Below are 72,089 nucleotides of genomic sequence, written 5' to 3'. Positions count from 1 at the left end.
CAGTGGTGATGTTCATATCATCACAAAAACATTCAGTTTTGTTATGAAAATCTGTTTTAGCTACATTTCTGCTTCAGTTAAGAAACACTGTATATTTTATAGATAATTTTATCCTTTTGTAAAATATATGCTTATGTTGTGTTTGTTGAAATTTTCTTCTGTTTATTATTAATATGTAATAATTATTTTTGTGCTGAGTGAGGGTACATAGTGGCTTTTACAAAAGTTCTTCCTTTATCTCCTCCTGCCCCCACTCCCGGAATAGTCTCAACACTATCATTTTTGCATTTACATACATGTGTACACAAAGTTTGTATCAGGTAATACTTGAATTGGAGAATTAGAAAAGTGGTGCATGCTTATATTCCTAGCTACTTGAGAGACTGAGGTAGAAGAATCACCATTCAATGTCAGTCTAGGCAAAGTTATCCTATCCTATCTAAAAAAGTTAAAACCCCTAAAAAGACTGGGGGCATGACTTGAGTGGTAGAGCACTTGCCTTGCAAATTCAAGACCCCAATTTCAATCCCCAGTACTGAAATAACTGGTATTCAATTAGAGTATCAAACTTTCATGTGTTATATTAATTGGAAACTTGTTCTTTGGTATGTGCCTTATTTAGCACGCACTTTATAGTGCTTCTTGTATGCAAACATGTGATTCTCCTTAAATAGCTTGTCAGTAATTCCATTAATAGTTTTCACCCAATAGGTCTTTAAAATGAACCCATACTTCCATTTTTACAAAGGAGTTTTACAGTTTTGTCTTTGAGGTTTACTATACCATAGTGCCAATGCCTACCAAAACTGTATCTTATATGTAAAAATTGTTGTGTCCTTAACACAAAAGGGAAGAAAAACAATAATAACAATCATAATCTCTAAAAAAAATCACTCAGTAATCATTAGAGGATAAGTAAGTGTACCAATGATGTATTTGCCTACTCCTGTCTATTGTGGTGCTGTTATAACAGTTAAATATGGAATCAATATACATGCCTATCCGTGGAGTGATAGATAGGAAATGTCTTATGTATGCTCACTGGAATAATATTCATCCACAAAGAAGAATGAAATTTGGCCACCTGAAAGAAAATTTATGCAACTGGAGGAAATTATGTTATGGAATATTCTTTCCCTTATGTGGATGTTTAAAAAATACCATTGACCTCAATGTAGAATTATAATTATTAGAGTTTCAGAAGGGTGGGAAATTAGTTGGATTATGAGAGGCTAGAAAAATAGAGTGCCTAGATTTGATCAGTGCACACTGAATGGTTCTGTGGAAGTATCACATAACAACACTGACATGTCCAATTAATACATGTTAATCATATACAATAAAAACTTTTCTCAATTCACTTTTTTTCTTGAGTGAGAATAAGTTTTCCTTTTTCTTTCTATATTTAGTTTCCATCATTTTCATCCAGAAAGCTTCTCATTCTTTTTTCAAATCACCACTCAATTCCTCACTCTTGAGCTCAGTTTACTTACTCCTGTGTTGTGATTTAATGCTATCAAAATGGAGACAAGAAGCTGACAGATAACTTGGTTCACTTGCTCCTTGGAGACTGTACTGAAGTATTCAGTTGCTCTAATCCACATCCATGAGCCCAGGTAATGTCTGCAATTTCTCTTTATGCCAATTCCTACATACAGGCCTTCGTCACCTGGAGAAAATAAGTTTTCCTTATGGATCTAAATCCATTAAGCCCCTTGGCTTTATCCCAATCACACATTATGTTTTGGTTCATTTTTTGATAAGCAGAAAACTTTTTCTTATTTTATGAAAACAGCTGTGTTTTTATATTTTCTCTTATTTCATAGGCTTAAAAATAACAGGCATAAGATGCTGTAGGGTTACATGTAATATCACCTTTTCTCATATAGGTGTGAACTAAACTATGAACAGCATTATTGATTGAACAAGAAGTTATTGGCCTGGGCATGGTGGTGTATGCCTGTATTCTCAGTTACTCATGAGGCAGGGACAGGAGGATTGAAGTTTTGGCCTACACTGAGCAAAACTTCAATGACAGTCTGTCTCAAAAATAAGCTAGGTATGGTGATGCATTCCTGTAAATACAGCTACATGGAAGGTGAACTTAGGATGATCACTCTCCACATCCTTGCCTGGGAAAATGCTAGGCCATTGATATAAAAAACACTGAAGTCCACAATGACTGCAGGTGTGGCTCAATTGGTAGAACACAAAACTAGCAAGCACAAGGCTCTAAGGCCAATCCCTAGTACAGCCAAAATATGGTATTATCTAACACAAACCTGTAATTCCAGCCCTCAGCAAGCTGAGGTAGAGGATAATTAGCTTGTGGCCAGCCTGGGTATACAGCATGGTTCAACCAGTTTGCACTATGTAGCTAGAACCTGTCTTAACAAAACAAAAGAAAAGAAGTCAAGTTCATGTAGAAAGAGTCAGCATGCTGTGTAATACATTGGTAAACATATGAAATTGTTTCTATGTTAGTACTTTTTTAAAAATAAATTTTATCAGGATGTATTCATGATACAGGAGGGGCTTCATAGTGACAATTCTGATTAGACTTATATTGTACCTTAGTTATATTGGCCCCATTGTCTTTCCCATTCAGCCCCCTCCCAACTCAACTTTAAGCAATTGCAAGAGGTTTTCTACTTCTATTTCATATAGGTATTTGAAGGCTGTCTACCCTATACCATCACTTTAATCCTCTTAGTTCACCCCCTCTCCTATTGTTACGAGTCAGAATGAGATACGACCACCTAAAAAAGACTTTAAAGGAGAGTCTTTATTAGCCAGCTGGCGACTGCCCTGACCAACAGGTCCTTGGATCTCAGGGCAGTGCCTTTCTATCTTTTAGCAGACTTTGTAAAGGCAAAAAGCATGTCCTGTTTGACAATCACTGACAAGCAAGGTAGCCCAGGTACAGAAGCGAAACAGTATCTATTAGTTGACAACCGTTGTACAGCAAGCTAGACTGGGTACAGAAGTGAAATAATGGCTGTTAGTTGCTGTTGAGAAGCATAAGTGAACACAATCAACACAACCGTTTATCTGTGTCCCACTTTGATTCCTTCTGATTTCCTCATCTCTATGGGAACCAGACCTTTAATGAACCCCCTTCTACCCTTTAAGTTAAGGTGGCACCTAACTAATGGCTTTCCTCTGGGCACCTGATTAATGGCTTCCCTCTGACTGAGTCTTTTAATCATTTCATTATTGATATGCTCCTGTCCCTACACACCCTGTGCATAGTTTACAGTTCTGGTTTTCATAATTAATATTTGAGTTGACATTCAGAGGCTGTCTCACTGTATGCGCTCTGCGGGTATGCTTTATTTTGGTCTAGTCAATCCCTTAGAGTACTCTCCCTTACCTCTTTACCTTGCACCCCCTGTTTTTCAACATCTTTCAATACACATTTTTATATCCTCTACTTCACATCTTGTGGTATGTGATATTACTGTTGCTCTATCATTCTCTTTTTCTTTTCTCTCTTTCTCTGAGTTCCATAGAGTAGTTACACTGTTACAAACTTGCTCTACAATTAGTTTGTACATGATCATGTTTCTTTTTGTGTATATGTTTATCTTTGGATCTATCTTACTTGTATGAGAGAAAACGTGCATCTTTTGTGTTTCTGATCCTGGCTAACTTCACTTAACATGATGTCCTCCAAATGCATCCATTTACATTCAAACCCCACTTCATTATTCTTGTGGCTGAGTAATATTCCATTGTGTATATATACCAAAATTTCATGATTCATTCATCAGTTGTAGGACATCTGGGTTGTTTCCATAGCTTAGCTATTGTGAATAGTGCTGCAATGAACATCAGTTTACAAATGTCTGTACTGTATCCTGTTTTACATTCTTTAGGGTAGATGCTCAGGAGTGGTACCACTGAATTTTATGGCAGTTCTATCTCTACATTTTTCAGGAATCTCCATAATGTTTTCTGTAATGGTTGTGCTAATTTTCATTCTCAACAGCAATGTATAAGGGTTCCTGTTTTGCCACATCCTTGCCAATATTTGTTGTTCTTACCCTTGATTCTGGCCATTCTAAGTTGGGTGAGATGAAATCTAAGTGTTTTTTTTTAATTTGCATCTCTGTTATAACCAGGGAAGTTGAACACTTCTTCATACATTTATTGACCATTTGTACCTCTTCTTTTGAGAATTCCCTGTTTAACTCATGTACCCATTTCTTCATTGGGGTGTTGATTCTTTGGGGGCTGAGTTTTTTAAGTTCCCTGTAGATTCTGGATATCAGACTCTTGCAGAATGAGTAGCTGGCAAAGATTTTCTCTCATACTGTGGACTGTCCCTTGAGTCTGGTGTTTGTTTCTTTTGCTGTACACAAGCTCTTTGGTTTAATGCAGTCCCATTTGTTCATTGTTTCTCTTAGATGCTGAGCCTTTGCAGTTCTGTTTAGGAAGTCATTAACTACACCTACCTGTTCTAATGTATTTTCTACTGCTTCTTGGTGTTGTTTCATCATTTTAGGCCTTATATTAAGGTTTTTGATCCACTTTGAATTGATTTTGATACATATTGAAAGACAGAGATATAGTTTCAGCCTCTGCATGTGGATACCCAGTTTACCCAGCAGCATTGGTTTAAGAGGCTGCCTTTTCTGCATCATATGTTTTGGGCTCCTTTGTTGAAGATTAGCTGGCTATATGTGCATTGGTTTATGTGTGGATCTTCTATTCTGATCCATTCTGATTCCTGTCTGCTTTTGTGCCAATACCATGCTCTATTTATTGCTATGGTTCTTTAGTATAGCTTGAGATTGGGTATTGTGATGCCTCCTCCAGTGTTGGACTTTTTGCTCAGAATTGCTTTGACTATTACAGGTCTTTTGTGTTTCCATATGTACTTCATGATTGCTTTTTCTATTTCTGTGCAGAATATCACAGGAATTTTGATAGGGGCTGCATTGAACATGTAGATTGCCTTTGGAAGTGTGGTCATTTTCACAATGTTGATTCTACCAATCCATGAACATGGAAGGTCTTTCAGTCTTCTGAAGTATTCTTTGATTTCTCACTTCAGTGGTTTATGGTTTTCATTAAAAAGGGCTTTGTGTCCAAAGCATTAACTAAGAGATTTTAGTTAACTGATTGACTTTTAGAGGATTGATGATCAACTTCTCATTTGGATATTGAACATGGGATAGGTGTCCCCACCCAGCACAGACAAATTAAACAAGTCATCATATCCCAGGGAGGGTATATTTTCTTGAGTAGTGACACAGGTGTTGCTTACTTACTGAGGCAGCACTGTTTAATGTGGTGGTCTAAGGCTGGCTTCTACAGTGTAGGTATCCCTGGGGCCTCAATATCTAAAACTACTACTTAGACCAGCTATTTTACTGTCATTCTTAACCGAGGGGTGCATATCTCTAAAGATCAACACTATAGAAGTGAGCAATTCAGGATGGATGATTTCCTGACCTGCATCTGTCAGCTCTCTACATTTATTCTGATCACGTTCATTGATTTCACAGACCATAGTCACATAATATGTAGCACTTCTGTAATGAATTCCAGTGCTCCTTTAAGTTCACACAGAAGTAATCCATGTTTAATGACTGCTGTTGGGAAGTTTGATTCAGTTTTTGCTGTGAAAATATGTCCTATTTTATATGTAGATATAATTATTAACCAATATATTATGTTAATCAACTTTCTGTGGTCCTAAAAAATATTTAAGATAAATCAGCTTAAAAGAGGAAAACCTTTTCCAGGATCAGAGGTTTGATTGCATGGTCACTTAGTCTATTGAATTGTACATATTATAGTACAGAATATTATGTCGAGATGGTGTTATGAAGTAGACTTGCCCATCCTCAGTGTATCTAGGAAGCGTGAGAAAGATGATGGCTTGGAATAAATTATCTCCTTCAATGGCACACCCCCAAAGACCTAACTTGCTTCTAGTATGCCCTATTTCCTAAATGTTCTATGGGCTTCTAAAAGTACTACAGACTGGTGACCAATCCTTTAACCCATGGAACTTTAGGGGATAAATATGCAAAATATGTATAACACTCAAAAATGCATACAGTCAGTGAGTTTTTCTCAGTCATGATTTGCTATTTGATAAATTATAATTCTGTTCCCTGTATTTTACAAAAAAGTCTAATACATTCCCTTTAATCACTGTTCATTGCCCAAAACTATAGACAAGGATGTTGCTCCTCAATGCAAGTTTCATCAAAACAATTTTCAACTCATCACAATAGTTTTAATATACATTTTTCTTCACCTTAGTGGATTTTGAGGTGAATTTTATTTACTTTTCTTAAAATTTGTTGTTGCAACTGATACAAAGTACCATTAAGCTTGGTCATATTAATAAGGCACCATGATGTATATAATACATGTACATATTGCATAATGTTTAAATTGTGTTAAGATATATTTAGGTCCTTAAACATTTATCAACTTTTCATTGTGAAAACTCAAAATACTGTGACGTTTTTGAAATATATTCTATATGATGACCTCTGATCCACGTACTATGCGTTAGAACCCCAGTGCTTCTTTTTTTCTATTTTACAGTAACTTCATACCCAATATTTCCACAGCCTCCACAAATTTCCCTAGTTTCTGGGAAATGCCATTCTCTGTGAGATAAGTTGTTTTAGATTACAAAGAAATAAGATGATATAAATGTAGATTTCTATGCCTGACTAATTAAATGTAGCATAATGATCTGTAGTCCATCCATGTTTTTGCAAATGACAGGTCCTTGTTTTTATGGATGATCAGTGTTCAATTGTGTATCTGTACCATATTTGTATCCAATTTTCTGTTGATGAACTCTTAGGTTATTTTTATTTCTTGACTGAAATCAACAGGGGATTATAGATGAATCATTAACATGCTAATTCCATTTTCTTTGGATATTCATTCAGCAGTGGGACTGGTAGTTTTACTTTCCTATTTGATAAATCTCAATTCTATTTTCCATTATGGCTTATGAATTCACATTCCTAGTAATAGGTTGCAAAGTTCCCTTTTCTCTACCTCATTGCCTGCTTTTGTTTTGTTTGTGCTTTCTGACAATATTCACTATCACCGAGACTCAATAATATTTTACAGGGGTTTTCATTTGCATTCCCCTGATCATTAGTGATGCTCCAAATATTTTCTTGTAATTTTCATCCATTTTTTATATTTTATTTTGAAATATTAATTTAGATCCATTACCATTTCTATTTGTATTATTTTTTATGTTTGTGTTTTTGGCATCTGTCATACTCCTGGATTCCAACCCCTTTCCAGAATGTAATATTGTCATATTGCAAATACTTTCTGTTTTGCCCTAGGCTGTCAATATGGATTGCATAGTGCTATTTTGCTGTGGAGAAACATTTTAATTTTATTTGATCCTACTTGTACATTTTTAATTTTGTTTACTGTGCTTTTGGAGTTTTGTCCAAAATGTTCTTACCCATTCCAACATCCTGAAGTATTTATACTCTGTTTCATTCTAGTATATTTCATAGATCCAAATCTTCCTTTACATCTTTAATTCATTTTGAGTAGATCATTGCAATTGGTAAGAGGTAGGGATCTAATTTCATTCTTCTGCATGTGGATATTCAATTTTCTTAACAATATTTATTGAAAATATTGTCCTTGCTCCACTAACTGGTCTTTGATATTTCATCAAAAATTCATTGCTGTGGTTGATAGGTTTACTTCCAGACTCTCTGTTCTGTTCAGTGTCTCTGTTTATTCTTATACTGTTCTGTTTGTATCACTAGAGTTTTGCAGAATGTTTTTATTCTGGTTAAAAATTAAATTGTATTTTAAACATTGTATTAGCGTATATTAGTTGTGGAAGGGGTTTCATTGTGATATCTCTATACATAATTGCAGTGTATCATGATTAAGTTCATCCCCACCAATATTCTCCCTCATTCCCCTCCACACAGGAGGATTTCATTGTTCTAATTTCACATAAGATTATAAAATATATTGACCATATTCACCCTACTTTACCCACTTCATCCATCCTCTCCCTACCCATTAGTATACACAACCAAACAGTACCTGTTTTTGCTTTCATGTCCTATACTTTTTAAATCTATGTTAATTGCTCAAAGGGTTTTCACTGTGGTATTTCACCTGGAATACACGTAATTTAAGCAGATCAACTTCTTCTGTTATCCTCTCTTAAGCAGTCCCCCACACTCCCAATATTGAACAGTTTACAAAGCTTTTCACTGTCATCTTGCCACACAGATGTAATGTGCTTCAATATTACTCAGTCTCTGTAAACTGCTTTTTCTCTCCCTCTTCACCCTAGCCCCTCATAAAGTGCCACTATTGCATACCTATGCTGTATATATGTTCATATTTGTGTATATTTTTATATTTTGGATCTATCTTCTGCATAGAAGAGAAAACTTAGGACTTTTGTCTTTGTAACCTGGGCTTACTTCTCTTAACATGATAATCACCAGTTATATCCATTTATATGCAAGCAACATGATTTCATTCTTGTTTTCATAGCTTGGATATTCTGCATAGGGCTGCAATAAACATGGGTGTGCAAATGCTTCTATAGTACCCTGGTACAGAAAACTTTGGGTATATGAACAGGACTTTATCTCTGGATCCTATGGTACCTCTATTTTTAGTTATTTGAAGAACCTTCATACTGCTACTGTAGTAGTTGCAATAATTTACATTCCTATCAACAGTGGATAAAGGTTCATTTTTCCCCACACCCTTGCCAGCATTTGTTGTTGTTTGGGTACTTGTGAAAGCCATTCTGACAGGAGTGAAGTGAAATCTCAATGTTGTTTTAATTTGCATTTCCTTTATACCCAAGGATATTGAGCACTTCTTCATATACTTGTTTGCCATTGGTATGTCTTCTTTTGAGAATTATGTGCTCAGTTCATTTGCACATTTCTTCAATGGCTGGTTGACTTTTTGTTGGATTGGTTTCTTGAGTGTCCTGTATATTCCTGTTATTAATTCCCTGTCAGATGTACAGCTGGTAATGGTTTTCTTCCATTTTGGAGATGTTTCCTCAATCTAGTGGACTTTGTTGTACAGAAGCCTTTTAGTTTCATGCATTCCCATTTGTCAATGCTTTATCTTAATTGCTGAGCTATTGCTATTTTATTTAGGAAGCTCTTACTTATGCCTATATGTGCCAGTGTTTTCCCTATCCTGTAACAGTTACACTGTTTCAGATTTTTCATTAAGATGTTTTATCCACTTTGAATTTATACTAGTATGAGGTAAGAGACTGGGATCTAATTTCTATCTTCTTTGTATACCCACTTTTCCCAGCACCATTTGTTGAAGAGGCAATCTTTTCTCCAGTGAATATTTGGGGATCCTTTGTTGAAAATCAAATGGATATATCTGCATGGGTTTCTGCCAGGTCTTCTACTCTACTGCATTGGTATTATTGTCTGTTTTTGTGATATTACTATGATGTTTTGGGGTTTTTTTGGTTTTTACTATAGCTCTGTAATTTATGTGAAGTCAGGTATTGTTATGCATCCAGCATTGTGCATTTTGCTCAAAATTTCTTTGTCTATTCTACTGATTTTTCTACATCTGTCAAGATTGACATTTGAATTTTGATGAACATAAAGGTTGAAAAATCTTTTACACTATTGATTCTGCCTGTCCATGAACATGGGTATCATCCCATCTTCTAATGTCTTCTTTGATTTCTTTCTTTAGTGACTTATAGCTTTTCTATAGCTCTTTTACTGCCCTCATTATATTTCTTCCTAGTTATTTTAATTTTTGATGCTATGAGGAATGTTATTGTTTTCCTAATTTGCTTATCAGCTTGCTCATTGCTGGTGTAGAGAAATGCTAGTCACTTTTATATATTGATTTTGTATCTTGGCACTTTACTAAATATATTTGTGAGCTCTATGAGTTTTTAGTGGAGGATTTTATGGTCTTTTAGGTATTAAATCATGTTAACTGCAAAAAGGGAAAATTTTGCTTCTTGCTTCCCTGTATGTAGCCTTTGTATTTCTTTCTCCTGTCTTTTTGCTCTGTCTAGGATTCTAGTACTATTTTGCATTGCAGTGTGGAGAGTGGACACCTTTATCTGAGTCCTCATTTTAGAGGAAAACATTTAGTTTTATGTTGGCTTTAGGTCTGTAATATACAAACATTTTAATGTTCAGTTATATTCTGTCTATTCTTAGTTTCTTCAGAGCTTGTATCTTGAAAGTATGTTGAATTTTTTTGAAATCTTGTTCTGTATCTATTGAGATGGCCCATTGATTGCTCATTCATGTTGTTCAATCTCCATGAGTTTGAATGCATTTTTGTAATTTTCTTTGCTATCAAGAATGAAGGGCAGCTCTGATGGATATAGTATTCTTGGTTGGCAGTTATTCTCTTTCAGATCATGAATTATATTGCTCCATGATTTCCTGGCTTTTAGGGCTTATACTCGGAGGTCTGAGTTGACTGTTATGTATTTACCTTTGTTTGGATTGCTGATGTTTTTCTCTTGCAGCTTTTAGTAACATTTCCTTGTTTTCTAATTTTGATATTTTAGTTATTGTATGACATACAAAAATACAAAATAGACATGTAATTCTCATGTCTATTTTGAGTTTGAAATGTCTCTTATACATGGGTGTCTTTACCATTACATAGACAGGAAATTTCATGTTTATTTTACTGAAACACTATTCTATGTGTTTATATATCAGCTAACTCTTCCACCCTATGAATTCATTTGATAATGTACAAAAATTCTTGTATGTTGTAATCATATTCTTTTCCCTTATGATTATTTATATGCAATATTCCCTCAGTCTTACCTTTTATCTCTGATATTATTTATTCTGCTTGATGTTGTCTGCTGATAATACTGTATGCTGTGTTTTCTTATTAGATTTATTCAGGTTTTAATTTCTAACATTTCTACTTTTTAATCATTTCCATTTATTTTCTGAATTTCTCTTCCATGCTGCTAACTTTTTTATCTGGGTCTTGAGTTGTTTTCCCAACTTCCTTTACCTGATGATTTTAATCTTTTTTCATTAACTGATCATTTTTATCAGTAAGCTTATGAGTCCTTTATCAAAATTTCTGGAAATTTATTATCTTGACATTTAGTTGTTGAGTTGTTGTGGAGTTTGGAGGAAAACATTACCTTGGTTTTTCAAGTTTAAATGTATATAATGTGATTTGAACATCTTTTTGGCTAAGTTTCTTTTTACTTCTCTATATAAGTGGAGAACTACTGCAGCAACAAGATCAACAATTCAGCAATAGATCAAATATTTTAATGAATAAGAAAAAATTTGAACCATTATCCATGTCCCCACTAATGTTGTATGGGAACAAATCTCTGTTTCCTACTGAGATTATCTGGGACTTTAACAACTACTGGGAGCCGTAGGATTGAAAATTGAGTAACATGTTATATAGGTACTAGAAATGGAGGAGCATAGGAACCTAAGAAGAAGAGTAGCTATGTATAGGAGATAACAGTATGAGAAAGTGCTATATAGTTACATATATAGAAAGAGAAATATAGAATTGTTTGTAAAATAAGGGAAAGTAATAAAAAATAAAGAGAAAACAGAATTTGATAATAAATTACCAAATTTAAAAGAAAAAAGAAACTGCCAAACATAAACATATTAGATGAAAGAAAAAGAAAAATGTTTATACTTCTCAATGCTAAGTGTTGATCTTGCCTACATTTTGTTCAAGTTAGTACCCCTTGCCATGGTTGTTATGGGAACAGATTTAAGAGGACAGAGTTGCACCTCTGGATGTTTTCAGCCTCCAGTGAGAGGAAATTCCTTACTTAGGGTGTCAGTGGAAGCTTGAGTGTGGAGTTGGAGCTCTAACTAAGTGGTTGACACACTCCAGGGCATTTCTCATAACAAAATACACGGCTGGCCTAAACTGTTTTATTACTGCATGGTCTAGGAGACAGGGGGAGACTTTCTGTTGAAATATGGGGAGAACTGAGTAGGTGGGGCTACTCATTCAATGGGTGGATTTGCAGTGGCAGGTGACAGTTCGAAATATGTAAGTTTGACCCTTACCTTCATTTTATGCTTCCTCTCAATTCTCAAGGTAACCTCAGGCCCATCATTCATGTGGAATTCATGGTACTCACCCTGAACTCATGCAAATCAGAGTCTGGGAGATATCAAAATCCTCACAAGTTTTCTGTGTCAACACTGAGTCTCACTTGGTCTCTGTCTCACCCAGCTCCCACACAGTTTTTTTTTAATTTTTATTATTCATTTATTCACATGTGTGTACATTGTTTGGGTCATTTCTCCCCCCTGCCCCTCTATCACCCTCTACACCCCTCCCCCCACTTTCAGGCAAAGCATGTTCTGCCCTTATCTCTAATTTTGTTGAAGTGAAGACATAAGCATAATAAGAAAGACAAAGCATTTTTGCTAGTTGAGTTAAGGATAGCTATACAGCAAAATTCCTAGCATTGATTTCATGTACAATGAAAGCAATTGTAACAAATGTGTTACAACCCAAGTTGATTCATCTTTAACTGACCTTTCCACTAGTTCCTGATCCCTTTCCCGTATTGACCTATGTTTCTTTAAGTTTTCTGTATTAGTTCCCCTGGAGTGGGGACATCAAATGTTTTCATGTTTTGGGTTTTCTACCTATTCCCATATCTCCCATATGTGCTCTCCCCTTGTCATGTGATCTAAGTCCAACCACCTTGCTGCTGTCTTTGCCCTAGATTTAATGTCCACATATGAGGGAGAACATACAATTTTGGTCTTCTGAGCCTGGCTAACCTCGCTCAGAATGATGTTCTCCAGTTCCATCCATTAACCTGCAAATGATAAGATTGCATTCTTCTTCATGGCTTAGGTTTTTGTTTTTATTTTGTTTTGTTTGTTTATTTTGCTTTTCTTCTTCAGTACTGGGCTTGAACTCAGGCCCTCCACTTTGAGTGACTCAACCATCCCTATTTTTTTGAGGGGGTTTTTGAGATAGGGTCTTGCAGAATCATTTGCCAAGGCTGGCTTTGAACCGCAATCCTACTGATCTCTACCTCCTGAGTAACTAGGATTACAGGTTTGAGCCACAAGTGCCCACACAGGTTTAAGGCTGAGTGACTCCTTTCCACTCACTTAGGTAAAGGTTTATTTGGTGGTCAGATGAATTTGCCTCTACATGTTAAACCAGACTGTGTGGTAGCCCTTGGGACTGAGTCTGTCTCACTCTACTGGTCCCATCTATCTTGTCCAGATTGTGATGTGCAGACACTGGTTGTTTAGTTGTGCTTGTTGGCTCCATGTGTGGCTCTTATGGGAAGCATTTCAAGTTCAGACAGGGAAATTTAAAAAAAATATTGCAGGCTCAGGAGGGTTGTGGGATGGAACTGGTTTGGTTCCATGCCCTCATACCTGTGGTGGATTTGTGCTTTTAGATGTGTGGTTATGAGTAGTTATCTCTAGCCACTTTTGGTCTTTATACTGGTGACATAAGGGAGCCCCTGGAAACTTCCATTATGACCTCCCATGGCCTTAATGAGTTGAAATAAGAAAAAGCAGGACAGACCAGAAGGAAGATGTGAAGATCAGGATTGACCAATCAGATCATTGCAGGAACGGCCAACCAAAGTGCTACTTTCTTCATATATAATTAATATAGAGGTTGAGCAATGCCTTGGAGAGAATGGATAAAAACCTCAGACAATATCATTTCCTGTACTCCCTGTCTTGGGATACCCCCACAAATCTGAGGACTCTACTCTCCTGCTTCACACGTTTCAATAAACATTCCTGTTTTACTTTCTCTCATTGTGTGTGATGTTCAATTTTTGGTTTTGTGAGACAAAAACCTGGAGCTCCAACCTCCCCTCTAGTGGAATTCTTAAGTCAGCAAGCTTAAATGGAGGTTTTAAGTCCTACACAAGGTTTACACTTCACTAACCCCCTTTTTTAGTGTACTTAATTACCATCTCTGCTACCAAGAGCCCGAGATATTTTTTCTGATTGAGATAAAAGGAAGTGGAGCATGTCAGCAATTCAAAAACTTGTTCTCCTCTAAGTGAAGATTTTTTAACATCAGTATATGGTAAAGAATATGCAGTACCTCTCCATCTGAATCTGGTTTATTTATAATAAAGTAATGTCCTCCTGTTCCATTCATTTTGCTGCACATGAAAAGGTTTTACTCTTTTTTATGGATGAATGCTATTCTATTGTGTACACATAACACTTTCTTATTCATTCATCCATTGATTGGATGAAAATTGATTCCATATTTAACTGTTATAAATAGTGTTGCAAATATCATGGATGTGAAGGTTTATCAGTGGTATGCTTACTTCTTTCTTAATAACTGCTAAGTGATATGCTAAATAATTATGATGATTTTTACTTTTCCCCTTCTTTGATAAGAATGCTGAAGATAAGACCAGCCTTCTTAACAATTTTAAGGATAAGGTAAAATTTTGTTCAGCAAATGCACTGTGCTATGGCAGAGCCCAAATATAAAGAACTTCTGTAATTTTTTATATCCACTAGGCACCAGTGGCTCAAGCCTGTAATCCTATCTACTCAGGAGACAGAGATTAGGAGGATTGTGGTTCAAAGCCAGCCCAGACAGTTTATGAGAACATATCTCCAAAAAAAAAAAAACTAACACAAAAATAGGACTGGTGAAGTGGCACAAGGTGAAGGCCCTGATTTCAAATCCATCGCAGTACAACAAAAATTATTTGGATGTGCATGCGTGTCCTTCCTGCTATGCTGGAAGTGTAAATAGGGTCATTGTTGAGGCTGACTTGGGCAAAATCTATTTGAAAAATAACTAAATCAAAAGGGACTGGGGGAATGACTCAAATGATAGAGCACCTGCTTAGCAAGCACAAAGCCCTGAGTTCAAACACCAGTTGTGCCAAAAAAGAAAGAAACACCAACAAATTAAACTATATGAGGCTGAAACACATATGTGGATTCAATAAGTTCTATAAGACACATGCAAGACAAGGTTTTCCATAAAGAATCAAGTTCCAATGCATATAAATCACCTTTGATGCTGCAATAAAATAGAGAACTCTATTCGTTAATGAGAAAAATGTAAAAGGCTCAATTGACCATAAAGTGGTATTTTACAACAGGTGAATATTTAATGGTGTTTAATGTATAAAAACCTCTTCACCTCATAATAACAGAAATGTGAATTAATTTAAAATATTTTACACCCTCTAGACTGTCAGTTTAAACCATATTTTTTGTGATATGAAAATTAGAACCATCTCATGGGAAAGTAAATTTACTAACCATTTAGGAAACTCTTGAAATACTTGAAGGAGGAAAATATGGCCAATAGACAATAATTCCAACCCAAGTAAAATATTATCTATCTTTTCTACTAGAACACCTGGAACAGACTATTACATTACTCATAATAGCATAAAAATCACTAGAGTCTAATTGTCAGAAAGATTACATGTTTTTCATTTATGTTCATAATATAAAGTTAGATATCATTAAATATAAATGTGCATTAAACACATACCAACCAAGACACAGAATTCATTTCAGGAATTAAAATTTTAACAAAGTCAAGAAGAAAATGAATTGTATGGGACTAAAAATCATGAATATAGTATGATAAAAAAAACTTGTAGTGCAAAAAATGTACCATATTACCAATCAAATACTAACTACATCATTAAAATTTCTGTCTTCATGGTTATTATCCCTTCCTTTTCTCAATCTTTTTTTCAAATCTGTCTGTTTTATAGGCGAATGGGTGATTACATTTAAGACCCATCCAAATAACCCAGGATAAGATACTCCTCTGTAAAGATAGTTTTCCTAGATAATGAACATTCACTCTCTTGTCATATAAGTTAATATTCACAAGCAAGAGGGTTAGGTTTTTTAGCACAGCGTTTTAATTGACATCATTCAGCTCATAACACAGATGGTAACTATTTGACTCAGTGGAAAATCAATTATCCTTTCACTCAGAGAAAGGCACTCAATTTTCCATCTCAGCGAATGATGTCTGAAAGTGACACATACATCTGTTGCAGGTTATCCTGAGGAAAACAAGCCAAGGGAGAACCATCTCAGGAATGAATGAATCAAGTCCTGGTCCTTATTCCTATATGTTCCTTTACAATGATGTCATTTTTAAATAAAAGATAATTCTCTATATTCTCTGAACATATTAAGATTAGGGACCCTTTTCATTTAAACAACAAAATCATGTTTAGGGAGATGGTAAACTAAGACAAGTAAAACAGACAATATTGTTGCAGTGAGAGATGCAAAAATCCTATTGTCCTGAGAGTCCAGAAAATTTTCAACACAAAAATAAATGATTTATTTATTGTTAGATTGAACATAAAAATGAATTTGGATTTCTGTTTTACATTAGTGACAGAAATATCCAGGTGATTTCATGTCTCTAAACTCTTAATTGGTCACATGATAAAGCGAGAGCACACAAGGGAGGTATAAGGATAGGGAAGACACCTAAAAACTAGGTAGCATTTGTTGCCCTCAATGCAAAGAAACTAGAGCAGATACTTTAAAGCAACTGAGGCCAATAGGAGAAGGGGACCAGGAACTGTAGAAAAGGTTAGATTAAGAAGAATTAACCTAGAAGGTAACACACATACACAGGAAATCAATGCGAGTCAACTCCCTGTATAGCTATCCTTATCTCAACTAGCAAAACTCTTGGTCCTTCCTATTATTGCTTACACTCTCTCTTTAACAAAATTAGAGATAAGGGCAAAATAGTCTTTGCCAGGTAATGAGGGGGTGTGGAAGAGATAGAGGGGATGGGAGGGGCTAAGGGAGGGGGTGGGGGAAGGGGGGAGAAATGACCCATTGTATGCAAATATGAATAAAAAAATTTTTAAAAACTCTCATTTGCTTAGACTGATTTAATGCAGTTTTCATTATAAAGAAATATTGAGCACAACCCATTAGTGAAAATTTGGGGAAATGGAAGTATATTAAACTAAGGTCTGGTGTGCCCATTAAGTTCCATAAAGATGATGTAAGATGAATCAAATGCTTAAAAAAGATTTGTCATTCCATGTAATGAACAAATGATTAACATTCTAATTAAATCAAGAACTTTTATATATTACTAAAATACTGTAAACATCTCAATGGAAATTTTTCTTTGCAGTGCTGAAGAGCAAACTAAGGACTTGAACATGCTAGGCAATTGCTCTACCACTGAGCTATGTCCAATGTCCCTCAAGGAAATATCATAAACACATATTTTTCTAAAGTTGAAAGTATGTGGCCCATAAAATATGGATAAAGACTCTTAACTTCATGACAAAAGGAATAAAAATGACTCAACCAGTATTTCACATACACTAGATTGTCAAGGTAAGTGACAATACTTTGTGATGATGTGGAATACCCAGTTTGATGAATAGGGAAAGGGAATGAATCCTGACACACAGGGATACTCCTTGGAATTGTTCAATGAAGAAAGTCACATCCCCAAAGTGAGATATTTCACTCCAGATATAAATGCAACATTTTTTTCTCTGAGAGACCTAAAAGATAATGTTCAGTCAACTTTATACCAATTAATAGCAAAAGAGGTGTCAAAATCCCTACAGTATCAGAAAGATTACATGTTTTATTGTTATTACAGTTCATATTAAAATAGAGCACTAAAAATAAATGAATATATGATAACAGACAAAACATGGTTTAGTCACAGAAGTAAGATATTGCAACAATAAACAGTATAGAATTCATGTATTAGCTTGAATCAGTATTAAAGTCAAAGAAGAATTAAATTAATGTAAAATTATATGGGCACATTTAAAGGGTGAAAAAACCCACCTGGTTTCCACAAAATAGCTGTTTTCATGGGTATGTACAATAATCTCAACCAAAAATTGGCTGGTGGGGAGAGGGAGGAGGTAGGGGAAAAGGGAGGGGGAAGGGGGAAGGGAGTAATGACCCCATCATTGCATGCACATATGAATGAAGGAAAAAAATTGGCTGCTATAACATTGACATATATTATAATAATACATGAAATTATATTTATCACCAAACCATGTCTTTTAGAATAAGATAATTCTCTAGAAGCAACAAAAAATACCTGGATTTGACATAAGTAACATTTAACTTCTTATATGTAAGTTCATAATCAAAAGTAAGGGGTATTAGTGTGTGGAAGTATCACATGAGGGTCATCATTCAAATAATGACAGAAATGTCTTCTATATGACTCCAAGGAGAAGGTTATTCCTACAGATCAAGGGGAGGGCACTTGTTTTTCCGTCTCTGGAGTTATGTTGACGTATGATACCTGCATGTATTGCAACTTTCTGTTGTGTTAGTGTTGTTTCCATGACTGTAACAAAGGAGAAAAATGGAGGGATGAACCAATTCTGGATATAATACATATATACATGGAAATGCTGTCACAAAAAGTCCTGCATACCTATCTTAAATAAACATAATGGTCTTTTTTCAAAAACGGAGGAAGGAAGGTAAAACAGGTCCTCTCTGGGTGTTGGTAACAGTGTGAGAGGGGAAGGATATTAGGAAACTGTGTATGATGGTGAATATGGTAGAAGTATTTGTATTCATATATGAAAATGGGAAAATGAGACCTTTTAAAACTATTCTAAGAATGGGAGGAAAATACATAAAGAAGAGTGATGGAGGAGGATGAATGTAACTATGACATATTGTAAGCACTTTTGTAAATGTCATGATTTATCCCTAGTACAGCAATAATATGGTAATTTTTAAAGACAAGAAAAAATATCTGATGTAATCAATTGAAAAAGATGAAAGCTTCTTTTTGGTTCATTATTTGAGGGCTCTCAATCCATGTTAGTTTGCCTAATTACTTTTGGGACTATGGCAAAATAGTGTAGCTTGGTAGGAAGAATGTGACAGGGTAAAGTGGCTCTCTTCATAGTGGCTGGGAAGCAAACAAAGGAGAAATGTTTGGGTTCCAGCAATTTCTTACAAGACATGTCATAAGGACATATCTTTGTCTTAATAGATCGCACCTTATAAAGGTCTCAACACTTTGCAAGAATCAGACATTGGAAGTCAAGCTTTTAATATAAGTTAAAGGCATTTGGAGACATGGCAGATCCAAACAATGGTTTTGGTGACTCTAATGACAAAAATTCTAAGGAGAGATTACTTTAGGTAGGACTTAATGAAGCCTGACTTCTTGACAAGATGAATTCCGTATATCTGAATTATTAGGAAGAACAATAACTCTGTGCATATTCTGATAAGAACTGAATATATCTTCACAGAAAATGTTCACATTTTCAAATAATCATCTGAAGTCACTGGCCCAATCTAATTGTATGAATTGCATAAATTATAAAACTGACTAGAGAGGTGCTAACATTACATCAGAATGTCTTCCAGGGAAATTATCAGAAATTACCTAATTGAATATGAAATGCAAGTTCCATTGACTCACTAGAGGTATCCTTATGAGATGAAATGCACTAGAGGTATCCTTATGAGATGTATGCAGAAGCTACTCAATAGGTAATAACCTAGACTTTTAATGACCTATTTGTGGAACTAGAGGTATGGCTCAGTTGGTAGACCACTTGCCTTGCAAGCACAAAACCCGGAGTTCAAACCTCCCGAACCACTGAAAGAAACTATTTATACCCTGTTGTTTTGTACAATATCCTCCTGCTGAGACTACTCCATAAATATTTGCCAAGTACAAACCCCAATCTCAGGATTTGCTTCTAAAGAGTGAGAGTAATGAATTGGAAATTAATGATTACAATCATTTTTCAAACATCACATCTTTGGGCATAACCAAATAGGTTTTATAGTGGGAGCTGAAACATTCTGTGTAGTCAATTTGGTAACAGACGAATCAGGCATTTTGTCACACCAATGTGCTTGTCATTTTAGCCCATTCTAGAAACCTAAGGCAGATACCAGTGTCACAGTCACAGAAAAGGTATCCTGACAATGACATTTCTCATGACCCCCTTCATTTCCTGGTTCCTCAAACTATAGATAAAGGGGTTCATCATCTGTGGGATCACAATGTACATCATTGAGACCACCACATTGCTACTGGAAGAGTCAGAAACTGAAGAACTCATATTCACTACAAAACCTGTCCCATAGAATAAGCATACCACTGAGAGGTGAGAGGCACAGGTAGAAAATGCTTTATACCTTCCTTGTGTTGATGGGATCCTCAAAATAGAAGAGATAATTTGAGTGTAAGAGAAAATAATCCCAATGACAGAAACACCAGCTAATATACTAGATACCAAATATATCAGGATATTATTGACAAGGGGATCTGAACAGGAGAGCTTGATGACCTCAACAAGTTCACAGAAGAAGTGGGGAATTTCCAGTTCTGTGCAGAAGGACAGCCTCAACACCATAAGACTGTGGAGTAAGGCATAGACAATGCTAATGAGCAGGGAGAAGAGAACAAGCAGGACACAGAGATGGGGGTTCATGATGACTGTGTACCTCAGAGGGTGACAAATGGCCACATAGCGGTCATAGGCCATTACTGCAAGCAGACAGTTTTCTAAACATCCAAAAGTGAAGGCAAAGCAAATCTGCATGACACATTCTGAGTAAGTGATACTCTGGTCCTGTGTTTCAATGTTCAACAGCACCTTTGGGATTGTCGTTGTACTTATAGAAATATCAGTAAAGGACAAACTAGAAAGGAAGAAATACATAGGCTTATGGAGGTGAGAGTTCATGCTTACAGCCAGGATTATGAGAAGATTTCCCAGGAGAGTCACCAGGTAAATGGACAGGAAGAGGCTGAAGATGAGAGGTTGTAGTTTGGGATCATCACTCAATCCCACAAGATCAAATTCTGAAACAACTGAATGGTTTTTGTTTCCACATTGGTGCTGACTCTTATGGAAAAAGTGGAGTAAAAGTAAAATTAATGTTTTCTGAAGAAAAAGCAACACTATTAGCAGGAGAGTAATAGAAATGACAAGATTCTTCTAGCACTCAGGAACTATGATTGACAGCATCTAAGAATGAGGACAGAAGTCTATGTTTTAGTGTGCACTGTGGGTCAATTTGACATTTCTAAAGTTTTGTAAAGTCTAGAAAGTAAGAAAAAATTCCAACTTACAGTGTGAAACTCGAAGAATGTGCATATATTTTCTCTACTGACACTTATTGAAAACAAGCAAGTTTTCAAACATTGTATCATAGGCTGAGGCTATAATAAATATACATGTTTTTCCTTCAAAATGAGCATGTGAATTGAAACAAAATAAAGGCAAGATTTAAATTATTATGCCTGACTTCAACATCCTAGATCCTTGCCTATAGTATGCTGCAATGTTTCTGAAAGGCTTGTCACATTACCAAGGAGTGGATTCTTACTTCATCTCCATAAATCCATGAGGACATGTGATGGGTACAAAGTACACAGTGTTTGTAAGGACTGCATCAGACCTCTGATTGTCTGACTGCTTAGCTGACTGTCTTGGCTAGACTCTGCTGATGTCCCTGGAGAGTACAGAGCAAGCATTCCTAAATATTTGCACAGATTTTATAATTTTGCTTTATAACTGTAAAAGTCTCTTGTTGGAAAAAAGGTAACTAGTATCCCCTTGTTTTCAAGGTTTCCCTCTTGTACACATTAAATAGATGGAGGGCGTCCCTCTAGGTGGACATGACCATAAATGATAAAATGCTACCTTTAATCTTGCAACTTGTAAGATTCTCCCTTGGAATACAAGCAATTTGCTGAATCAGTTAATTCTATGAGAATTTGGGTGACCATTGAAAAGTGTTTCTACTTCATCTTAAAGAAATCTCTTCCCTTAAAATGATAGGTAGCATTTCATTAAATAAAATAAACAAACACCAAACAAATAGCTAAATGGGAGCAAGAAGGAAATGCAGAGGTTCCTTTAAAAACAGATGTAACATTCAGTATAATCTTAAAATATGAAGGACAGGAAGATAAAATACTTCCTTTCCAGGTATGGGTACCAGTGGTAGAAGGGGTTAACAGAGATGGTAAAGAAGGGTGAAAATGTTGCATGAATTTTTTATTCATGTATGAAAATAGAATAATGAAACTTGCTGAAACTGTTCTAAGAAGGCAAGGCAGAGGGATGTGAAAGAATGATGAAGGAGGTGATTCTAATTAAGATATATCATAAGTACATATGTTAATGTCAACATGCATCCCATCCCTGTACTACTATTATATACAACGAATTAAATATACTAAAAAGACAGATGGAAATAAAACATGTTTTTTGTATTCAGAAAATACAGACTTACAAGATTACACTGTCTTGGATAATCAGACATCCTAACTGGGGTGTCCTTTGAGAGAAATGATTTTCCTCTCCTGGTGAAGAAAGAAGCAGCAAATAATATTTATTATTTGATATTATCTAAGACTCACACACTCTGAACTTAACAGATTCCTGAATGAGCATTATGAATGAAAATAGCAATCAACTGGATGAAAATCGTAGGTGTATGCACTCATGGAATAGAACTGTCAAACAGATGTTTTCATTAGCTACAATTTGGTAATTATTTAAGAATGTATACTACTCCAGCCATGACACTGATTTGCTAAATATACATAATGTATATTTGTGAAATTATACCTAATGGTGAGGTATCAAGGATAAGAAATAAATAGTACAATAATTGGTAGTATAGTTATGGACAAGTGAGAAGACACACACTGATACTGCCAATTCTATACACCTGTGTGTTCATTTGCATGTCTTCATGAGCAGTAGAATATGGGTAGTTTAGAGTAGTTTAAGAAAGAGGAAAGGAAGACAAAACATTTCTGGAACAATGAATATGATTTCAGTGAAGAGATTATGTGTTGAACCTACCTCTGAGAATCTTGGCTATGTACAAAGGTAAGGAAAGAAACAATCATTAGTGATAGCAATATTCATTTGTCATGGACATAAGACAAATTATATAGCAATAAAAATGAACTAAATAATGAAGGATTTATACATATGGTTACAAATATGAATATTCAAATTATAAAATATTTAAATAAATTCAATATGATGAGAAATATTTCTATTTAAGTGGACTTATATATGTAAATTTTCATTGATTATTCATGAATAATATAAACCACAGAGAGTCACAAAGGTTTGTTTTAATTCTCAATCAATAGTGAACAATTTCAGAAACTTCATCATCCTATTTTTATGTATTTGTATTGCATGAAATAATGAAGGAATAATAAAGCTTAATACCTCATGTAGTTACACAAGCTTATTTTTTTCCTCGCACAGAGGAATCACCACACTAACTTAAGATATATTATTCTCATTCATGCCTTATCATATTTGATAGAAAATCAAATAAAAACAACTGAAATAAGTTACATTTAAAATCTTTTATAATAGATTCATGTTCTTAGGCAACTTTTAAAATTAATATTGTTATATGTAGTCAAATTTCATAGCTCTTATCTTTCAAAGTAGTTCACTATATTGCTATAAAAATTTATTTGTACACTACCTAATTGATCAAATATGCTCTTTATGATGACATATAAAATATAAATCCATGTAAAGGGAAAATAACCACATTCAAAATGGCACGCATTGATTCCACAAGTTGGATGGCTAGAGGAAACTAACAGAGAAAGAAAAGGAGAAAAGAGTGATACAGTGAATAATATTAAATATATACCATCTGTGTAGGAACAAGACAAATGAAATGCATTGAAAATAATTGCACAGTACAAGGAAAATAGTAAGGAAGTATAAAGGAGGGGTTAGCCTGATCAAAACTCAATATATTTGCAGGTAAAATACCAAGGCAAAACCTTGCTGAGCAATGAACAGAAAAAGAAAGTCAGGAACGTAAAACAGGTCATGTTAAGGAGAGGGTAGTAGAGGAATGGAGAACAAAATTGAAGAGAGTAAAGGAGGTTGAATATAGCTGAGGACCTTTCTGTACATATACGAATATGAAACACTGAAACCTCACAAATTAATTTTAAGAAGGGGAGTGGGAGAAGATGAAGAATAATAAAGCAGATGAACCAAACCAGGATATAATATATGTATATTTGGAAATGTCACAAAGAAGTTCCTGTATAATTATCATATATGAATAAAACATTTTAAAAATAATTTATTCCAAAATCATTTTTAAGTGCAAAATAAGATGACATGCCCTTTGAATAGAAGAGGAGGATGCGAGTGGAACAGCAAGGTGATGAACTCTATTTGAATCTTATTACTTCAGTTTAAAGAGCCTGAAACAGATAGAACATAACATCAGCATTGGATAATTGCAGAAGGAAGATAGAGCAAGCATGTGTTGCTGAATTTGTTAAGGAGACTATTGCTTCTTTTAATGTTTAATATATTTGATAGTTTTAGAAAGAAAACCTTGAACACTAGGAGACTTCCTGATCACCTTCTGTGTGTTCGCCCCTGTTTTACAGAGTCTGTCACACAGAGGCATAGGATAAAGGCTCTCCGTTCAATTATGGTTCATGAACCAGCAAGAAGAATAAATGAGGAACCAAGTGCTATGAGCTGAATTCTGAATCAGTAAAGTTCACATGCTGCAATTTTAATCTCCAATTCTTGAAGAAGGTTTTACATTTGGAGAGAGATCATTGAAAAAAATAGTTACAATAACAAGAGGTCATTAGAGTGATCCGTAATCCAACATGGATTCTTCCTTCATAAAAGGAGAATATTAGGACACAGACATGCTGAGCTGAGAAGAGCTGTGAAGGCACAGAGAGAAAACAGCCATCAGCAAGCAAAGGACAAAAGCCTCAGAAGAAACTAACCATGTCAGCAACATGATTGCTAAACTGTAACCTTCAGAACTGAGAGAGTATTGATAACAGAAAATTATATTGTTATCAATCCACTCAATCTGCAGTACTTTGTTATGACAGTCCTAGCCTAATGGCCCAAAATGCTCCTGGCAGCATCAAAAATATTCAATAAGGATTGTAATATTTTATAATATTCCTCATTTTAAAAGGGATCCGACTTCCATTTAGGAGGGAAATGGTCCCTGCTGTTGTAGAGAGTGGAATATTGGTGAAAATGTGTTAAGAAGGTATTCAGGCAGAAAGAGCATGGGGACTGTGTCTCATCTCCATGTCTACGTACTTTCCTTACAGTTCTGTAGAATGAAATTATATCAGAACACCTGCACTCAAGTTCACATCATGAACTAAGGAAGTCTGAAATACATCCTTGCTTCATTGAGAAAGACGCTCAATATTTCACCTGAATGTGGAAGACAGAAGTTCCATTCTCAGGAAGGGAAGACGCAAACATCAAATCAATGGGCTCTGGATCAAGAAGGATTATCTCTGGGAGAAGTCACACCTGCTGCTTCCTTACTGAACAGGGTTTTTGCATGAGGTTTTTACTGGTTGACTACTAAAATCTCTATATCCCTCGGGGCTTGGGGTTTTTGCATGAGGTTTTTACTGGTGGACAACTAAAGTTTCTATATCCCTCGGGTATCAATATCCAAAGTACCTCATTATTCTATGTTACTATTATCCTCATCTCATAAAGACCTTCTGTATTGAAAGGAGAAATTCAGGATGGATAATTTCCTGATCCCTGGGCCATGTGTACACCATCTACTCTTTTTCATTGTATCTGTTCAACTCCATTTCTTACCCTGCACACATGGCATATTGGGCTTCTCTAATAAATATTAACCTTACAGTTTATCTATTTCCATCTATTTGGTAATGTGAGGAAGCCTAGTTTAATTTTAGGTTTGAAAATATACTTTGTATTTATAAATATACACATGCTATAATTATACAATTACAAATACCTTAATGTGTACAATAACATTTCTTGAACATCAGTTTTAATTCTCTATGTTTTATTAAATGATTGCAATCTATTTTCATTGGTGACCTCAGACTGAAATTTTAAAACAATTAATATATTCTAATTAAAACTCATGAATGTCTTTTATAATTCTTTTAAAAATGTCAATTTACATTTTTCTTTGCATTAGGATACTGTGGGCTGAAATTGTTTCTACATTTTTTAATTGAGGTGTTAGTTCATTTACAATACAAAAAAGACATTAGTGTTGATATCTTTCTATTTCAAGTGATTTGATTAGACCTCAATTCTCATTCTGTTGGCAAAGATGGTGCTCCATTTTAGTATTAATTTAAAAATATTTTATAATTAAGTTTTCAACGTGTTCATGCATACCACTTATTTTTAAATATGTTATTTTTTTCTCTATAAATTTTCTCAATGACATTCAATATATAAAATTTTTAAATCAACTTATAGGTTGAGAATCATGGCTCACTTCTGTTATCCCGGCTACTCAGAATGACTACATCACAAGGATCAGGGTTTGAGTCTAACCAGGGCAAAAAAAAATAGCAGGATCCCATTTCAAAAACAAGCTAGGCATGGTGACACACACATCAAATACCAAGTAGGTGGGATACATAGGTAGGAAGACCATAGTCTGAGGCCAGCCCTGATCAAAAATACAAGGCTCTATGACAAAAATAACTAAAGCAAAAAATGGATGTGTGCATGGCTTAAGTGGTACATCACCTGCCAGATAAATGTGTGGCCCTGAGTACAAATTCCAGTACCACTAAAAATAAATAAAAATAAACATATCAAATTCCTTTCTTCATCATCTTTATAGCATTAACATTATGGTGCACACATTAATCTGAGTACATAGAAGACTGATGTAGGAGAATCATGAACTTGAGGCCTGCTTTACTAACATAGTGAGTTTGAAGTGGCCTAGAGAAAAATGGAGAGAACCTGCCTTGAAAAAACTTTAACCAACCAGGCATAGTGACTCATGCCTATAATCATAACTATTTGTGAGGTAGAGATCAGAAGGATATGTTTGGAGCTCAGCCCAATGAACAAAAACCCTATCTCAGCAAACCTGAGTCTGATATACAACTGTCATCCCAGCTAAACATGAGTGTAAATGTGAAGCTCACAGTCTAGCCCTGAAAACATACACAAGACCCCATTCAAAAAATAACTGAAATAAAAGTGCTGAGAGCATGCGTCAAGTGAGAGAATTTGGCTTGCTAGTAAGTGCAAGGCCCTAACATCAAACCCCAATACCACAAAAATAAATGAATAATAGACAAAATGTTCACAGAAATCAAAGCAGTTTTTAAAAAGTTAGCTTTTCCACATACAACAGAAAGAAAAAGTAGATTTAAAAATAATATAAAGTTTCGAGATCTCATCAAAGAACTCAGATGTAACATGTTGAATAGGAAAAACCATATGAATCCATTGATTTATTTCCATAACAAAGAAGATATTTCTTGCCATATATTGAGGACTCAATATTTTCATAATACTTTAGTAGCCAAGATCATTGGTACAGCTACATTAATTGAAAATCATGAGTGAACTCAAGAATTGGGCACTGCCTAGGCCCAATCTGTAGACATAAAACACATAAAGTTTTCAAAAAACTTTCAAGGAAGAACTTAACCAATCTCAATGTAAAAATAGCGGGGGAATTTATAATATTCTCCAATTCATTGTGTAAGAAAAGAGTTAAATGAATTCATGACTAGAGACCTGATGGTGATTAGTGAAGGCACCTGTGAACCTACTGGTTGAGAATTCAGGCATAGTGGTCTTTGAATTAACCCCAGTAAAACACATAGAAGAAAATTGGGGAGGGAGAGTATACAGTTCTTTGTACAGTTTTGCCATAAGGGGACAAGAGAAATAAGTTTGTGACTAATGCATGAGGAAAGGTCCATATAGGGTTTTGAAGGAGAAATAAGTACACATTTGAAAGTATTGAAAATGATCTGAGCTAATGGAAAATTGATCATGGAGTAAAGAGATAATAGTCCCTAGAGCTATGTTATAAAATAGAAAGCAGTGAATTAGATCAGTGCATAAGGGAAAGAATTATTCTTGGTTAAGTGCATATGTAATGTACATATATGTCTAAAAATGAAAGCAAATCATCTTTAAATTGTGAAATGTTTTAAGTCATTGAGAACATAACTACACTATGAAGAAGTGGAATAGAAGTGTTTCATATTATTTTATCAACCACTCATAAAAGATTAAATAAATGTTTCCAGAAATCTATGTAAGGATTATCATCTAAATCATTTTATAAGGCTATAAAAACATAGCTACCTAAAACAGACATGATTAGCACAAGTACAGAGTAAACTAAAATACCTAGACTCCTAAAAACATACAAAAATGATTTAAATAAAGATGAGAAAGTAATAAAAAATGCAAAGGATTCTTTCATAGTTTGTTTTGATCCAGGAAGGCAAGGTTGGTTTATTCTTTTTAAAACTACATCATTATCAGTTGAAGCTTCATGAAGTCCATATTTAAATTTCATCTTCTCACTGAATCTTCCCCTTTCTTTGATATGTACAATTGCAATATTTTAACATTTTCCCTATTTCCTAATGTGAATTTTCCATAGCATTAATCAATTCCTATCCATCTATACTTTTCTTTTGGTATTGAGTGATTAAACCTGGAAAGAAGACTCAAACGTGGAAATTGTCACACTGGTTTATTAAAGTGTGCACATAGGATGAGTGTCTATAGAAAAAATGGGATTGAAACAGGATTAGAAAACAGACATGCCAAATGTGCCATGAGAAATGTCCTAAATTTTGGCTAAAGGAACAGATTTTAAAGTTTTAATTGATTATTTATTGGTTGTAAATTTTGGAATGAAGCATGACCTGTTGGCTAAGGACAGTGTATATTCTGCTAAGGGGTGGCAAGGATGGACTTTCTACTAGCAGCACTTCCTGAGCTGGAATAAAGATCCCATCCTAACTGACAATGGACCCTCATGGCATGTCTCTGTGTCTACCACACACCTTTCTTTGTTTTTGTCTAAACATCTTTCATGGATGAATGCTTTCTGTGTACAAGAATTTCTATAAAACTATATGCTGTTCTATCATTAGCATCTAGAATAGGTTATATCTAAAGTGATTTTGGATAATTCCAAAAAGTGAAGGAATGACTAAAATAAATGAATAGCTGCCAGATTAATAATTCTTCCAATTGATCATTGAGTTCCAGCAAAATATCAAATTGTCCTTCATATTTATCTTCTTGTGAGTTATTTTCACTACTCAAGGATGAATGTATTTCTTAAAAAGCTGAGGCTGCTTTAACAAAGCATAGACATTTATGTTTCATTGTAATAAATAATACAGAGTATATTGACCATATACCTGATGGCCCAATTTGGTGTTTGCATGTATGTTGATAACTTTTGCTGTGCATCCCTTAATAGAGATAAAAACACTAATATTTATCCCTCTTCTTAAAAATGCACTAATATGATCATGGATGGTATGCAACCATAACTTAATGTCAATCTCTTTAGTGCAAGAACCACTACTTAATGCCAGAAAATCTGAAATTTAGACTTCATACAATTGGTTGAAAAGACTTTATAACAAAAATGATTTTATAAGCTTGGTATTAATAATAAAATAAAAACTTACAGTAAGTAGATTAAGGATTAAAAATACAGAGTCTGCCAAGTGTAGTGACTCATACCTGTAATCCTAGCTATCCAGGAGTGGGGAGATGCAGAGGATTGTGATTAAAAACCTGTGGGAAGAAGTTCACAAGAACCCATATCTACAAATAAAGAACAAAGCATGATGGCATATGCCAGGATCCCAGCAACACAGGGAGTATAAATAGAAAGACCGCAGTCCAGGCTAGACTGTGCAAAAACATGAGACCCTATTTGAAAAATAACTAAAGCAAAAAGGACTGGGGGCATGACTCAAGTAGTAGAGTGCTTCCTAATAAGTGTGCAAGGGCCTAAGTTCAAAATTCATTACCACTAAAACTTTTTAAAATTAAGAAACTAAATAAAAAAGTCACTAAAAGAAATTATTCATGAAAGGAGAAAGATAGCAAAAGAGGAAGAAAGAAATGATGTGCAAAATAACAAGAAAGACAGTTTTTCATTAAAAGAAAGTTCAATATTTTTGTAGCCTTAGCATATTTTTCATGGTTCATTAACTTTAATTATGTCATCTAATTCCAATATGTAGCTATATCACTATTTATCCATTACATGACTGAGGAACATTTTATTATGAGATAAACATATACACAAGTATGCACACATAAAATTGCTAATATGTAAATAAATTTCAATAACATATGGAAGACAAAGGTTGTGTTTGCCTCTGCAAGAGATGCTAAAATATAATGGAGCATAAAGACTATGATATATTGACACATGGTATTTTGTTATTTTAAGATAAGAATATTAATGGGAAAATACCAGCATTGGAGAATTATAAAATGAAACATGTTTATTTGGCCTGTTATTTGTGCTATTAGGCCTTTTAAATTTTGAAATATTTCATAGAATGATTTTGAGTTTCAGATAGACTAGTGTGCAGTCTTGATAACTTTGTGTTCTCTACCCACTCAGGTGGGTAGAGGAATTCGTCATCAGGAATCAATTTCAGTGAAAGATCTGCTCTACATAGGAGTATCAGGAGTCAGGAGATTAAAAAGTAAGAAGTTGACTTTACAACCTTATACCTTTGTGTTGTCAAATAAGTTGAAGAAAAGTTTACAGAATTCTATAATCCTTTAAAATTTTGCAAGTGTATGTTGCTATTGAGGGTGGTAAACATCCACTGGATTTAGGGTCAAGGTAAGGAATAAGGAAAATTAAAGTTGTTCCGATGTTTTTGCAGAAACACAAGCAAATATGTAGATGATGGAAAATTAGGAAAACACCTCATAAGTAACTTAGTATTACTCATATTCCTCAAAGATGCCTGAAATGAACTCATAGGCAAATACCTGTCACTAATGGCAAAACATGAACTAGGAGAATTCAAATAACTTGGCAGAAACACTGACAGATGGCATTCAGTTCTTCACTGTATGTGAAAGAGTGAAATGGAAGCTCTGTTCCTAGTTAACACAGAAAGTCAATGACGCTCCTGCTTCCTTATGCAGGAATGATGGTCCCTGAATCTAGGTTCAGATGTGCTGCCTACTCACTGGGTGAAGATGTGCAGTGGTGATTCAAAGGTAGACTATTGCAGCCTCTATGGCCCATAGGGCTTCAATATCCACAGCTCCTCATTAATCAAACTCTTTTGCTCTCGTATGATTACACGACAACTAAATCCTAAGAAAAATGCTTGAATAATAGAGAATTTTGTGTTGGTGAATTCCATTACCTGAAGCAGCCAAGTGGATGCCATTTGCTTTTCACTAAATTTTTGACTCACCTCCATTTCAAGAACTTTTACATCTCAGTGTGTATTTCTTTCTATTGGAATCTAAATTACTTTTTTTTATATTTAAGAACAATGTTGTCCTAACAAAAGTATCATAAATAAAAGCACACTATTAGTGCTTACAAATATAGTTTCTTTAGATGGATAAATATTGAATATAATGTATGCTCTTGTTATCATTGTACTGGATGTTTTGGATAATAAAATTAAATCATGAGAAAATATCAGATGGTATTCCTATTGGTAAGTAATAAGTATGATGATTTTCAGTCACAATAATTGCTTATGTGTATAGAAAATATTTTGGAATGTGCAAAGCAGTTTGTAGAACTAGGGTCAATTTAAAGAAGAAAAGACAGTTGCACTTCCATCAGCAATTACAACGTATCAACATTTCCCAGTTCCATATAAGTAGCTTTAACATACTTGTTTTTATATATTATGGAACATGGATTGATATATAACACTAGATTATTAATACTGTCACAGTAAAAACAGTAAATCTGCAACACAATGTAGCTTTGAGGATATAATAAGGAAAAATTTAGGGGTTGTTTTATTTGATAACAAAATTTATTTTAGCAGACTAATATGACACAATAATTAAAACACACTGAAATTCTACAAAGTTAAATACATCAGACATTTTGGTCAGAAATGGGAAGCCACAAGAAAAGATAAATGAAAAACAGTCTAATTATTGCAGAAATGAGATTATAGTGAATGCATATATTACTTTATAAAAAGTAGAAGTGCCAAAAATATACTTGACTGCCTGTCAAACATCAAATAGAAAACTAATTACAGATGGGTTTATGCCTCAAATATAAAAGTAACACTTTAAGCCTTTTATATTTAAGTAAGTATGCTATTTAAATAAGACATGTTAAAATAAAAGATTTTAACAAAATATCTATAATACAAATTTATTAAACTGAAGCACTTCATCCAAAAAGTACAATGATGTAAAAAAATTTAATAAATGAAGTGCAAAATAAATTACTTTTGCAATAAAGAAATTTTAATGCATGCAACTGACAAATTAATCTCCAAAAAATTAGGAACTATTATGAAGTATTAAGAAAAAAGAAAGTTCAATAGATGTAACAAAAATACATAGTTAACAAAAGGAGAGATGAAAATGGTCAATTATAGGTAAGAGAACACTCAAAATAATGAAAACATAAATGTAAATTAAGGAAATATTTTTGCATGCTATGCAGTGTCAGAACAATTATATAGATCACAAAAACATTCTAACAGGAATGAGAATTATTTTAATTACTTAGGAACACTCTTTGGAACATCCAAGCAAGAAAAGGTGCTCCCACATATCAAACTCCACTCCAAGTATAAAATGGTTTCTCATTTTCATCAGGAAATATGTAGAAGATACTCAAACACATTACACATAAGAAGAGGAAATTAGTTACCAAATATTTCATTGTCATGAGAAAATTTAAATATTTTGTACTATCGTCATAAAGAATGGAAAATTACATAACATAGAAGTCAGTATGTTGGTGATTCACACATAACAAGTTTGACTTTCAAAAGTACAATGATGTCAAAAACAATCATAAACAGAATTCGTACACTTACTTCAAGAATTAAAAATGTTCCAGTAGAGGAAATTTTATGTGATAAGTATTTCTAATACATTTTTGGATATGTGAAAAGGTGACATAAACATTCATTTGAATCCTGTCAAAATGCCAGTGGTGTTGCAAAAAAAACTAATCAACTGCTGAAAAATTCATAGGATTCAGTGAAATTGAAGAACATTAAAAATAATACAGATTTCAGCTTAGCTGTTAACACAGGGAGGAGAGAAGAAGGTAAAAATAGAGGATTCTTAAAAGATATCCTTGCTTTTTTCTGAATCTCATAGTGGGTATGTATAGTTTTCATATGTTACTCCAATTTTAAGAAAACAGATAAAATGTATATTCTATATGATATTTAAACAATTAATTTTAGGTCATGGTCTTTCATATAATATATTATAAATACATTCTCCTCTCCTCTTGGAATATTAATATCTAACTTCTGAGACTTGAGAAAGCATTCTTCTTCTTCTTCTTCTCTTCCTCCTCCTCCTCCTCTCTGCCTCCTCTTCTTCCTTCTTAACAATTTCTTCTTCATCTCTACCTCTTTCTTTTCTCCTTCACTTCTCTCTCTCATATAAAATCTCCTACAAAAAGTAATCTTACTTTACAGAAAAATTGTTTCCACGTAAACACACATCAAAATTAATAGATTGCTAAATTACAACTCTGATTCATTACATTTATGTATCATAATTATAACCTAAAATTATATACAACTAAATTCTTTCCTCAAGACTTTATATCCTTGATCCTTAGTCTGTTCATAAAAGGATTTTCATGACAACCAAAACATACATAATTGAAAGCACTGAAGTATTCTTGAATGAGTCACTAACAGCAGAGGTATGTGACACCCTAAAATCTGCCCTATAGAAAATATAACAAGTAAGAGCTAGATGAATAGGTAAAAATCACTTTATATATTCTGTTAGCTGAAATATTTTCAAAAGAGAACAGATAATTCTAATGAAAGAAAAAATGATCTCAAACAGAGAACTACCACACAAAATAGAAGACAAAAAACCCCACCAAACTGTCATTGATTTCAGAAAAGGCTAGTTTGGTGCCTTGATAAATTTCAGAGATGAAGTAGGAGATTCCTGGGTAGATGAAATCACATTATCATTGGACTGTGGCAAAATGCTAATGGACACAGCAACTAGAAAAAGCAGGGAACAGAGGTGGGGATTCATAATGATTATTTATATTAGTGGGTGTCTAATGGGCACATAGTTATCATAGGCCACAACTCTGAAGTTATATTTTCCTAATACAAGTACTACCAAAACAACCAAGATCTGGATGATGTAGACTATGTAAATGATGTGGTACTTCTGTGCTTGAATGTTCACCAGCACTTTTGAAATCATGCTCTGCTTCAGCAGTTGTCATTAAGAGACAAATTGAACAGAAAACAGTACATGGGTACATGGACATGGGGGCACATGGGTCAGCCAGAAGGATAGAACAGATGTTCTATGACTGTTATGAGGTACAGGTGCACGGACAGTAACAAGTAGAAGAGCATGGGCTGCTCTGAATCATCTCTCCGTTCCAGGATAAGGATTTCTGAAACAACTATTTGGTTTCTAGTTTCCTTGCTATCAATGAATCTAGTATCATAAATTTGATACATTGTAACAATCTTTATAAATGCTTCAATGTACCCCCACACAGCACAATTTAAAAATGTTTAAAAATGAACCTAATTGAAAAATCTTGGTGACAAAACGATGATTTCTGGATCCATAACATAATGACAATAAGATCCAAACAACAGCAATAGCAGTAAAACACACACAAACACAAACACACACACACACACACACACACAAACGTCCATGCACACTTGAAGTCAGGTATTTACACAATCGTTTTTGTTCCCCAGGGTGACCAACACACTAACCTAATGCTCATAATTACTCTTTAGTTTTCATTCCATTTGGTATTTTTCTTTTGATGGTAATTGAATGTTTTTGAAAATTAAAAAACTACATTATGATCACTCTTTCGTGGATGTTATTTCAGTTTTTTCCTGCTTACTTAAATACATTATTGTATTGATACTGACACTTTCATTCAGCTTTATTAATTTAAATACAATAGAGTTGTCTAGTATATGGTTATAGTACAATTTATTTCTCATGTTTCCTTCTTATTAAGGGAAAGTCATTTGCCTTTTAACTTTCACATATGTTCTTTATATTTAGAAACAAGTACAGAATATAAAATCATACTGGAACCATACAGAAATGCACAGGGATAACATCACATGAGCTTCTGTCAAAGAAGAGAGATTTAAAAGAAAATATGACAATATGATATAGATAGGTAAATAGATAGCTAGATAGAGATAGATAGATAGATTTACATAATTGTTACAATATAGCTACTGGAATTTCAATTTAAGATATTCTGTCACTTCATAAAGAAAAACAAAAGGAATGTAACATAGTGATATTGTGTGAGTCTGAAATCCTTCCTCTAATTTCTCATAACCAGTAAATAGAAAGGACAACAAACATCTTCTGCACAAAGACATATTGGGGAGTAAAAGAAAGATATGGTAAACATGGAAACCTTTACGCAGAACCACCCAAATGATCCACATGAATATCACCAAAATTCATTAAATTTGTTCTGTTTGAATATTGAAGTCCCTCAAGGTGGATTGGCATTCAACATGTTTTCCTCACAGTTTCACTGAAATTAAACTGTGGTAGACACTTACCTAAGGCCCAAGACAAAGCCTAAGTGACTTTTTGTTACCTAGCTGTAATCATTGTGGAATGATGCTTATCATTTCACTTGGGTATTAGATCAACAGAGAAGATCTTTACTGAGAAGGGGCTATGGGTCCTTCATGATGCACCAAACTCTGTGAAGAATATAATCTGAGAAGACATTTATATTTAGCTTCCTGACTATGGAGGACTTTCATGTGAGGTGGTCCCACATGAAAGAATATTTGCAGGCCTGTCCCCTTGTGGGCTTAATATTCAATGCTCCTCATTGGAAAAACACAATTATTGTCATTGGTAGTCAGGCAGGGAAATGTAAATCCTTAAACACTAAGACTCTAGGAAGACAGAACTCAGATGCTTGAGTCCCTCACCCTGAAAATTCAAATTAGTCCTCCATTTCTCAACACCTGTTTCTGCTTACCTACATCTCACATACCCTGCACACATGCATATACCATCCTTCTCTAACTGGATTCCAATGCTCTCATTTTTAAGTATGTGCAGTGATACATCTGAATCCTTATTCTGGTTTTAGGTATAGAAGTATAGTTTTCATGTGTGGTTATGCAAGCTATATTTATTAATACACGTTAAAACATAATAAAAATTTAAGTACCCCAAAGAGTTTATTCTTAAAAAGGACTAAAGTTAGCCTCAGCCTTAATGTTCATTCTTTACATATAATTCAGTTCATTCTAATCTATGTTCTATAATCAAATTTCACTGCTACTGATACAGCCATATGAGTTTATTGATTTATAACTTCAAAGCCACATTTTTGAATGTCATAACAGTAGCACAACACATTTTCCTTCACTTTTGGAGATCATGAGTTGATTTTAGTGAAGTTATGAGGAATTACAACATTACCGGCAAGTAAGTAGCATGCTGATTTATTCATACTCACTAGATATAGTGGTATTTCAATCACAATAAATAAGTGGAGACAAGGGAATCTATGCTATTATTCAATTGAATAGTATTTTTGACAGTTGGAACTCAGAGCCTCCCACATTCTAGAGAAGCTCTCTATTTCTTGAGTCACACTGTCAGCCATTTTTGCTTTAGATATTTTTCAAGGTAGGATCTCACATTTTGGAGCGGTTGTTATTCTTGCTTTATATTTTGTATTTTGTTTGGTTTTTTGCCCTGGCTGGTCTCACATCTCCATCCTCCTAATTATGCCACTTATACAGCCCAGTTTATAGGTGTATGCTACCTTGTTCACCTTATTTATTGAGATTAGATTTCTAAAGTTTTACCCAGGCAGGGTTCAAATCATGATCTTGAAAATCTACACCCATAAGTAGCTAGGATTACAGGCATGAGTCACAAAGCACAGCCTAAAATTGATCATTTTTTACATTCACTAAAACTACATGGAGGTTTCATTATGAAAATTACATAAATGAATACATTGTACACTTAAGAAATCCATCCCCTTTAAAATATTCCCTTAACCTTCCATGTTTTGTCCACTCTTTTTATTCAAACTCTATTTGTTTGGCTTCATTACACTATCGTCACCTGTGAGTGTGTGTGTTCTACATTGAATCTCTTTACCCCAAGTACATTCTCATTTCCTTTTTATAATCATGAATATTATTATTGCTGTTATGGTAATTTTATACCTAGATTCTGATTATGAGCAAAAGCATGTAATATTTAACTCTTTGATCTTGGGTTATTTTGAGCAAAATTCCGTCTACTTTTCTGCTAAAAACATAATTTTTCTCTTCTTTAGGGATGAATACTATGTCATATAGTTATATAATTTTTACTTCTTCTGAGAACTTTGTGTTTATTTTCCCACTTATTAATTGTGTTATTTGTTCTTTTGTTGTTTGATGATTTAATTCTTTGTATATTCTGGATATTAATCATTTATACAATGATTTGCTGGCAAAGATTTTCTGTCACAGAATGTTCTCAGTCCCCAACATCACTAAGAAAGAAAGAAACTAGTGGAGTCTCTTTTAGTATACAGATTAGAGGGGTTTTAACTGAGCATGGAACAAGTCAGTGCTGGTCAGTTGTCCACTTTATAGTTGCTTTCACTTTAGAAGCTTTCCTTCTTGTGTAACATGAGCTGTGCTGGCTGCAAAGAATTTTACAGTTTCTAGTCTGGGTAGGTTTTCACTTCCTCTACATACCCCATTTCTGCCCCCAGGGAATTTTCCAAGTCTAAGGGTATACAGGGAAGGGACAAACAGAACACTGACTTCTGAACTGGAGTGGACAAACTGAATAACTCAGGCACTTTTCTTGCCTGTCTTAGTTTTTAGGAACTACCCAATAGTTAACCATCCTATGGAAGAGACAGTGCTGGAAAGATCACATGATCTATGGGACCTGGACTTAGACCTTTCAGTCCTGCCTGGTAATGATCCCAACACTTCCAGGATTCAGAGGCCAGTATTTATGCTTTCTATGAACTCAGAGTGATATTTCTGCACTGACTCTCAGGTTATGGGGCTCACTTCTTGTCATCACCCCCACAGCCATCACTCCCCAACCTTTCCACTGCTTTAACTTCTCAGCAGGTTCACTTCAGATTTTCTCTGACACAAAATCCTTGTGGTATCCATTTTTCATCCAGACCAGGTGGCAGGTTGTCCCAAGTCTATCTGTGCCATGATTGCTCCTTGTTTTCAAGACCCCAGAGGAGTGCTGTCTCAAATAATACATCTTCTGTCAAGGTGGTGCCTGGTTTAGCACTGTGATATATGGAGAGTGAAAAAAGTATCTATCTCTCTAACACCAGCCTGCCATGAAGGAGGGGTCACTGTTTCATGAAATTCCTGAGACTGGTATAAAGTTTGCACAAAGTGTTGTCTTATCTTGCTGCTGGGTTGGGCATTTCATCTCAGTCTTGATGGTAAGCAGGTTACCCAGTACGGTGGGCACATGTTTGAGAAGGACAGGCTGAAGAAGAGCAGTTGCAACTTAGGACAATCTGATGGTTTCAGTAGGATGAATTGTAAAACACTTTTTTCATTTTTTGCTTCCATATTTATGATTCTGATGGAAATATGAATTGAAATAAAATGCATGAACCAGACCAATAGCATTACTTTGGACCATGCTGAAAATATAAGTTATTTCTACCCAATCTATATTAATTTCTCATAAACTCTGGGATAATTTAATCATACAAATGATGATGTTTGATAAGCAAAAGTACATAGTTTTGATACATGTTGAATTCTGAGTAAATGTGTAGTCCATGCAAAATCTTTCTCATAGTTACTGTAAACCCAGGTGAATATTCATCTGTTTCCCTCTGTTTGCTCTCCCTGCAAGTTTCTTTAACTCTTCTTTCCTCTACAACTTGTTCTGGAACAAATTTTCATTGAATATAAACTGTGCCAAGAATTAAAACTAACACAAATATGAGGCCTGGATTTTCAATCATGAGTATTGTATGACTTTTACAAACATAAAATGAGAATAAAGTTAGAAACTTGTCCTCTAAATTAATGGTTCTGAAATTCTAGTTTGCTTCTGATGCAATGGAATGTTCTGCTAAAATTGCTGATGGATTAGTTCTTACTATCACTTTCATGTACCCAAAAGACTTCTAAGGTAAAGAGAAGTTATATCCTGAATGTAAAATGAATAGTAAGTAACTGACACAGATTGAATCAGAACTCAAAATGGCTAATTAGAGTTGACTCACTTAGCCAATCTCTGTTGGTGCACCTCAATAGCACAGAATTAGCATTTATAAATGATCAGTCATAACTCCTCATTTACTTTTATAATTTTAATAATTTCTTTTTGCAAAAAAGCTCTAAACTTCTCCTTCCCTCAAAACGATTTTCATATTAACCAGTAAATTAGATATACTAAGTGGATGTCAGTCATCCATCTGGGTTCATATGCGCAAAGGTTATAAAATGTAGCAATTTCTACTTGAGGCTCATATGACTCTATCATGGAAAGAGAAGTCATTTCCATTAGCAAATAATTCAAAGGCAAACTGCACAAAGAAAATAAGTTATGGATTCATTGATGGAATGGCACAAGGCATTTGGCTATGCCATCCATGGTTGTGTAGGGATTTGAACTGAGCTGCCTGGGCTTAATTACAGCTGGCCATATATCAACCAACACATGATGTAGTCTGACAGTGTGCAGGATTAGGCAGCCTGATAGATCAGTGTGATCCTATCATATGCTTTGGAAAATTACTAGTATAAAAATGGTACCAGGGTTTCTTCATTTTCAAGATTTACAATTTCTTGAAATCTTTTTAAGATAATTTTTTTATTTTGTCATTTTTTACATTTACTCACATGTATATACATAGTTTGGTCCACCTCCCCATCCCCAGCTCCACTTCTGGGCAGAGCTTGCTCTGCCCTCTTGTTCTCTGATTTTGTTGAAGAGAAAACATAAGAGATAAGAAAGTCATAGTTTTTGCTAGTTTCTGGTAAAGATAGCTATATACAGAGAGTTTCCTAGCATTGTTTCCAAGCACACGTGTATGGCAACCCACATTGCTTCGTCTCCATGTAGCAACAGACAGATTCAAACATTAAGCCTATCTCAAGACTTGAGAATATGCTTCTGAAACCTCCACTTGTAATGGATACTAAATTGATAGGATATTAAATCCATCCAATTACTTGAAGATTACTCTCTTGGGATGACATGTAGGACATATTCTTCCCCCACCCAAAATGGGATAAGCATGTGTTGGATGGGATTTTGATAAAACTGAAAAAAAAAACAGCATTTCATTCTTGTGTTTTCAGGTGACTCATGATAAGAGAGACTTAATTTTCCTACAGTAGTGTTTAGGCTGCCTAGGCAGATGCAGAAAGAGGGGGAAGAGGTATGACTCAAACAGAAAAAATGACATTGAGCAACATATACCTGGTCACCTCAAAAGATGGTAAATTGGAGGAATGTTAAGCATTTAACCAATAAAATAGCTTAACAAGGAACTCACATGTTCCTTGTTACATGTTTGTTATGTAAACATGTAACAAGGAAATATTCATTCCCCATCACATACTCCCTTTGCCCTCCCCTCTCCTATAATATTTTTCTCCACATCTCTTTGTGTTTATATCCATCACAAGGGTCATTCACTCATGGACACTCCTCCTTCTACACTGCTCTCTAGTTTTCTTCTCCTAGGTATCTTTATAGAAATAGCCTTAATTACAAACAATGTCACTGAGATGGACACTATTTGAGCTGAGAACATCAAATAAATTCAGACAGATGCATACACACATATATGTTAAATTCAAACAATAAAATGATCATTGCATAATAAATAATGCAACCACGGGGTAATTGAAATGAACTTAACTTTTAAATATTTTGCTCTGTTTTCAGAATTTTACTACCAATTTTTATTCAAAGTACTATCATATTTCATATATATATATACATATATACACACACATATATACATGTATATATGCATATATGTGTGTGTGCACATGTGTGTGTGTTAATTCCATTATAGGTCATAACTTTAAAATATGGGATTGGTTATCAATAATATTGCAAATATTCAGAAAACACTTTGGTATAAGTACTATTTTTATAACTAAAACTGTTTTTGGTTCTGTTTGTTACTACAGCAAACTTTGTTTTAGCTGAATTATGTGCTGCAGTCACAAAGATACTTGAAATTAGAATAGGGACAAAGACAACAATCTTTTTGTTCAGAAAAGAGTCTCCATAAAAATATCAATTTATAATTGAACTGAGTATTATTGCATTGGAATTACAGTGAATGGATGAACTCTTTAGTACATGGTGCCAAGAAATTGGATTTCTGTCTCATAGTAAATGTAAAAATAAATTTAATATATTTTCAGTCTCTAATACAAAAGGAAGAGTTTAAATATTTCATTGACTTATGTAGACAATTCAATATCAAAACCCATTGAACACAGGCCAAGAGAAAATATTGACAAAGTAATCCTCTTAAAGTTAAACAATTGTGGGCAATCAGTAAATATTATAAAGAAAATTCAAAAAGAGATTCATTTCTAAAGACTAAATTAGCAATTCATTAAAAAATCCAAGAACCACTATTCCAATTACATAAAAACTCTTTCAAGGGGTGGGAGTTATAGCTCAGTGTCAAAGTGCTTGCCTAACATGCAGGAAGCACTGGATTCAATCTCCAGCAACAAACATACAAAATACTGTTTTGAATAAATTTAATAAAACAGATATTGATCTCAATGGAGGTATCCTAAATGCATATTTCACAAGACATAATAATAAATGGCACATAATATGTAAAATGATTATCAGACTTATAATTGGAGATATGTAGGTTACTGGAATACTGTTTCATACACATTAGATAGAGTAAAGGGAAATGTTTTCAAACACCAGCAATATGTAACAGGAAGATAAATTGGTTCAACCCCTTAGAAAAACTCTTTGAAAATATCAATTGTTATACCCTAAATATTAACTTCAAAAGACAGACAGCAATTTATTGGTAGAGATTTATTAACAATAAGCAGTAATACAAACACCAAAATTGTTGCGGCAACAGAAATTTCTCTTATTCATAAGAGTCCCATGCACAATATAACAATTTGTGGGCATTGTTAATAAATGAATAAATGCTAAGCACATGACTGATATTGTAATATTAGAGTAATAAGATGTACAATTCATTCATCAACTTTGAATTTAATACAAACAGATGGACATTTGTGTAATAAATTATATAGGGATTTCTCAAAGAATATTAAAATTGTGCTTATTTTCTATAAAAATGCCAGTTTTGTAGGAAAAAAGATTGAGTACTAACAATCAAATGCTGGCTACATCAGTCCTAAATCTATCTCTATGATAATAAATTCTCCTTTTCCTTGGTATCTTCTCCCTTTTTTGATGTCTTATAAGGAAATGTGAAAACATTTAGGGGTCATTAAGATAATCTAAGAAAGGTTCTTCCTGTCCAGTTCCCCTTTCCACAAGTAAGGAAAATTAGCCCATAGATTACATAAGATAATCCCATTTGGGACCAAACCTGGTCATATGTTAAGGAACACTTTTTTGCCCACTACAGAAATATAGGCTGAATTGGTCATGATGTTGCACACGTGCAATCCTGGCACTTGGGAGGCAGAGGCAAGAGTACGATCAATTTGAGACTATCATGAGCTACATAGCACATTCCAGGCCAGCCTGGGGAACATTTTGAGACCATCTCAATAAAAACTCAGCAAAAAATATATTCTGCTGAATCTATTGAAAAGTTAAATATGAATTCACTCAGGGAGGACACTCAGGTTTCTGCTTCTGATACATCGTGGTGTCAAAGTAGACACCTGCATTTTCTCCAGTTGCTTGGTAACTTGGAAGGGAATCAGTCCTGGCATCAGGCCACCTCATGGAGGACACAATGAAGCTTAACTCTGTTCTGACATGTTCCTTACTTCTAATTTCCTTTTATGAAAAGCAACTCTCTGTAAAAAGAATGTTCATACTCAGGTAGCAGTTTCTTTTTCTTACTGTATTGAAGTCATGTTCATGTCTGTTCAGAATACCATATCATCTCAAATAACTAATATCAACTTGTTTTGTCAATTTTATAGATGATGAATCTTCCTGCATTGTATGCTATAACTCCCTCAATTGCGTATAGTTTACCAGAAACAGGTGTAACTCATAGTGTACAGGTTACAAATGCTCATTCTGTTAGTTCACAATAGGACTTGTTCCAGAATGGAATTCTCATAACCCTAATCATACGATCCAGCAATAACTCTTCTCTTGATATCACGACAGCTTTTTAAAAAATGCTGCCCCTGACTGGCAACCTGCTCCAATTTACCTTCTCCTGAGAGTGTACTTAAGAAAACTAGTTAAAATTTGTACCCTCTTTCAAGCTCTGCCTCTGAAGATCAAGGGTATATAAAGTCAGTTTACAGAATTGAAATAATATGTCTAGTATCAGAGTGAAACATGAAAAAGTTAAAAGAAACCTGGAAATTATGTTATATATTCATTCAAGAAGAATTTAGTAATGACAGAGTTAGGCATTCTCACTCCTTCACTTGAACTTACTCGAGGAACCAAGTCCAAAGCAAATGATACATTACAGAAGAGAAGGTGTCATACTGGGAAGTTTCCTAAAGGCTTCCTTCACATCCTTATTTCTCGGACTGTGGATAAAGGTTTTAGCATTTGAAGAACCACAGAATACAGCATTAAAGCCACTGCGATTTTCTGGCTGAGTCAGTAATTGCAGAGCTAATGTATGCCCCTAAACCTGTCTCATAGAACAAGGACACAACAGACATGTGAGAGCCACAGGAGGAAAAAACTTTGTACTTTCCTACTGATGATGACATTCTCAAAACAGAGGACACAATTTGAATAAAAGATGAAATTATTACAAACAGTGCACCACCACCAACTATACAAGCTTTAACAAATGTCAAGATGTTATTGATGAGAGGATCAGAACAGGAGAGCTTGTGATCTTAGCAAGTTCACCAGAGAAATGGGGGATCTTCAGTTATGTGCAGAAAGACAGCCTCAACATCACAAAAGTGAGGAACAAGGCATCCAAAATGCTAATGAACATAGAGAACAGAACCACCAAAAGGACACAGAAACAAGGGTTCATGATAATTGTGTACCTGAGAGGATGACAAATGGCCATATAGCAGTCATAGACCATCACTGCAAGGAGACAATTTTCTAAACCACCAAAAACCGAGACAAAGAACACCTGACTGAGGCAGTCTGTGTACGTGGTGCTCAGATCTTTTACTTGTAAGCTCCCCAGAATCTTCAGGATGGTGACAGTGCTTAAACAGATTTCATTAAAGGAATAATGGAAGAGAAAGTACAGATGGGAGTCAGAGAACAGATGTCCAAGATGTTAAGCAAATTTCCCAGGATGTTGACCAGGTACATGGACATGAAGAGGCTGAAGATGAGGTGCTTAAGCTCTAGATCATCACTCAATCACAGGGGGAGAAATTCTGAAATCACTGTTTGGTTTTTAGTATCCATATTGATGAAGGATCTGATAGGAAAATGGGGTGAAAACATAACTAAATATTATCACCAGCCAGCAGCACCACTTAGGAATGTTTTAGAAAACCAACCCTGTAGATACCTGCATGTTTGGACTTTTAGACTCTAGATTTCTGACAAAATTACTTTTTGTTGTTATACTAACCAGCCCAGTCTCCATTCCTTGGTTATTTATTTCTTAGCAACCAGTACTCTTTCAAAATCCCTAACATCATCTCCACAAGAATTCAATTATATTTCAATATAGTGTATAATAGTAATCATGTTTGAGAACTGGCAGGTTTCTACTGTTAAGGGAAAAGAAAGTTTGTTTGCACACAGTCTAAGATGACAAAAGTGAGTGCCGGGTCAGTACTGGAAGAAAACACTCATCTGTCTTGTCATTATTTTGTTTCTCTGAACTGCCTCTCAGAATCAAATTCTAGAACTCCTCTGCCCTGATTTTTGCAGCATTAGGTAAGGGATATTGTGTTACCTGTTTGCCTTCAAGAAAAATGAGGTTCAGCATGTCACCTGGTATTGATGATCTAAGATCTGTCATCAGGAAGAGAAGACAGACTGAATAACTCAACAGCCCAGTGGTCAAGAAGGAACATCATTGGTGGGAGGCACAAGTGTTGCTTCATGACTGTAGTGGGGTTGTTTTATGAGGTCACATGCTAGTTTCTAGCCTCTATATCCTTGGAACACAGTATCCAAAGCTCCTCATTAGACTAGCTCACTTTAATCCCAGGAGTATGTATCCTAAAGATCACCTCTATAGAAGGGAGAGCAGGGTGATTGATTTCTTGGCCCCTGAGACTATTCAGTTCTCTTCTTTTTTTCTGCTGATCTTCATGGACATTGAACATGCAACACACACACACACCACTTGAACAAATTCCAATTCCTTTGATACTATAAGCAAAGAAATGTTTATACAATTACCAAAAACAGGAAGACAGATTTGATTGTTAGGAATGAAAATATGCATTATATGTGTGTATAAATAATGTTATAAATATTAACTAGCATATTATAAAACTACAACCACTCATGGGTGTCTTTTCTTAACTATCACTGAGACTTATCGAACCTTAAATTTTTACACAGTTTGTATGCAAGTTTCAAATTGGTGTGATCAATCCTGAATCCCAAAACATAGTTAGGACCATGAACCCTGATTAGAATTTCATAAACACCTTTTAGTCAATAGTGACACAGTTGTTTCAAAATGTTTCTTCTTAGAAGACTTGAGGGCTGTAGAGTGACTGGAGTGGGAGAGCACCTGCCTAGCAAGCATGAGGCCCTGAGTTCAAACCCCTGTACCACCAAAATATAAGAATCTGAGGTGAAATTATGATTCTACATTTTAATTTAGATGTTAATTCACTTTCAAAATCACCAAAAGCCTGCAACATGCATATGTTCATATGCTCGGTACACTTGTTCATATTTCAACCACTATTTAATAGGATGGAAATTATGCTCTAGTTTGATATTCATTTTAAGATTCTTTGTAAGTATAGACTTTAATATTTACAAATGCTTATCACCATATTTCATAACATGTTGACTTATTCTGCAGACATTTATAATTTTAAGATTATAAATAATATTTAGGATGATTTTACATTCTGCAACATTCATTGTGATTTATTTTTAATCAGTTATGAAAATTCTTTTCAAGCATACTTTTGTTTTGGGTTTGTTTGCTTTTTAAAATTTTTTATTGTTTTGATGGGTGAGGGAACATTGTGGAATTTACAAAAGTTCTTAAAATTTATCAGAAATATATTTTTTTTCTGTATGTGGAGTCATGTTAACTGAAAACAGAAATAATCTGATTTTCTCCCAATATTACAATATTCACTTCTGGGAATTTTCCTAATGACCAGAAGACTTCCCAATAGACTCCACTATTTAAGGTAATAAAGAGTGAGTCCAAAGCCTTTAAGACATGGGCCTTCATGGCACACTTACACAAACCATGGCAGTGGAAATTTTCACCTTATTCCATATCTTAAAGGAAAATGCTTTCAGCCTTTCCCAGTTCCTTATAATGTTGTGTGTTTGTCATACATATCTTTTATTATGTTGAGGTATAATCCTTTCATAACTAATTTGTTTAGACTTTTATCGTGAAGTGATGTTGAATTTTATCAAGTTCATTTTATGAACATTTTATTTTATTCATTCTTCTTCCTCTCAATGTGTTGTACTACATTTATTATCTATCCTTGTCTCCCAAGGAAAAAAATCCTACTATATCATGGCCAGTAATCTTTTTTGATATTTTGTTGGATTCTATTTGCTAATACTTTTGACAATATTTATATTCATCATTATTACTTCCTATAGATTTCTCTTTTTTTCTTGTTTTAGTCTTATACTATGCTGCCTTTTTAGAAGAATTAGTAGCATTTCCTTCTTTAAAAGTTGTGTAAAAGTTTGAGAATAATTTGTTGGTTCTTCTTTAAAAGTTTGATAGAATTCATTACTGAACTATCCAGTGATGCACTTTTCTTTGTTAGGAAAGTTTTTATCACTTGTTCAGACTCAATAATCTGTTGGAATTTCAACTGTATTCATTATTCAATTTGTTGAGTCATTAAAAAAAATCCAGAACAGAGGAGCTGAAAATGGCACTAAAACAGTGGGATAAAAGGCTTTTTTTCTCCTGGGGATGGCAAGAAGACAAATGGGTACAAGGTGCTGGAGAAGGACAACCTCCGCCTGGAGATCAGTCTGGGATGCAAGGCAGCTAGGGCGAGGTGGACCAGGTGGAGGGAGGCCCAGATCAAAGTTGCTGCAGTTGGACACAGGGCACAAGAGCTCAGCTGCCTGCTGCTCTGGCACCCTACGGATCTCGGTTTCTTGTCCGACTGACAAATTCTGCTCCCAGCCCTGCCGCAGCTACTGATGTTCAAGTGGGCCAAGTACGGCATGGCAGCTTGTGGGAGAAACAAACCTCTCAGAGTGCTGCCATGCCCCGTGAGAATTTCCCAGGCACCGGGAAGGAGGGCCTGGGATAGTGTAGGATAAATCAACCGAGTGCCACTGGCTGAAGACTGTGTCCCAGCTTCTCAGGATGCAGAGGTCAGGACGTTCCCGGATCCAAGACTGCCCTGGCAAAATAGGTAGGAGACCCCATCTCCCAGAAACCGCATCCTGAAAATAAGGTCTAGAGGCATGGATCAAGCAGGAAGGGCACCTCCCTAGCAAGCGTGAGGGCCTCAGTTCAAACCTCAGGGCTGTCAAAACAAACACAAAAAACGAAAACTAGCACACAAAATAAGTGGGGAATTGTATGGTCAAATTGCCCTGCACATGTATCCGGAGGCCTGGTGTCCTTGGATGGTTGAGAAAGATGGGGCTAGGAGGAGCAGGGCCAGGGATCCAGAGGGCTTTCTAAGAATCCCTGAAAACTAAGAGGAAGAATAGATTTGCTTACCCTTTTCAGAAGAGGGGCTTCCTGAAAATGGTGCTACAACTGGAATGGAAGGCTTTCTTTTTCGCCTGTGTGTGGCAACCATTCTGCTGATGTATTGATTGAACAATGTATTGATTTTTTTACTTAGGTATTTGTTCATGACACTTATGTATGAATGTATATATGTATGTATGTATTTATTTCTTCGTTTGTACGTATACGTATGTATTTATTTCTTAATTTTTGGGACTGGAGATTGAACTCTGGGACCAAATTTGAGGCACTATACTTCAGAGGAGTGACTGCCATCCTGCCCAAGTATTGATTGATGATGGAATTATTTTTTTATGTGTTCATTTATCTATTTATTATGTTTGCATGTACTTATTTATAAATTACACATTAATATATGTGTGTGTATGTATTTATTTATTAATTTTTCAGGAATGGAGATTGAACTCAGGCCTAAATTTGAGGCACTGTACATCTCATGGGTGACCTCCATTCTGCTATTGATTGATGGATGGATTGATTTTTCCGGTACGTATTTATTTATTTAATCATTTATGCATGTATGTATCTATGACTTTATTAATTTATGCATGCATTTCTGTCTGTATTTATTTACTAATTTACTACTTCGGGGGGGCTGAGATTGAACTCAGCGCCTGTTTGAGGCACTGTATTTCTGATAACCCTCTTTTTTGTGACACGTTTGTTAAGACGATGAATCTCCAAGTGTATGGCTGCCTGTTGTCTTCAGTGCATTCCTCCTTATCTGTGGGTACCAATTCTCTAAGAAATCAGGGGTGAGCCACTGGAGTACAGGTAGATGAAAATGCTTTTTGTTTTATTCCCTCAGGTGACCATTGCTCTCGTACTGTTCACCTCCCCATCACAAGCCTGCCACTCTAAGACCTGAATTACTGCACCAGCCATCTTCTGCAGCCATTTTTCTCTCCTACCTTCATTCCGGCTGAAGGGAGGCCAGGATCAGGAAGTTGCTGCAGCTGGACATGGGGCAGGAGAGCCCTGCTTCCCTCTGCTCTGGCATTTTAAGGCTTTCTGCGACATGACCTTCTGAGAAATTGTACTCCCGGCCCTGAGGTGGCTACTAAAGTCCCAGTGGGCCAAGTTCAAGCCCTGCCTGTTAGGGAAGAAATGCTGTCATGCCCCTTGACAATTTCCCAGGCAACCTGGAAGTAGGGCATGGGATATTGTGGGATAACTCAACAGGTGCCACAGGCTCAGGCCTGTTTCCCAGCTCGTAAGAATGCAGATGACAAGACCATCATAGATCCAAGTGTGTCCTGGCCAAATAGTGAGGAGACCCCATCTGCCAGAAACACTTCACAACAAAAAGGTTCAGAGGTGTGGATGAAGCAGGAAGGGCACCTACCTAGCAAGTCTTAGGGCCTCAGTTCAAACTTCAGAGCTGCAAAACAAAGAAATAGTGAGACTAACTTAAAAAAAAGTGTGAGTAGTATGGTACAATCTGCCATGCACATGTAACTGGAGGCCTTTTGTGCTTGGATGGTTAAGAAAGATGGTGCTAAGTGGGGCAGGGCCAGGGATTTGGAGGACTTTCTAAGAATCCCTGAAAACTATGGAGAAGAATAGATGTGCTTACTATTTTCAGGAGAGGAGCTTCCTGAAAATGGTGCTGTAACTGTGGATGAAAGGCTTTTTGTTTTTTGTTTACCGTGTTTGGCCGCCATCCTGCTGATGTACTGATTGACTGATATACTGATTTTAAATTAGGTATTTGTTTATTTGTTTAGTCATTTATGTATGTATTTATTTCTTTACACATGTATGTATGTATGTACATATGTACTTGATTATTTATTTTTTGGTACTGGAGACCGAATGGAGGGCCTAAATTGGAGGCACAGTGTTTCTGATTGGGGGCCGCCATCCTGCTGATGTATTGATTGACTGATGGATTGATATTATTATTTGTGTATTTATTTATTTATTTATGTATTTATTTAGGCAAATATATATATATATATATATACATATATATATATCTGTATGTATTTACTTATTTATTTTTTAGGATTGGAGATTGAACTGAGTGCACAAATTTGAGGTTCCATACTTCTGACAGCCCTATTTTTGTGATGCATTTGTTGAGAGGGGTTTTGTCATGTATTTGCTCATTTATTCTTCACACCTCCTCTTTCTGTTCATAAAGTCTCAAGTGGATACACATTTTCTCATTACTGGATTTTACCCAACTCTGTTAGTTTACCTTTAGAAAGGACACTATCCAAAGAATGACTTTGTGAAATAGAAACATTAACAAAATTGAACTTTGAGAATATCTATATATGTATGCTCTGTTTTATCTCTTGTGTTACATGAGGACTATCTACTTATTAATTATTTAAAAAATTTACTTTGTAGTTGCAAACAGTGAGATTTTATTGTCATAATTCTATACATATGTATATGTAGTTTGAATAAGTTCACTCCTCTATTGTAATTTCATTCACCCTCCCTCCTCACCTGTTTTCAAACAGTGTTTGGTGGATGACATTATTTCATTATGCTGTCTTTATGTGTATAATACATACACACATTTATATGCAAATATATACATGCCTATATACATTTACATATATATATATATATATATATATAGAGAGAGAGAGAGAGAGAGAGAGAAAGAGAGAACACTTTGAGCCTCTTCACCCTTTTATATCATTTCCTTTCCCTCAAACTTCTGCCTCTGATTTCTCTCTAGATGCAATGAATATAAGTACTAATGTTAAACCAGTCTTTAAATAGGAGTTACATATGTGATAGTGTAGAAAATACTTTATGAAAGGAAACCAAAAATTTTGATGCATAATTTTCTGAATGTATCAGTGAAATTTGGTACACTTTCTGATTGTTGCATTTAGCATATCCTGCAATTCCCAGTATTTAATATAGTCAAAATACAAAATAGAATTCATACCATCATGGAACTCAATTATACATTCTAGTTTACAGAGTTTCACTATAAGCAATCCCATATTCATAATAGAAAATATATAATATACTGTATATCAAAACATGAATATAGTGTTAATACATATAAACACTTGAAATCACCTATAATGTTCTGAAATTATGGGAGCTTTCTACCAATTTTCTTGTTCCTTTGGTGCAAAGTAGTTTTGTAACAAAAAAAGGATTGAGATATTTGCCAAAACAAACAATTTGGTGGAGGGGGTGAGACACCACAATAATGAAGACATAAGACATAGCTGTAGGAAGTATGGAATAATCTCACTGATGACAAAAGAAAATCCAGAAAAAAATCACCTCATAAATGACAGTTTTATTATAAATTCATGGATTGTAGATAAACTGAATGTGGAGAAATGGCAGAAATATTGTTGTTCTTTGAACTATACTTGCATCCTTCTATGAGTCTGAAAAAAGATGAAAATTGTATGTGCTACAATAAAATGAACAATTTGTACCTTTAAAACAGAGACAAACACATAAATAATGATTTGGCCCTCTGTATAATGCAAAATGATTGACTGTGGTCAACAAAGAACATTAATAATGTAAGACAAGACAAAACCTTCATTGGAATTATGATAAAAATATATTTTCCAAAAGAGTTAGAGTGACTTAGATAATATATAAGGAGACATTATATTTCATAAGGAAAGGAAATGTAATTTAATGAAAGTGTATTTCATATCCTCAAGATTGTATGGGTAAGTGATTATGTTTTGTAATTATATGGGGTGCCAGAGTGAGTGGTGAAATTAATTAGTTCTACCACTTAAGAAAACAACCTGGCTTCTTAGGTATCAAATTTTATATCTTTGAACTATGCCATGATCAGTAAGATGAATTTTGGAATGTATTTCTACATTGCCTTTTAAAATGGGTGTATTGTTGCATCATTTATTCATATAACAGTTCAGTTTATACGTCCTGCTTCAGTGATGTACTAAAGTTAGTCAACATTGAGTGAAGTGGGATTTCTTTCACAGGTCAGTCATGGTCATTTGTATAGCCTTTTAGACCTCATTAACTTGGATATTTTCAAAGTTCTCAATTTTGTCTAGGTCTTCATGATTTCCTTTAAAATTTCAGGACACTCCGAACTGATGTAAGAATGAAAAAACAAAATTAATCCTTTATCTACATTCTCAATATGTTCTTACTATTTTGAGGTATAGATATTGCCAACTAATGATTGTTCAACTATGATTTTACAGTGCTATAAGAGCAAAGCACATCAAGTGAAATGCTACTTAGAATTTGGAAAATTCGTGACCATTATTTTATTTCAAAGTTTTTGGATTTCAGAGCCTTTGAGATTATCAATTTTCTGGTTAGGGATGCTTGAGCTGTAAAATCCATACAAATATTTAAAAAAAACTCGCCAAAATATGAACTGTATCTGATTGCAAACATTTTGAATAAAGAATATTCAACATGCATTTGATAAGTTCTATGAGATATTAAAAGCTTTATTATAAAACAGATTTTAATTGGTATGTTTAAGTATTTATTATGTATTCTCTCAATATTGTACAAACTATACATAAAATCATCTTCTGCAAGTACATATGGATTTTTTCCACATCTGTGAAACTTGCATTTTCATGTTGTATCTTTTTATAGGGTTTTTAATGATGAAAGGGTATAGGATGCTGAATATAATGCAAATAATGTGTACACATGTATGTAAATGAAAAAATGAGATCTTTTGAAACTCTTCCGGGAATGGGAGGAGGGGGCAATAAAGGTGAATTTAAGTATGCTATATTTGATCTATTGTAAGAATGTTTGTAAATGCCTAATGTATGCCCAGCACAACAATAAAAACATTTTTGTTAGATGATTTTTCCCAACCTCAGGCTATTACAAGATTTCTGAGTACTTTTAATGTAGGTTGGGATAATGAGGATATTTAGTGGATAAAAGTATTAAATACACTATTAATTTATGGTATTTTCAATTTCCAATACGTTTTTCTGAATATAACATAATGTTAATGTTTTCTGATATTAAGGAAAAATCATTCAACATTTCTCCATTCAGCATAATTACTGTAGCCACTATGCCCTCAAAATAGATTTTTTTCTAGGGAGCTGCAAGTTCAGAGAAATTATTGATTGTTCTCTGGGAACCTCATAGATTTGAACAGAGATCCAAAATATGCTGAATTTCTCTTTAGATTGTGAGTCTAATGAATTTTGGTTTTCATGTCACAGAGTTGGTAAAGGAGGGAGAAAAATCAGAAATAATTCACAAATGCTACTCTCATAGCATGTTTCTATTTCTGAATAGAATTAGGTTTTTCTGAGACATTGGTTCATTTCTAATTGGTTTCTTTGTCATTTTTTTCACATGTTGAGGTCACTTGGGTATCACTCTCCCATTGCATGGGACATTCTCTCAATTTGCCTACTTCACTTTTCCATGACAAATTGAATATAATCCTTTGGCTCCAAATGTCCTCAGGATTATCCACAGATTGTTGAAGACTAAGATTCCACAGTATTTTGGTAATTTTAGTGTACATTCACTGCTCCACTTGTATCTATCATTCCCCATCTTATTATGTGAACTCAGAAAACCCACTCTGATCACCCAGATCAAGTGACAACATGAACTGCAGAGAGTAGAGAGGAGAATACTCCAAAATTCCTGTTTAAGTGAGTGCAAGGCATATCTCCTCATTTTGTTTCACAAATTCAATTGGGTGAGTGATTCCACTATGAAATGACAGATAGAAAGCTTTGTTTAAAACCCTTATGATTTGAGAAACAAGAGGAAATTTGAATTATATTTCCATGGATAGTTTGTCATTTTTCTCTTAGGTCACCATTTGCTTATCAGGTTGTCCATTCATGTGGTAAGAAAGGAAGAGCTGATAATATTTAGTATTTAGATTTGTAATAAATTACTTGTTTCCTTTCATTTTGCACACACAACTTATTGTACCCAGTAACATACTTTTTGATCCTGACAGAATCATTCCCTGGTAAATTGAATAACGCTAAACCATGTAAATTTAGTTGATCATTTATATATTTTTCCTTCACATAGTCTTCCCAAGTAAGGATCAATACTTGCTTGTTTTTAAAATTTGTCTTATTGTTGTGCTAGGTGTACATTGAAACATTTGCAAATATTCTTACAATACATCATAGTTGAATTCACCCCCTCCATTATTCTCCTTAATCTCCCTTCCCCCCATTCCTACAATAGTTTCAACAGGATTCATTTTCTATTTACATGCATGTGTATAGGATATTGGCACCATATTCATCCCCTACATCATCACCTCACATCCCCCCCACATTGGTACCAAACCCCATAGCTGGACCTGTCCTGCACTCCAGTTTTCTATTGTACAAAAAGCAAAATAATATTTTGTTTGTTTAAAAAAGCTATAGAAGCAGTCTCCTTTTGACATTTCCATGTATGTGTGTATTATAATGTGAATTGGTGCATCCCCTCTATGTTTCTCCTTTCTATCTTAGACTCCTTCTTACGTTGATTTCAAAAGCTTTAAAAATTCTATATTCATCTTTGTATAGGAAGTACATCAACATATTCACCTCCTTAACATCCTTCTTTTGTTGTCCATCTCTCATAAGTGACATCCTCATAGCATGACCTGTTTTTCATAATATTGCTTGTATTTGTGTTAGGGCTACATTTGATATGTGAGAGAAAACATGAGACTTTGGCTTTCTGAAGCTAGCTAACTTCACTGAAGATGATATTCTTCAGGTTCATCAATTTACCTTCAGACAAGAAAATTTCATTCTTCTTTAAGGCTAAATAAAATTCCACTATATGTAAACATCATATTTTCTTAAATCATCCATCAGCGGTGGAACACCTTGACTCTGTCCTAGTTTAACTGTTGTGAATAATCCTGCAGTAAATGTGTATGCAGTTGCCTTTTTTTGTAACCTGACTTACTTTCCTTTGGGAATTTCTGAAGGAGTGGTATTGCTGGACCATAATGGCAGTTTTATTTTTAGTTTTTTTAGAAGCCTCTATGCTGTATTGCATAGGAGCTGTACTAATTGGCATTTCTACAAACAGTGTATAAGTGTTCGTTTTTCACCATATTCTTGCCAACATTTGTTCTTTGTATTCTTGACAATAGCCATTCTAACAAGAGTGAGGTTGAACTCTAATGTAGATTTAACTTGTATTTCCTTAAACATTCACATGGGCTCTTTTTAAAGCTTTTATGGTCATCTCTCCATTTCATACTATATCAAATTGAACTTAATTTTGCTTTCATTTCAATTTGTGTTGGGCTTTATTTGCTTTATTCAATGAAAATAATTGATTGATTCCCCCTCATGTGCAGTTTCCATATTCATGGTTTTAATTACCCTGTGGTTAAGGAAAGGAATTGGAAAATTCTAGAAACTAACAATTAAGGAATTTAAATTGCACACTTTTTTAAAAGAACATGATCTCTAATTATATTTCACCTTATACTTCTAGGTGAAATGTCTTTGCTTTTTGCTGATATTTTTAGTGAATTGTTTTCAAACTTTGTCAAAAGAAGGTAATTTGGTAAGGTAGGTAGGCTAGAGAAAGGTTTAACAAATCCGTTAATATATGGGAAAACTAGATTCAGCCTATCCCATGCTTGCAGGCAATATGGGTTTCATCCCACAGATAGTCCTACTGAGAGCCTAATAAACTGAACTTTCATATTTGACTAAATAATTACAGAGATCTTCCTTAGAAGACAGCATCCTTACGTGGTTATGTTAGTATCCAGGCTACTCAGCTCATTAGTTGTACTATTTCCATAATTATATCATCTCAGTGGCTTGAGATGCTTGTGTGGTAATGCTACTGCATTAGTAAAGTTGCTGTCATTTCTTATGCTGAGTGTTGTGCTTCTTGAGAAGCACAGATAGAAGGACTGTAATGTGAGGCTCCCCTGAGAAAAAGGGAGAGATTCAAACTGAAAATCAGACTAAAATAAGAAAGACTAGGGTGAGTGGATCAAGTTGTGGAACACTTGTCAAACAAATACAACATACTAAAGTGAATCCTTGAGGAAACCCAAAAACTAATATTCTGACAAGAAAAAATAAAAATAGTATATTGTATTAGGTGTTCAAAAGTGACAATATATATTTTCACATATTATGGCTTCACTGATTGATACAGACAATGGCGTCTTCCTGGGACTTGTTCTCCTGAATCGTCAGATGGGTGCATCAGATCTATGTATGTTACATAGGAATAGATTGAGAGAAGGAAAATTGAGTACTCTTCCCTTAGTCCATTGCAATATATCTTTACGTGGAGTCACACAGAATACATCTCTGTAATGGAGGTCCTCAAATGGAACCTTGTGTATCCTTACATGCCACTCTTTTGAATATGATATTCCATGATAAAATGAAAATGTTACATGTTGTGCAACAGTATTTTTCAGAGGGCAAATTGGTCCCAGATTATCTTAGTGGATCTTAAACATAATTTGTTGGAGGTATTGTGCTTGTACTCGTGGCTAGAGTAATTTTATAGAAATTTAATACCTCATTATAAATACTTTTTTATCCCCACATAATTTATTACATAAATTTGTTTCTTCACCTACATAAACTCTAAGGCAATCAATGCATTTTATATCTTTGATGTAATTGCATCCTTGTCCCTTTGTGATCTTATGTTTGTGATTTAGAAACTATTTATCTATTTTCAGTGCTGTTTGTGCATGCTATTTGGGGACAGTTAGCAATAGGTTTCCTTTTTGATATCTATAAAATGTTGCTACCTGATTTTCTGCCACTGTTAATGAAGATGTTTAAATATTTTCTTTGATGTCTCCTTGTGGAAATGAAAGATACTTGTAATTATTGGTTACAAGGATGTAGCCTTCCTCAAATAAATTACTTCATTTCCTCAAACACATATTGTGATAATCTTAAAAAACAAGGGCCTCACACATAACAACTATGAGTTCCCTACTAAGCCATTTGTGTTGACTAAATGAATTAACTTCTTCAAATCTAGTAACTGCAGATTTGATCATTGGTACTTTTTTCAAAGTTCTTTTTCTTTTTGTACTTTATCTTCTTATTACTGAATATGCACAGGGAGTCTAGACATTTGTGTCAAGAGATTGTGTATTTTTATTGTGTGTTTCAGCTTGTTAATAAGTTTTGTTTCTTTCATCAGTTTTTCAAATCTTTGAAAAATTATCTTTGGTATCATTCTTCTGCTTTGGAATAATATAGGAGACATGTCAACTTTAGGGTACTGACTTTATATTGAACAGATAATTGTAAAAAGTATACATCAAAATAATGACATCAACAGATAAGTCTACCTGAATAATATCCTTTTGGTCTTGTTTGTATACTGCCACTTTCTCAACACCATCCAAGTGTTCAGAGACTGAAGATCTTGATGGCTAAAGAGTCTTTGTGCTTGTATAACTTTCAAGCTTTCAGAATACATTTCATGCAATATTGTTCACAACCCAATATTACTAACTGGATATACTCCCTAATTAGAGACAATGGCAAAATCTAACATCCTGATATACAATGTACATGATTGTCTCCTAAATGACAGAATTTCTCCACAGCTCTTACTCTACTCTTACAATAGTGTCGTTCTCGTATACTTTTAATAAAAATTCATTATATTGAGATAAGCCAAAAACAAGTGGAAAAACGTTGTATATTATCATTCATATGAAGAATCTACACCTAAAATTACTGGTAATAATAAAATAATAATGACACAGCATAATTTTCAAGGGAAGACTCTGGTGGGGGAAAGAAGTGAGAAGTGGGAACAGAAAGCACATGATGCTAGGAGGAAGATATGAAACATACCTCCTGTATGTATGAAAATAACATAATGCAACATATGAAGTACTATTTTTCAAGAGGAAAAAGGAAGTTAAGAAAGTACATTAGATGCCCGTGGCTCATGCCTGTAGTCCTAGCTAGTCAGGAGGCAGAGATCAGGAGGATCACATTTTGAATCCAGTCATGGAAAAATACTTCAGGAGACCCTACCTAAAAATAAACACAGAAAAGGGCTAGAGGAATAGCTTAAGCTACAACATGGCCTACAGAGAAAGCAAAAGTCCCTAAGTTCTAACCCCAGTGTTGCCAAAAAGGAAGTGATTATGACTCATGTGCTCTTTATACAAGAATGAATAGAAATTTTAAACTTGTTGAAACCACTATAAGAAGGGGACTAATGTAGAAACAAGAAAAAGGATGGGAGTTGAACAAATTTGGGTTATAATGCATATATACATAAAAATGTCACAAGCAATAAAGATGTGATTTTTTTTCCTTTGACCAAAATGGAGAACAGGAGGGCAGAACAGGTCCTGCTTGCGGGGGTTGGTACAAGTGGGAGGAGCAGATGTGGAAAAGGATATGGGAGGGTGAATATAGTGAAAGTACCATGTACATGTATGTAAATGGAAAATGACACCTGTTGAAATTGTTCTGGGAATGTGGGGAGGAGTATTAAAGGAGAATAGTGGAGAGGATGAATTCAAGTATGATATATTGATGTGTTGTAAGAACACTTGTAAAGGCCACAAGGTAACTCCACCCTGCACAATAATAAAATAAAACAATAAAATATAATCTTCCAAAATGAATACAAACAAAAGAAAGAATGTGTAATAGAGTGTGTAAATTTGATCAAAGTATATTGTCACATGTGTGGAAATATCAAGATGAAACACCTAACTTATACTATTGAAATAATAATAACTCCTCCTCAATGTATCTATATTCATTATACACAATTATTCTCTTCCCATAATTTTGTGAATTTAATTAGTGCAGGATTGTGTCTGATTACTCACATCATAGGTTCATAATTGCCTTCAGCACTCTCCACTTAAGTATTCGTTCTTAAAAGCAGTTTACTGATATATACTGCTTGATCACATGGACAGTGTCACAAATTCTCCTCCAAAATAACAGTGAGCTTGAATAAGTTCTTCCCTTAAGGAATTTTTGAAATTTTCAGTTGTAAATCCACTCCTATCCATCAGGCAGTGGTCAACTATAATGTTCACCCATATTTCTCAGATATAGAAACTTTATTTTTTTCAATTATTTTTGTGCTTGGTGAGGGTACATTGTGGCATTTACAAAGGTTCTTACAATGTACAACTATATCATACTTGAATTCACATCCCCCAAATCTCTCCTTCATCACCCTGCCCCAGATACATGGAATAGTTTCAACAGGTATCATTTTTGCATTTACATACATGTGTACACATTTTTTACCCTATATTCACCCTCCTACCCCCATTTTCCCTCTACTTCCCCTGTCCCATTGGTTCCACCACTTTGCTCTTGTCAGGACCTATTCTGCCCTCTGATTTTGCAGAAGAGAAAAGGTAAAAATAAGAACATGAAAATTTTCCTAGTTTTACATAAAGATAGCTACACAGGGAGATTCCTTGTGATATTTCCATGCATATGTGTGTTCTACCTCGAACTGACATATCCCCTTTAATTATCTACATTTATCCTTAGTTACTTTCTTATGGTGATTTCAGCCGGTTTAAGATTTTTTATATTCAGTCTTGTATAGAAAGCCTATAACCCATATTCATGTTCCTAGTTTCCTTCTTTTACCCTACCACTCCTGGGTGTAACCTCCCTTTCATGTGACCACTGTTTCACAATACTGCTGCATTTCTGTTTAGGTCTGTATTCCACATATGAGAGAAAATACACAACTTTTGGCCTTCTGAGTCTCACTAATTTCACTTAAGATAATGTCCTCCAGTTCTATCCATTTACCTGAAAATGATAAAATTTCATTCTTCTTTGTGGCTGAGTAAAATTCCATCGTGCATAAATACCACATTTTCTTAATCCATTTCTCAGTAGTGGGGCATTTTGGCTGTTTCCAGAATTTAGCTATGATGAATAGTGTTGCAGTAACATGTATGTAAAGGTACTTTTGTTTTAAGCTGACTCATAATCCTTTGGGTATATCCCAAGGAGTGGTATTGCTGGGTGGTATGGAAGATCTATTTTTAGTTTTCTAAGGAGCCTCTATACTGTTTCCTGTAGTGGTTGTACTAGCTTACCTTCCCACCAGCAGTATATAAGGGTTAATTCCCCCCCTATTCTGGTCAAAAATACACACCAGTTTGCTAATGAATATCAAAATTAAATTTAAGTTATAATCAAAATAAACGTCTTAATAATTGATAGTAGGGGAACAGATGCCTGCCAACTTTATATCAGATACTTGGCCAACCTCAATTTCTGCTTTCTATATAATTGGTCTCTATGGAAATGTACTCCTGAGATCAGCATGATGGTAAAATAGCTGGGCTAATTAGGAGCATTACCACCCAGAGACAGAGAAACTGTAGGATTCAGCCTATAGTCACTTCCATCATCATTCCTTCTTCATCCAGGAAAAAACACCTAAGCTTCCTCTCAGAGATCATCTTTGCTGACCTGTTTGCACCAGGATCATGGGTGGATAAGTTTTACTTCTAATTCTGTACATATAGCAATAGACTGTTTGTACCTTTAAGATATGTACAGCAATGTATAAGCCCATGATTTTTTACTTAATATAACTAGCTAGTGTTAACCAATAGTCATGAAAAAGATAATAACCACTGGAATGGAAGTAGTCTATATATTAAGACTCTTTAATAGTTTTTTGAAATAACTGACTCAATTTTGACATACTTAGAGTGAAAAAATTGCATGTTTAATGATATATTTTCATATTTATATGCTCTCTAATACTTGATTCTATATGTATTTATGACCATCTTCTGCGTCTCCACATTGCAATTTTTAGGTTCATATACACTGCTCCAGTTACCAGGGGCTTAATTTCCATGCTCCATTATTTTCTACAGTGTTACTATGGCCAATTTATTAATTTAATTGTTGTGGACCCTAAGTCCAAAACATGGACCAAAGATATTTTGTAAGTTGTGTTTCCATGAAAAATTTTGAGCATGCTGTTTTATGCAAATTTGTACAGATCATTATTGGATGTATATTTTTTATTACCACAGCAATAACCACCCTTTATATCACTAAAGTGGCTTTTTCGGTGCTTCTCTGATATCTGCTATAATCACAATCCATTACAGTCCCCAAACATATTCCTGTCTTCAGGGTCCTTACACAGACCTTCCCAACAGCTAAGAAAAATGTAATGGTAAGCCAATGAAATGAGAAGAGTGGAGATTCACCCTCATTTCACAGGTGAGGAACCTGAGGCTTGGAGGGAGGAGAAGGATTGCCTCAGAGCACACAGCAAATAAATTAAATCGATCTCTGCATGGTAGAGCCAAGGTACCAGAGCAATTCACATTCAAGAGGAGCCCTAGGTTTAGAATTTCCCCTCTCTCCATTTAACTCTGTCTAGCAGGCACCCTCAGTCCTGGCAGAGGAATAATCCTGTAAGTGTGCAGCTTGAACAAAGCCTCAGTGTTGCTTACCATCCTAGGACTAAAGGGCAGCCAGTGTCATCTATTGTCAGATACAAGATTACAAATCCTTTTTGCTGTTTTGGAGGGGGAGCACACTGCGGGTGTCCTTAGGAAGTAGAAAGTGTCAGAGAGCTTCCTGGCTGGGTTCAGCACATGTTTTCAAAAAAACCCAAGAAGTTTAGGTGGGATACTCATTTATATGCCTCAAATCCTGTCTCTCCTGTGAGGTTAGGCATGGACTACAATTTTGAACTGAGATTCTTTGAGAGGAAGGAAAACTTCTGAGATTTTTCCTAAGTCCAGGCTCAGCACTCTCACAGAGAGGAGGGTCAGAGTTGCAAGGAGCCCTTTGATCATGTTCAAGACTTACTCTTATCCTCACAATACCCAGGCCCTTCTCACTGACACAGCCCTGAGGATCTCCTTCTCTCCCTTCTTACCCCATCTCCTCTTCTCAAAATGGCCAAATCAGAGTGAAAGCCTTTGGGGTCAGATAAATTTTAGAGGCACAGGTCAGGAGGAGCTGACAGAAGAAATCAGAGCTGCAATAGGATGGGGCTGAAGGGGTGCTTGGAAAAGTCAGAGAAGGATTGGGACACAGGCAGCTCCTCATCACCCCCTCTCCTAGGATATGGCTCCCTTCACCTGTTCGTGTCCTACCTCCAGACCTGCTCAAGCTGCAGAAGGTGGACGAGGGTCTTTATCAGCCAGATGCAGAAGCAGCAGCTCAGGGCTGCCTTCTTTTGTCCTAAAGGCTCTGGCACTGTCCTTGGTGCTGATGATGGTGTCTCTGGTGCCTCTGCCCATGGAGCTGACACTGAGTCCCTGGGTCCCTGTGGGCTCTGAGTAGTCACAGATGAATGAACAGAAGCTAAGCAGCGTCATGACCAGTGAGGGAAGGAGCATGAACAGCAACGTGAGGCCAAAGTAGGTGTGCAGATCCTGCAAGTAGTAGGAGGCCTTCAGCTACAGGTCCATGGTGCTGTCAGAGAAGAACACGAGCAGTGTTCATAGCACCCAAAAGTAGTTCTGCAGCTCCTGGTCCCAGGCCACTCTGACAGCTCCTGGACCTCGCCATCTCCACAGCCTCCCTGCACTCACCAGCTCCACACCAGTATTCTCCAGCACTCACTCTGGTCTGGGTCAGCTGTGGCCACTGCTCCATCTGAACTCACAGCCATGTTGGTGGCTCAGGAGGCGGGGAGCCTTGGATATATATTGATGACGAAATTTTACATGATATGGAGCATGTTTGGGTGTATTTATTCAGTGCTTCCCTAACTTGTTCCAAAGCAGTTAAACCAATTTACACTATCATGATCTTGGCAATATGTTAAAATGCCTTTTTTATATTGGCCATATTGTCAAATATGTACTGGAATGGACTTTGATTTTTTAAAGTATTTAAACATTATTTTGAACTAATTTTAGACTTACAGAAATGATGCAAAAGAGTGCAGTGTTTTTTGTGTACCTCTCAGAGGTTGTGGTTGGTAGATTGAGTCAATTGGTCACTGGTTTCCTTTAGGTATGTTTGTTCAAATAGCAGATTTTAAGGAGTCCCATAAAATCCTCAAAGATAACCATAAATTGGCTGCTTTCTTTGCCACATTTTTCTTTTGATAGCTGCAGTGTCATTCTTCAAAGGGACTTAAATGAAGAGAAAATTTTTTAGAGTGACTTGTTTGACTTGAACCTATGGTACACTCTCTGCATCAGTGCATTTTTGACTTTCTGGGGTCTTCACAGTAGTCTGGTTCTCTAGTCCATTAGAAGTAATGTCTAACTCTTAACAAGTGGGAATTTTGTGTAAAGGGAATTCATCCAGCTCTCTTTGAGTCAGATCTTAAGACCATGGAGGACAGGTGAAATGTGATAGGAATAGAATGTGATTCAGGTGGCTTCTCAGAATAAGATCATCAGGAATTCTTTCCTGCTGTGATCTGTGGGATGTGAGCAGCCTTGCAGAAGAAATGACAATGCATCTCTGGCTAAGAAGGAACTTTGATATTTGAGCCCTCAGTGTAATACATTGCAAATAGTGTGGACTTGTAACCACTTTACTCAACAACATTGCTCATGTCAGGAATCCCACTGTTGCCTCTCCTTTTAGAGGTAATGCTTCTTTTATGCAAAAGTCTTTGGTCTCATTACCACAAGCATTCTTCATAGGAATATGTTTCCTACTTTTAACACCCAATATCCTGTGAAAATATGGAGAATTATTAAATTAGCTCTTTAAAATGAAGTGAAGTTTACCCCCAAATTTCTGGGTGAAATCAAGCAGTTTTTCTTTTTCTTTCTTTCTTTTTTTAACAAATTTTTCTTCTTTGCTCTCCTTTTCTCATTCCCTTCTTATCTTCTTCCCTTAAACATTCTACAAGCATAACTATTCCTAAGATATTCACTTTTACCTTTGAGACAATTCATAGTAAGATCTCATTACATTCATGTTTTACTGTGTTTTCCAAATTCCACAGATTTTCCCACACGTGGGTATGAATTCTCCCCTATAAAAAGTATTCTATAATAAACTGATTTCACCATTCTGTTAGCTTCTGATAAGACTGCGGTGGAGTTCAGATCTTTAATGTAACATTTTCTGATTCCAGATTTCACCTATTTTTGTTGGTAGTGGTATTTATGACAGATTTACACTATGTAGCCCAGAATGACTTCAAACTTATGATTTGTTCCCTAAGCCTCTCAACTGATGGCATTAAAGAAATACACCTCTATACTTGTCTAATACGAATTTTTGGTATACACATATATTGTACATAGTACAGGGTATGCTGTTTCCATAGGTTTATACAATGCATTTTGATCATACCCACCTTCCTTTACTCTGTCATACTCCTGTACCCTACTCTTTTACCAGTCTTCCACTTCCCTAGTAATACAAATAATATTTTCCTAATTTTTATCTGTTTTTGCTCGTGTTTTTCCCTTAACTCAAACAAATGATTGATAATTTGTAATACTTGACAGTGTGGGACTGACTTAATTCACTTAACATGAAGATTTACCATTCCATCCACTTTACAGAAAATAGCATAAATTCATTCTTTTTTTTATTATTCATATGTGCATACAAGGCTTGGGTCATTTCTCCCCCCTGCCCCCACTCCCTCCCTTACCACCCACTCAGACCCCTCCCTCTCCCCCCTACCCCCTCAATACACACCAGAAACTATTTTGGCCTTATTCCTAATTTTGTTATAGAGAGAGTATAAGCCATAATAGGAAGGAACAAGGGTTTTTGCTGGTTGAGATAAGGATAGCTATGCAGGGAGTTGACTCACATTAATTTCCTGTGTGTGTGTGTGTGTGTGTGTGTGTGTGTGTGTGTTACCTTATAGGTTAATTCTTTTTGATCTAACCTTTTCTCTAGTACCTGGTCCCCTTTTCATATTAACCTCAGTTGCTTTTAAGATATCTGCTTTAGTTTCTCTGCATTAAGGGCAACAAATGCTAACTAATTTTTTAGGTGTCTTACCTATCCTCACCCCTCACTTGTGTGCTAAAGCTTTTATCATGTGCTCAAAGTCCAATCCCCTTGTTGTGTTTGCCCTTGATCTAATGTCCACATATGAGGGAGAACATATGATATTTGGTCTTTTGGGCCAGGCTAACCTCACTCAGAATGATGTTCTCCAATTCCATTTGTTTACCAATGAATGATAACATTTTGTTCTTTTTCATGGCTGCAAAAAATTCCATTGTGTATAGATACCACATTTTCTTAATCCATTCATCAGTGGTGGGGCATCTTGGCTGTTTCTATAACTTGGCTATTGTGAATAGTGCCGCAATAAACAAGGGTGTGCAGGTGCCTCTGGAGTAACATGTGTCACAGTCTTTTGAGTATATCCCCAAGAGTGGTATTGCTGGATCAAATGGTAGATCAATGTCTAGCTTTTTAAGTAGCCTCCAAATTTTTTTCCAGAGTGGTTGTCCTAGTTTACATTCCCAGGAACAGTGTAAGAGGGTTCCTTTTTCCCTGCATCCTCACCAACACCTGTTGTTTGTGGTGTTGCTGATGATGACTATTCTAACAGGGTGAGGTGGAATCTTAGTGTGGTTTTAATTTGCATTTCCTTTATTGCTAGAGATGGTGAGCATTTTTTCATGTGTTTTCTGACCATTTGAATTTCTTCTTTTGAGAAAGTTCTGTTTAGTTCACTTGCCCATTTCTTTATTGGTTCATTAGTTTTGGGAGAATTTAGTTTCTTAAGTTCCCTATATATTCTGGTTATCAGTCCTTTGTCTGATGTATAGTTGGCAAATATTTTCTCCCACTCTGTGGGTGTTCTCTTCAGTTTAGAGACCATTTCTTTTGATGAACAGAAGCTTTTTAGTTTTATGAGGTCCCATTTATCTATGCTATCTCTTAGTTGCTGTGCTGCTGGGGTTTCATTGAGAAAGTTCTTACCTATACCTACTACCTCGAGTATTTCCTACTCTTTCCTGTATCAACTTAGAGTTTGTGTTCTGATATTAAGATCCTTGATCCATTTTGAGTTAATATTTGTATAGGGTGATATACATGGATCTAGTTTCAGTTTTTTGCAGACTGCTAACCAGTTTTCCCAGCAGTTTTTGTTGAAGAGGCTGCTATTTCTCCATCGTATATTTTTAGCTCCTTTGTCAAAGACAAGTTGGTTATAGTTGTGTGGCTTCTTATCTGGGTCTTCTATTCTGTTCCACTGGTCTTCATGTCTGTTTTTGTGCCAGTACCATGCTGTTTTTATTGTTATTGCTTTGTAATATTGTTTGAAGTCAGGTATTGTGATACCTCCTGAATTGTACTTTTGACTGAGTATTGCCTTGGCTATTCGTGGCTTCCTCTGTTTCCATATAAATTTCACGGTAGATTTTTTTTATCTCTTTAATGAATGTCATTGGAATTTTGATGGGAATTGTGTTAAACATGTAGATTACTTTTGGGAGTATCGACATTTTTACTATATTGATTCTACCAATCTAAGAGAATGGGAGATCTCTCCACTTTCTATAGTCTTCCTCAATCTCTTTCTTCAGAACTGTATAGTTTCCCTTACACATGTTTTGTTAGGTTTACACCTAGGTATTTGATTTTTTATGAGGCCATTGTAAATGGAATTGTTTCCATACATTCTTTTTCAGTTTGCTCATTGTTAGTGTATAGAAATGCTAATGATTTTTCTATGTTGATTTTATATCCTGCTACCTTACTATAGCTATTGATGATGTCTAGAAGCTCATGAGTAGAGTATTTTGAGTCTTTAAGGTACATGATCATGTTGTCTGTAAATAGGGATATTTGGACAGTTTCTTTACCTATTTGTATTCCTTTTATTCCTCATTCGTGCCTAATTGCTCTGGCTAGGAATTCCAGTACTATGTTGAATAGGAGTGGAGATAGTGGGCATCTTTGTCTGGTTCCTGATTTTAGAGGGAATGGTTTCAGTTTTTCTCCATTAAGTATAACGCTGGCTGTAGGTTTGTCATATATAGCTTTTATAATGTTGAGGAACTTTCCTTCTATTCCTAGTTTTCTTAGAGCTTTTATCATGAAATGGTGTTGGATCTTATCAAAGGCTTTTTCTGCATCTATTGAAATGATCAAGTGGTTTTTGTCTTTGCTTCTGTTAATGTGGTTTATTACGTTTATTGATTTTTGTATGTTGAACCACCCCTGCATCCCTGTGATGAAGCTTACTTGGACGTGGTGAATAATCTTTTTGATGTGTTGTTGAATTCGGTTTGCTATTATTTTGTTGAGGATTTTTGAGTCAGTGTTCATTAAGGAGATTGGCCTATAGTTCTCCTTTTTGGAGGTGTCTTGGCTGGTTTTGGGATAAGTGTAATATTAGCTTCATAAAATGTGTTTGGCAGTTTTCCTTCCCTTTCTATTTCATGGAACAGTTTAAGGAGGGTTGGTATCAGTTCTTCTTTAAAGGTCTGATAGAATTCAGCAGAGAATCCATCAGGTCCTGGACTTTTCTTTTTGGGGAGACTCTTGATTGCTGCTTCAATTTCATTTTGTTTATAGATCTATTCAAGTGATTAATTTCCTCTTGGTTCAGTTTTGGATGGTCATATGTATCTATAAATCTGTCCATTTCTTTTAGATTTTCAAACTTATTTGAATATAGGTTCTCAAAGTAGTCTCTGATGATTTCCTGGACTTCCATGGTGTTTGTTGTTATCTCCCCTTTTGCATTCTTGATTGTACTAATTTAGGTTTTTTCTCTCCTCATTGTAGTCAGGCTTGCCAGGGGTCTATTGATCTTGTTCATTTTTTCAAAGAACCAACTTTTTGTTTCATTAATTCTTTGTATGGTTTTTTTGGTTTCTATTTCATTGATTTCAACTCTTATTTTTATTATTTTTCTCCTTCTATTTGTTTTGGGATTTCCTTGTTCTTGTGTTTCTAGGAGTTTGAGATGTATCATTAGGTCATTGATTTGTGATCTTTCAATCTTTTTAATATATGCACTCATGGCTATAAACTTTCCTCTCAGGACTGCCTTAGCTGTGTCCCATAGGTTCTGGTAGGTTGTGTTTTCATTTTCATTGACTTCCAGGAACTTTTTAATTTCTGCTTTTATTTCATTGATCATCCATTCTTCATTAAGTAATGAGTTATATAGTTTCGAGCTGTTTGCATGTTTTTTTTCTTTACTTTTGTTGTTGAGCTCTACTTTTACTGCATTGTGATCAGATAGTATTCACGGTATAATTTCTATTTTCTTATACTTGCTGAGACTTGCTTTGTGACCTAGAATATGATCTACTCTGGAGAAGGTTCCATGGGCTGCTGAGAAGAATGTATATTGTGTAGAAGTTGGATGAAATGTTCTGTAGACATCAACTAGGTCCATTTGATTTATTGCATATTTTAGATCTTGGAATTCTTTATTGATTTTTTGTTTGGATGACCTATCTATTGATGATAATGGGGTGTTAAAGTCTCCCACAACCACTGTGTTGACGTTTATATATTCTTTAAGGTGTTTCAGCATGTGTTTGATAAAATTGGGTGCATACAGGTTGATAATTATTATTTCCTTTTAGTCTATTTCCCCTTTTATTATTATGGAATGTTCTTCTTTATCTCGTTTGATCAATGTAGGTTTGAAGTCTACCTTGTCAGAAATAAGTATTGCTGCTCCTGCCAGTTTTCGGGGGCCATTGGCATGGTAAATCTTCTTCCAGCCTTTCATCCTTCACCAATGCTTATTTCTGTCAGTGAGATGAGTCTCCTGTAAGCAACAAATTGTTGGATCTTCCTTTTTAATCTATTTCATCAAGTGGTGCCTTCTGATGGGTGAATTAAGTCCGTTAACATTAAGCATTAGTACTGATAGATATGTGGTGATTCCTGTCATTTAGTTGTCTTAGTTGTTTGAAGGTTTGATTGTGTGTACCTAAGTTGAGGTTACTCTCTACTGTCTTGCTTTTTCTTTTCCTGTGGTTTGGTGCTGCCTGTCTTTTCATGGTTAAGTTGGGTTTCCCTTTCTCTGTGCAGAATACCTTGAAGAATCCTTTGTAGTCGTTACATTGTGGTCACATATTGTTTTAGTTTCTGCTTATCATGGAAGACTTTTATTGCTCCATCTATTTTGAATGATACCTTTGCTGGGTAGAGTATCCTGGGGTTGAAGTTATTTTCATTCAGTGCCCGGAAGATCTCACCCCACGCTCTTCTTGCTTTTAATGTTTCTGTTGAGAAGTCTGCTGTGATTTTGATGGGTATACCTTTGTGTGTTACTTGTTTTTTCTCTCTTACAGCCTTCAATATTCTTTCCTTAGTTTCTGAACTTGTTATTTTAATGATGATATGTCGTGGGGTAGTTCTATTTTGATCTGGTCTGTTTGGTGTCCTGGAGGTCTCTTGCATCTGTATGGGAATATCTTTCTCTAGATTTGGGAAATTTTCTGTTATTATTTTGTTATATATATTATGCATTCCCTTTGCTTGCACCTCTTCTCCTTCTTTGATCCCTAGGATTCTCAAGTTTGGTCTTTTGATGGAGTCGGTGAGTTCTTGCATTTTCTTTTCACAGGTCTTGAGTTGTTTAATTAATAGTTCATTGGTTTTTCCTTTAATTACCATTTCATCTTCAAGGTCTGAGATTCTGTCTTCTGTTTGTTCTATTCTGCTGGATTGGCCTTCCATTTTGTTTTGCAGTTCTGTTTCGTTCTTTTTTCTGAGGTTTTCCATATCCTGGCTGTTTTCCTCTTTAATGTTGTCTATTTTTATCCTGAGTTCATTTATCTGTTTATTCATAGTGTTCTCTCTTTCACTTTGGTGTTTATACAGTGCTTCCATGGTTTCCTTTATTTCTTCCTTTGTTTTGTCAATTTCTCTATTTTTGTTGTCTTGGAATTTCTTGAGTGCCTCCTGTACATTTTGGTTGACCCTATCCAGTATCATCTCTATAAAATTCTCATTGAGTACCTGTAGTATGTCTTCTTTTAAATTATTCTTGTGGGCTTCATTGGGTCCTTTGGCATAGTTTATCTTCATTTTGTTGGATTCTGGATCTGAGTACCTTTTTTGTTCATTCCCCTCTGGTTCCTGTACTCATTTTTTGCTGTGGGGAAACTGGTTTCCCTGTTTTTTCTGTCTTCCTGTCATTGTCTTTGGTGTTGTTACTGTCCCTGTACTGTGTGTAATTAAATATTTTCTAGCTTGTAATAATAACAATGGTAATATTTAGAATGGAAGCGTGTGCTGAGATGGAAAGCAAGAAGTTAAAGAAATGGGAAAAACAAATACACAGTCTGGAGGGAGAAAACAGAACAAGGTGTCAGACAAGAGGATTTCAAAGGTATAAACAGGGGGCTTTAGTGTACTAATCTACAGTAAGCTGAACAGACATTAGAGAGACAGAGAGAGGATTGAAAATCAAAAATAAAAAGTAAAGGTAGGAATAAAAATAAAAAATAAGTAAATGAAAGAAAAATCTATTTATAAAAATGTATTAAAATAAAATGAAAAAATAGAAAATTTTAAAAAACCAAAAAACCAAAAAACCTCCAAGTTCAAATACAGTGAAGTCACAGTCTCCAATCCTGGAGATGGTGCCTCAGATGTTGTTCTGTAGTTGTGTCATCAAAGGGGACACATAAAGTAGAACAAAACTACACACACATGCACAAAAAAACCCCACCAAGTGTCCAAAGTTCAAATGCAATACAGTTTCAGTAACTTTTTCAGCTTGCAGGTGTAATTCGGTTGTTCTCTTATCAAAGGTAAGGAGACAAAGGAAAAAAACAGTTTGGAGACAGTTCTGAGAATGGTATCTGCAGCTGTGGCTTGCCTGTCCACTGCTGTCTGCCTGCTGCTGCTGGAGGTGTTATTTATGCAGATCTCAGGGGTGAGCTTAGCACTCACCTGGCCCTGCAGGCTTTGTTTATTCAGATTTCTCCTGTGAGTGAGCCTCTGCTACAAGCTTTCCCCTTTCCAAGCACACTGGGAAAGGTGACACTGCACCCGCGTTGTCAGGCCTGCATGTTTATTTACAGTTCATGTGGGAGGTGGGTTTTCCCCCTTCTCCTGTACATTTTGGTTGACCCTATCCAGTATCAGTTTTCCTCCCACCACCACTTTCACAAGCTTTCCTGCTCCTGTGCAGTTTTCCTCCCTCCACCACTTTCACAAGCTTTCCGGCTCCTGATTTACTTGGCGATGCTGCTGCTCCTGCCAGATGCCATGTTTGTTTACAGTTCATGTGGGAAGTGGGTCTTCCCTCCTTTCCTGTGGAGTTTTCCTCCCTCCACTACTCTCACAAGCTTTCCCGCTCCTGGTTGCTGGGCGCACCCCTGCTCCCGCCAGAGGCTCTCTGGCCAGGCCGGCTTGTTTATTTACAGTCCTGGGAAGGGTTCCCTTCCCCCAGTCTTTGGCGCTCAGTGCACCCCGCCCTCTTTCCCGTGTGTCTTTATTTCTCTTATTGCTTATTACTCAGTTTCTCTTATTTTCCCCGGCTGGAGGTTGTTCTATTGAGGGGGCTATGCTGCTCTGGCCCAAGCTTGTCTGTGGGAGTACCACATACTGCGAAGCTCACCTGCTCTACGTCTTCCCAAGCCGTCTGGGCACCAGTGACTGGCGGCCCGGGGGCCCTCCTGGTTTCTCTGTTTAACGTGAAATGGAGATTCTCTGCACCAGCTGGAGGTGTGGAGGGGTCAAGGTTATGCCTCTTCTCAGTGATTATGCCTGCAAAGTGTGTCTCCAGCGTCTCTCCAAGATTTCACTATAGGAGGCTCGCTTTCTGCTTCCTCCATCTAGCCGCCACCTTGGAATCCTCCAAATTCATTCTTCTTAATGGGTGACTAAAATCTCATTGGACATACTTTGGACATTTACATTACACATTGATTTGTTGATGCACACCTAATTTAATTCCATAATTCAGCTATTGTGAATAGTGCTATGATGAACATAGTTATCCAGATACAGCTATACTTGGATGATT

General features: G+C 35.4%; 1 protein-coding gene across 1 annotated transcript; it reads right to left on the bottom strand.

Moving 5' to 3' along the window:
• Positions 1 to 19,969: 19,969 nt before the first annotated feature.
• LOC109678577 (olfactory receptor 7G2-like) lies at positions 19,970 to 49,108 on the bottom strand. The gene is made up of 3 exons (XM_074053300.1): positions 49,103 to 49,108; positions 47,435 to 47,620; positions 19,970 to 20,917 (listed from the first exon to the last, which is right to left on the bottom strand). The coding sequence occupies exons 1-3, from the start codon at positions 49,106 to 49,108 to the stop codon at positions 19,970 to 19,972; spliced, it is 1,140 nt and encodes a 379-aa protein (XP_073909401.1).
• Positions 49,109 to 72,089: the final 22,981 nt, after the last annotated feature.

This window comes from Castor canadensis, chromosome 14, assembly GCF_047511655.1.
Source record: "Castor canadensis chromosome 14, mCasCan1.hap1v2, whole genome shotgun sequence".
In the NCBI taxonomy this organism is placed as follows: Eukaryota; Metazoa; Chordata; class Mammalia; order Rodentia; family Castoridae; genus Castor; species Castor canadensis.
The sequence above is the reverse complement of the archived record's forward strand: the minus strand, read 5'-3'. Positions and strand labels throughout refer to the sequence as shown.

Excerpts from the sequence above, each read along its gene's own strand:
- LOC109678577 (XM_074053300.1), bottom strand. Across the intron at positions 20,918-47,434 it reads AGACTGATCTCCAGGCGGAG|AGTCAGCACCAATGTGGAAA; the intron begins GTTGTCCTTCTC and ends TTTTTCCATAAG.